Source organism: Lynx canadensis, chromosome C2 (genome assembly GCF_007474595.2).
Source record: "Lynx canadensis isolate LIC74 chromosome C2, mLynCan4.pri.v2, whole genome shotgun sequence".
In the NCBI taxonomy this organism is placed as follows: Eukaryota; Metazoa; Chordata; class Mammalia; order Carnivora; family Felidae; genus Lynx; species Lynx canadensis.
Window position 1 is genome coordinate 38,173,272 of NC_044311.2, and position 72,089 is coordinate 38,245,360.

Here is a 72,089-nt window from a genome sequence, read left to right on the forward strand (position 1 = left end):
CTTATTTTTCTAAGTCATTGAGATGTGCTGGGTTTTCTTAACACAAGCCTATAAGTGTTTCTCTAACCATCTTGTCTCACCATTGGCATTGTTTAGCATATCCTCAGAGTCTTCAGCTTTTCTATGAGAATTTAAAATTCTGTATTTTCAGTTCCATGGTTAGCTAAAAAAATTGTATAGAATTCAACTCACAACCCAAAAGTTAGCCTCTTCCTGATAAGAACACTAAAAGCATTCTCATTAAAGTCAGGAACCAGACAAGGATATCCATTAGCGCCACTCTTACCTTATTATTCTGGAGGTACTGGCTGTTATTACACAAGAGAAAAACAAAAAGTTGGGGGAGGGAAGGGACAAGAGGAGGTAAACTTGCAATTATTTACAAATGATATGATTGTATACCTAAAAGACTAAGACAGAAAAACTATACAAATAATAAAGGAATTCAGCAAAGTGACTGGACACAACATTTATGTATGGTAATCACCATATGAATAACGATTACTTTGGACATATATACATAATGGAAAAACAATCTATTTGCAGTAACAACAGAAAAGATAAAACAAATTAGAATAAAATAATAAGAAATATACAAAGCGGATATGAAGGAAACAGAACAAAACTTGTAAAAGAAGAAAAGTATGCCATATTCTTTGATAGAAGACTTACCATGGTAACAATAAAGCCTTTCGTGTTTAAGACCACTACAGTTGGACTTCTGTTATTGGCAACCAAGTGAAATTGATAAGGGAAATAATCTTGTTTCATTTTCTCTTCATAACTTCATTCTCCACTCAATCTTTATATTACTTGGTGTTGTCTTTAGGATTTCAGTCTTCGTGGGGATATGTAGGCTTCCCCCCAGCAGAAGGCAGGTCATAAGTTGAAGCCTGATCTCCTTGTGTTCCAAGCCAACGCCACCTTTAGACTACCAGGTCATAGTCAGTGAGGACTCCCTGGAGATGTTGCCCTTTGCTAGTTGTCTCAACTTGCCATGGGCACTGTCAGTACAGTTTTGCCACAAACACCCATGTACACACATATGCAGTCACTCACTGAGGAACACCATTTCCAGGATACCCCATCTAGATCATCTTAGGTTTTCTTGTTGATAAAACAATTGCTACATGGTAGCATGCTAATGGTAATCTTCTCACCAGGATCATAGCTAAAATAGCAATTTTTATTATCTTGTAAGTGTCACGAGCCCATTCTTGGGGTATATGCTTGTTGACACCATTTATACATATCTTTTATTTCTTAGGCATTTTTAGTTAAAAGAATTTTTTTTTTGATGTTTATTTACTTTTGAGAGAAAGAGAGTGCATGGGCAAGGGGCAGAGAGAGATGGAGACACCGAATCTGAACAGGCTTCAAGCTCTGAGCTGTCAGCAGAACCTGATGCAGGGCTCAAACTCACAAACTCACTCAGGCGCCCCAGGCATTTTTAGCTTAAAAAAACATGCCACTGCTAAAAAAAAAAAAAAAAAGCCACTGCTAATTACTATTGTCAAAAGAATTCTAGATACCATCAGTAAGTAAGTTGGTGGGGGAGGGTAGAAAAGGGAGAACCTACTATTACCACTGAAACCTTGTCAGGCTAGCATGCTCAAGTGGGGCAGACAATCAAGTTTATCAGAAAGAATCTTTAATTTCACACAGAACACACCCTCCTTGAAGGCTATTCCCTGACTATTCCTAGAAGCAGCTGGGATGTCTCTTAACAGAAGAGCTAAGTCTGATTTTAGCTGTTCTTTTCTCTCCCTTATCTTTTTTCAAAGCCTGGCACATGCTAGAAATTCAATAACTGCCAAATAAACAAATGGATGGGATTGTGCTTTCATCCGACTCTATCCTGAAGTCTAGACAGGAGGGAGAAGCTGCTTGAAAAATTCCGGAGAATGAAAGTGCCACTAAGTAGGAGCAGTCCACTGGCACCCTGCGGCAGATTTTGGCTTTGGGGCAATCGTTTGTAAGATCTCTTTCATTGTGTGCAGTGGTAAATGCTGCTTTTGTTTCAGCCTCTCCAATCTACTCCCCCCCCCCCTCCTTGTTTTAAAAGAAATTTAACATTTGGGAGGTCCTAGGCACTAAGCCTTTTGTACTTAATGGATAAGTCATTCTCATTGGTGCTGGGGGAGGGAGGGAGTGTTTATCACCACTAGTAAGACTTAAATTGTGCATGAGGATTAGAAAACTCAAATGCCTACAAGCAGGTCAGGTGTGGGGCATTCGTCTACAGTGTGTGTGTGTGTGCGTGTGTATGTGTGTGTGGTGAAGGCATGGTGAATTACAGTGTGCGGCTCCCTTTCCAGAAGGCCCTTGTGGCTCACCTCCACTGAATTGTTGCCAGACTCCCATTTTTCAAGAAAAGCCGGAAACCCTGAGTATAAAAGAATAAAATCTCCCAATTTGAAAATGCTATCTCAAATTTCAAAGAAAAAATCTCCTTGGTTGAACCAAATAAAACACCTCGGTGGACGGCATCTGGCACTATTTTGGAATCTCTGTTGAACACAGCTGCAGGGAGAACAGATGACAGGTGTGGGACTAGAGACCCAACACAACAGCCAGAGACAGAGAGCCTGGTTTTAGTGAGATTGTAAAAAAGTAGTACTAATTGTAGTAAATTCTATGATTTTCTTACCAGTTATGTGTTGTCCCTTGGCAATAGTAATTGTGAATCTAAAAATTTCAGATTCTGTAAAATTCCATTTGTATGATTCATGCTGTCATCCTCTTTAATTTGTGGTTTAAGTAATAGGGCCAATTTCATGATGTATATGTGTGGAGGACAACTTTGCTCATAACCATGATTGTGAGTTTTTTAAAGTGTACTTAATTAGGCCTTAATAAAGGCCTATGTATTACTTCCTGTCAGGTCACATTTGTCTGGCTTCCTCTGGGATCTTACTGTATGAAAAAGAAGAGAAGGAGGAGGTCTGTGTTCCCTTACTTCTAACTCTTTAGGAGTAGAAATTTGGCAAAAATTATTTTTGTGAGAAGAACTTTGAGGATTTTAATGAACAGCATGCAGTTATTCACTTTATAGTGATAAAGTCAGCCTGCAGCATGTCAGAACATGATGAGCTACAGCCAATTCCAATCCTTCTTTCATTTCAGCTGATTTCACTTTCTAACCCTAGACTGTAACCAATTAAGTGTGATGAGCATTTGGGGTGGGAAAGTATAGATTATTATGGAAACAGAAGCAGAGTCTCTATCTTAGGCTTGATAGGAAAGGGAGGTCTGTGATACTTCCTGGAGGAAGTGACATCTTCAGTAAGAGTGTAAAATTGATTCACTTTCAATTAGAGGCCAGGGTGAGGGTGGGGGAAGTAGAAGCCCAGAATTAAAAAAGTGTGACAAAACCCGAGACTGGAAATAAATTCAATTGGACTGGAGGTTGCAAATCATTCCAATTTAATTTCAAGGCATAGCACTTTTCACTTTCTGATCATGTCTTGTTTGCTCATTTATTTACTGTGTGTTCTGCCACCCCCATTCGCCCACCCAGAACAGGAGCTCTAGCCTGCTGATCCCTCAGTGCCCAGCTATACGACAGTTAATCTTTCCTGAGGCCTGCCATGGGTCAGATCCTGTTCTCAGTGCTTCCCTCATGCACCCTACCAACCTCCCTTCCCTCTCCCCCCAACACCAACCAGCAGACAAAATTTTACTTCTTCAGAGTTGGCTCAAATGTTCCCTTCTTTGTGAAACCTCCCCATCTCTTTACAGCACCCTTACTCTCAGAATTACTGCTTTCAAAGTTCCCACAACTATTGATCCTTCCTTGTGGCATCAGTTTAATTCTGCTCTTTCTCTCTCCCATTTGTCAATTAAGTTTTAAAATCATATGAAAGACAGTGATTTTTACTTGTCTCTGTAAACCTCTCAAAACTTTGGGCAGGATTTTGTGCACAAAACGGGGCTCAAAAGTATTTCAAGTAAATGAATTAAGGAGAGAAAGTGATGACTCCTTCCCTTCCTGCAGTCCTAAGAGCAATTTTTTAAAACTTAAAATCTGACACCACAGCCCTACCTAACCCTATTGAAGCCCACTCTTCATCTTCAGACTAGAATTCTAACTCCTAAGCATGCTGCTCGCTTCAGGACCCTGTGTGAAATTGCTCCCACCCATCTCTCCAGCCACAACCCTCTCTATACCTCTTCTAATAAAACTTGACTGCTTATGGTGGCTACACAACGGGCTGTACTGATTCATGTCACCAGGCTTTTATTTCAACTACTCCCTCTGCCTGGAATGCCCTTTCCATTTTTCTTGACTGGCTGGGTTCAGGCATGACCTTCTCAAGCAAGTTTTCCTTCTTTGAATACAGATCCTATTAAGTACTTAAAGAAAGGAGGCGCGTGGGTGGTGGAGTCCGTTAAGCATCCTACTCTTGGTTTCTGTTCAGGTCATGATCTCACGGTTTGTGAGTTCGAGGCCCGCATCAGCTTCCGTGCTAATGGTGTAGAGCCTGCTTGGGATTCTCTCTTTCTCTTTCTCTCTCTCTCCCCCTCCCCCGCTTGTGCACACACGCTCTTTCAAAGTAAATAAATAAACTTAAAAAAAAAAAGAACTTTAAAAAGATATTAAGTACAGAACAGTTTACGGTCTCCTCTCCATTTGTGATTAAAAAGGAAAAGAATACTAAACCATGAAATATTTTATTTTTAATTTTTTTTGAAGTTTATTTATTTTGAGGGGGGCAGAGAGAGTGGGAGACAGAGAATCCCAAGCAGGCTCTCGCTGTCAGCGCAGAGCTACTCGGGCTTGAACTTGCAAAACCCCCAAATCATGACCTGAGCCAAAGAAACCAAGTCGTGTGCTTAACGGACTGAACCACCCAGGCGCCCCCATGAAATGTAATTTTAAATGACACACAGCTTACATGTATGCTAGATTTACAATTCTGTCTACTTATGCTTTTCTCTCACTTTGCCTTTCTCTGCATGTACCCAATTGTAGATACCTCCAACAGTCTATGGGATAACTCCACTGCCAGATTCTCAGTTTGAGTCAAATGCTCTTTTTCTTCGCTTTCCAGGCACCGTTCTATCTGAAAGTAACGTGCAAATTCCAAGTTTGCCTTTCGCACTGTGGTGTAAGCTCCAGAGGTGGCGCACACACCGTCTTTGGCCAAGGAATGCGAGACCCCCCGGCCCCCCCAGTCAGCTCCCTAGCTGACCAGTGCACATCTTCTTTAAGGAGCCGTTCCCTCCTCACCCACGAAATTCAACTGGCTCGCACCTACTAAGGGCTGGCGCCTGGAAGACAAATGAAATATCAGCCAGCCCTGAAAGTTAAAAAAAAGGAGATTCTCTAAATTCCTGGACCGCGATATACGACCGGCAACCGAAACTCACAAAATTCAGCGGAGTGGGCGGGGCCGGGGAAATTACTGACACCGGAAGTCAGGTGGCACAGCTCCGCCCGAATTCCCTATCTCGGCAGTCGACTATTCAGCCTTGAAGGCGCCTCTGGCGGGCTCCGCTGAGATCCGCTGTTTCGGCGTTCGACTCGCCCGTGCTGCTGCGGCCGCCGAAGGAGGGGCAAAACTCAAGATGGCGGACAAAACGCCAGGCGGTTCTCAGAAGGCCAGTTCGAAGGTAATTTCTTAGAGGACTTCATAAGTCAGTGAGTTTATCACTGTCATCTGGGGCCTACAGACTCTTCTGGCCAGCGGGAGGAGATTGGGGTGGGAGTCCGCGTTCTGGTCACTACGGTAGGCCCGGGCGCCGACGCACTGTGGTGCGCAGGTTGAGAGGCCTGGTGTCTCCCCTTAGTCCTAGCCTGGATTTGGTTGGAGGCTGGCGGGCCCACGGCGGGTGGCGTGAGTAGTTCGGCCTGCGTTTGGCACTGGAGGGAAATCCGGGGTTTAAACTGAGGTCTGAAGCCGTGAAAAAGCGCCCCTGTATCCCTGTTTGTGGCGCTCTAAGGCCGCCGGACAGCACCTGGGAGAGGCGGGAATCTCTTCCCGGTGCTTAAGTGTTTTCCTCTCTGTCCTCGGTTCTTTGGTCCTAGATTTCACACGCTTCCGGCTTCCTTCAGTTTACCTCAAACCCTCTCCAGGGAATAAATAACATCTAGGGCTGCAAGTTGTGAGGGGAGGACCAATGGTGGAAGGACGCGGGGTGGGAAGTGCAGAGGCGGGAGCAGTTCTCCTTTGCAGAGCTGCCTCACCAAGGTTAATGCTACGCTCTACACGTGGTCTTGTATCGCTTACGAGGAAGTATAAAATGAGCGCTCCTTTTGAGGGTTCACTTTCAAGAGCTCTGGGTCCCCTGCATCTCCATGTTGTGTGTTCCTCCTTCCATAGACTTGGAAGCCACTTTAGATTATTAAATTGATTTTGAGTTAACAGGGAAACGTGTGCACATACTGTGAAACCATTGAGCTGTACAAGTAGTTTAGCAGCAGCTAGGTGGTGGTTAGCATCAGGTCTTAGTTGCCGTCTTGGGCCGATCACTGTTTTTTTGCTTTGAGTTTCTCAAGTCCAACACGATATTAAAAGTAGTAAGTACTGCCTGAAGTAGTTCTTAAGCTTTTGATGCCAATGCAATAAGTTGTGTAACAACACTTAAAGGTTCTAGGGACTGTTATATCTTGCAGACGTGTATGATTATAAGTTGGTTGTTAGGAAATTAAATTTACGGTAGACGGGGCGAGCCTTAGTTCTGAGAAACATAACCAGCACATTTTATACCTGCTTTATCAGTTTCTGATAAATAGAATCTTTGTGCCATTTTGTGGATGATGTTTGTAATTAGCTGGTAACTAGTGATGGCTTTAACAGTCAGCCTTTAATTTTGTAGAAACTATGGTTAGAGGACCAGTTTTGGCTGTTTTACATCCCACTTTTACTCCTTGTCAGTTTCTTCCTTCCCCTGTACGTTTCCTGTCGGTGTGGAGGGGAATAGTTGGGTACATCACTCGGCCACTTAACAGATTCACAAAAACAGGCCTGCTGTTAGGGAGCTATTGGGATAGTTCGAGCATAAGCTTCATGATTTTAGTTTGTTGTCAAAGTCATATTTTAAGTATCTCCTATTTGAGGTTTTGGATACATTGAAAACATTTTAATGTGTATGTTCAGGCTTCCTCCTAAAATAGTACTTCTCATGGTTGTGAGGGAGTAGCTGTTTCTATAAATTGTTGGATCTTCCAGTAATATCTTTTCAGTTTATATATTGCTTTAGGTTATCATCAGTTCATGCTATTACGAGATTCTCTACCAATGTCTGTGAAAGGAATCAGGGTATCTCAGGACTCAAAGGATATCGGTGTAATTTTTCCCATTAGTATGGAGGGCTGTACGATGCAGTTAAAGATTATGGATTTTGATCCATAGCAAAAGACCTTTGGGTTCAAATCATGACTTGGTAATTAATTGTATTTGTCTTATTAAGGCAAATTGCTTAAACTCTTGCACTTCATTTTTCTCATTTGTAATATGGATGTAAATCTATTTTTTACAGAGTTGATGTAAGGATTAAGTGAATTACTGTCAATAAAGTACATAATAAACCTTAGTTCCTTTTTCCCCTCTCCTTTTTGTCCTTAGAGGAAATAGAAAGTACTTACTTTTCAAAATGTTGTATGAATTCGAATCCTAAGATTTTAGAATCTAAGTCATCAACTATCATATAATGATGCCCAGATTTCTGCTTTCTATTTCTCACGCAAGTGCTGAATTTATTGGAGAGAGTATCAGATCATTTTGGCTAATACTGTAGTATTTGGAATTTCTAGTCTTGATCTCTGTGGTTTGGTTTTCCTTCCTCTGGCAGAGCAGATGAGTGACCCATTCTACAGTACAGATGGAACGTACAGCTTCTTCTGTTTCTTGCTCATTCCTTGGTAGTTAAATTCCCATTGATGTAGTTCAGGATGCCTGTTAATCATGTTTCTACACATTGAGGAGAGTGTTAATTCAAATATGTACAAGGGAACGGAATGTACAGCATGGTGACTATGGTTAATAATACTGTATTGCATATTTGAAAGTTTCTAAGAGAGTAGATCTTGAAAGTTCTCATCACAAGAAAAATTATGCATGGTAACATGTTAACTAGGCTTATTGTGGTTATTAAGTTGTATATCTGAAAATAATATGATGCATGTCAATTGTACTTCAATAAAAATAAAATGTACGATATGCAGGATTTTGATGGCAAATTATTTATTTGATGTATCTTAATTGTTTCCTATGCATTTATTTCTGTTTATCACCAGATGAAAATACTGCTTTAAAGGAGAGGGGTGTTGGTGCCATGTTGTAGCTTGATTTTGGGAGGAGAGACCATAATCGTTTCCTTAGAAAAATTGTTAGACGCACTTCCTTGGACTTTAGTTTACAAAAATTAGTGTATTATTTTGATTTTAAGGATTTTGTTTGCTTGTTCAGCAAAATGAGGATAGGCAGAGAATGCGGTATTTTCTTTCCTTCTGCATTTCCTGTGCTGGTTACACTTGCTAATATAGTGCAATTATGCACCCTTTTATTTCCCTCTGTGACAGGTCTTTTTTTTTTTTTTTTTTGCCATAGTGTAAAAAATTGGGTTAGGTAAATTGAGCAGGTAGAGCATACTTCCTTGGACTTCCTTGGCTTCCTTTGACGTTTACTGCTGAATTATTTAGAAAACTGTTAGAATTGCTGATTAACAAAAGTATTTTACTTCTTTTTTTTCTTTAATTTTTTAAAAAATTTATTTATTTATTTTGAGAGAGACAGAGACCACATGAGTGGTGGAGGGCTAGAGAGAGAGAGAGATGGGGAGAGAGAGTCCCAAGCAAGTGTCCACACTGTCAGAGCAGAGCCTGATGTAGGCTCGAACTCACAACTCACAAAACAGTGAAATCATGACCTGAGCCGAAATCAAGAGTTCGACCCTTAACCAACTGAGCCTCCCAGGTGCCCCAAAAGTATTTTGCTTCTAAGAAATGAGTAAAATGAGGTTACATTCAAGGCTTGTGACCCTTAGATATTTATTACTGTCTGTGTTCCTTTTTTTTTTTTTTTTTTAACACTCTTTTTGAGAGAGAGAGTACACATGTGAGCCAGGGAGGGGCAGAGAGAGAGGGAGACAGAATCCCAAGGAGGCTCCAGGCTCTGAGCTGTCAGCACAGAGCCCGACATGGGGCTTGAACTTGTGAAGGGTGAGATCATGACCTGAGCCAAAGTCGGATGCTTAACTGACTGGGGCGCCCCATGTGTACATTCTTTTGATGGTATCTGAAAATATGTAAGGTTTCGATATGGTAAAACATTCCAAACAAAACACAAACCTTGAAAATTATGTTCTTCATGGTTTGCCATTTTTAGTTTAGAGTGAAACTTTATTATGTTATGATTGTAACTTTATCTTAAAATATAAGGTGGATAGTTTAATGAGTGGAAGGTTGTCTTTTTGGGGGGAGAGTGGAATTATGAACTTCCATTTTCTTGGTTGGTGCTCTTTAGAAACTTGAGTATTTGCAGCTCTGGTGCTTGAATATGACTCGATACGGTTTTTAAAAATTCTCATCGGATTGATTGTTTTCTGAAAGTCCAGTTTTAATTTTCTTTTGGTTTTTATTCCTGAAGCTTTATTCTTCCTGGAATGTAAACTTATGGAAGATACTCATTTGCCTTAGAAAGAGAGGCTCATTTGGCATGCAAGTTGAAGACTCCTGCCTCTCTACCACTTTTTTACAAAGAGCATCATTTTTTAAAAATAAAAACAAAAACTTGCTACGGGATATTAAACTCGAAAACACTAATGTTATAGATAACTTGTCTCTTATACTATTATTAAGCTTTAACATTTTATTGCAGACCAGCCATGTGTTAGATATTTTGCTGAAATAACTTTTCAAAAAGGAAGATGGTATTTGCCAGTAGCATTTGATGCTATTTGGTCCTGTTAGATGTCTCTTCCTTGAGGAGTTAAAATTTTTTACTGGCCTTTCCTCAGTTTGGCCTAATTACAGGACATTCAAAATGTTCTTAAAACTTTTCATGTATTGATATGGTTTTGGATGTAATTTTAAAGATCATTTCATGGGGTACCTAAGTGATCCAATCCGTTAAGCCTCTGACTTCAGTTCAGGTCATGATATCACAGTTTGTGGGTTCAACCCTGTGTCGGGCTCTGTGCTGACAGCTCAGAGCCTAGAGCCTGCTTCTGATTCTGGGTCTCCCTGTCTCTCTGTTTCTCTCCCACTTGCACTCTGTTTCTCTCAAAAGTAAATAAACATTAAAAAAATTGTTTTTTTTAAATAAAGATAATTTCAGGTTTGTGATTTAACTTTATCATATGTGGTACATGTCTCAGTGATCTTATAAAGTGTTTTTTGAGAGGTAGACCTTAGTTTAGTTAGCCTTGGGAGAGTGATATTAAAGTAGGTAGTTGCTACACTTGTTAGTGAGTGGACAGCATAGTATGTTGACAGTGGAGTGTAACTTAATTTTGTTGGGTACGTACTTGTTCCTGCAGTTTAGGTCAACAGGTATATTGAGGCTCTGTCACTTGGCAGATCTTGTGCTTGACTTTGAGGAAGAAAACTTTAAGTAAGACTATACAAACTGGGGAGCATGCTGTTTAGTGAAAAAAAGTCAACACATAATAGTACAAAGCAGAGGTACCTAAAAGTTTAGAGACAGAAGTGACCGCTGGTTAAATGGAGGGTGGCAAGGAGGAGACTTGAAGAATAGAAGAATTTGTGTTCTTTTGAACAATAAGCAGAGGTTATAAAGAGATGGGTAAGGTAAAGAAAAATCCAGGAAATAGATTCGTAAATGGTCTCTTATTTAGCCAGTGCATAGGGCACTTGCATAGGGAATAAAAGTTGCTGAGATGTAAAGGTAGGTTTGAGATAAATAGTGGAGATTTTGAATGCTATGAGTAAAATTGGAAAGCCATGGAAAATTTGAGGCAGGAAAGAGATTATTGGGACATACTTTAACAAGGATCTGGGAGTGAGGAGGACCAGTTTAAAGATTATTGCAGTGCTCCTGATAAATTTTGAGGATTGTTTCAGAAATCTCACCTCAGATCTTCTCTGGGAAGCTTTTCCTAACAACTTCGCCACTCCCATTAAGATTTACCTTGCCCTCTGTGCTTTTGTGGCCATTGTTTTACTTGACTCTTTTATTAGCTCCTGAAGACAGGAAGTATGTCTTATTTTACTTTATAGTATCTCTACTGTAAGACATAGTACCAGTAGATAGTTGAATTAAGGGAAGATCTAGACCATAATGGTGTGTTTAGAAAGGAAGAGTCCCCATGGGAGAGCTGTATTAGAAGTGGGATGAACAGAATTTGACTCATGTGATTATGAGGGGATAAAGGAGTCCAGGATGATTCTGTTATAGGGCTGTTGCTGGCCAACACTTATTGAAGTTATGCACCAGACACTGTTCTAAGTATGTACTTTACCTGTTTTTGTCCTTCACAACAATCCTGTGAGGCAGGGTGCTCCTCATTTTACAGATGAAGGAAGTAGGGCCAAGGTTACAAAACTGGTAAGTGTTAAAACCAGGAAGTCTTATTCCAGAAACTGCTCTTAAAAACATTTTACTACTTCCATATTATGAGTGATTGAGAGATACAATCCAGTATCAGAAATAAGGCTGATAGGAGAAGCTAGTTTGGAAAGAATTTTAAATATATTGGGTTTGAGGAGCTTGCAGACATTCAGGTGAAAATAACCGGAGGTAGTTTGAGAACAGATTGGAATCCACCCGAGGTACTAAGGTCAAAAATAAGGAATTAGAAGTCATCTCAGTGCAATAAAGGTGTTGATATGCCACCTATGGAGAGATTGTTAAACTTGTGGAGATGCAAGTTGTTGCTTTAGAAGATGAGAGGAGAAAAGACATTTTAGGAGTCAGTAAAGGGAATGGAAAGTTCAAGGGGCAGAATGGCAGTGTTGGAGGAGTGTTGCTGTGGCTAGCCTGCTGAGTTGAACCAAGTTTTTATTCTCAGCCACTAGGATGTAGTGTCATATGGTATAGAATAGTTGGTTTCACCTTTAACTCCTTAGCAATCATGAGAACAAATGATCCTTTCTACTTTTGGGTGTTCTTGCTGTCTTTCATCACATCTGTACTATCTGCTTTCTCTATCCTGAGATAAATTTCTCCTGTGTCTGCTTCTTTATTGTCTCAAGCTTCCCTTATTATGCCCTTTGATTTCTTGCTTTTGGGTCTTTTTCATTTGGATGAAAAATTGTGCTGTAGACCTCGGAAGATCTTGAGGTATCATTAATTTGTTGTTCTTCAGTTAAAAAACATAAAAACCAAACTCAGGACAAATGGTAATCAGTTCTAGGTTAGGAAGAGGGAAGGTCAGCTTCTGTAGTAGCATTACATTTACTATTTACTAGGACCATTAGCTTCAGAAGTTGGTTATTCTTTTTAAAATCTTATTAAGTACTATTTGTATATCTCTAACTCTTCTTAAGTCTAAAGAAGTTCCATTCTGAATGCAGTGTAGTTATAGCTCCGTATCAGTGGGAAATACCTGGTTTGCAGTAAATGTGACCGATGCCATCTTAGGTTAATTGAAATCAGCTAATGCATCTTCCTAAGCCATGCTGTTATTTTTAAGTCCTAGAAATGATTTGAATATGGTGGCATAGAAGTTTAAATAGCGCTGTCTTATAAGGTCTTGAGTGTTTACTTATGTGGGTGAACTTTAGAATTATTTTTGGTAACTTTGTCCCAATGCAAAGATTTCCCTTTGGGGTATTGAGCTGTTGAAATTGCATTAAATATATAAATAAATTTGGTTATAATTGACATTGTCTTAATAATGTTTATTCCCATCCAGGAATATAATGAGTCTTTTCAAAAGGTAACTTGAATAATTGAAGCCTTCTATAAAGTTTGTGTTTTCTTCACCTGGGTTGTGTACATTTCTTTAGTTGGTTTCCAGGCGTTTACTGCTTATTGTTACTATTGTGATTAGGATACTATGTTTGTTACCTACTAGGTTAATATAGTATATTGGCAAACAGTTTTTTTTTTTTTTAATGTTTATTTATTTTGAGAGAGAGAGAGAGGGAGAACTAACATGCATGCTCTCACATACCCGTCTGACTCTGGAAGGGCCAGAGAGAGGGAGAGGGAATCCCAGACAGGCTCCTACTCAGCACAGAGCCTGATGTGGGGTGTGATCTCATGACCATGAGATCGTTACCTGAGCCAAAATCAAGAGTCAGATGCTTAACTGACTGAGCCACCCAGGTGCCCCTCTTGGTTTCACTTTAAACATTTAAATATATATAGAAATAAGTCAAATCTCATTACCTAATACCTCGCAAAATAAAAACAGCTCAGTGACAGAGTTAAATTCTGGGACTCCTAGTAAAAATTTCAGACAGATATCACATGTTATTTAGTTAATAGTCTTGCAGCTTGGCTTTTTTGTCTTTAGATGCATAGTGGAAAAAAATAATATTGTATGCCGTATATAATTTGATCTGTAGGTCAGTTAGGAAAAATATGAAATTTTACCAGTTGCCATTGTCAGGAAGTGCCATTATTTGAAGACTGAATTCCTTCTGTGCAACAATCAGCAACAGTGGCATGCCGAATTAGGAGCAGCCCCCATAAAACAAGTTGTAAATGGTGGCCAATTGTGGATTTGATAATAGGGTTTTCTTTTTCTTGAACTATTTGTGCAGTAGCATTTGTACCTTTTACATTCAGGGTTTATGTGTGGATTTTCTTGTTATTAGAATCTGCTCCTTAAATGACCGGGTAGTTGGAAGGAGGGGAGGTTTCTTTGCTGTATAGCAAGATGTTGCTGTTCTGTCAGTGTTGTGGCAGTAAACAGTGTATCTTATGACTTGGGAAGAGCTTTTACACAAAAATTCTGTTGTAAAATAGTGGTTAGTTTTCCAGTCTACAGTTTAAAAGGTTTAACTATGCTTCAGAGATATCCCACTGTCATTTACATATTTTGACCCATATGCTTCCTCAATTTTAAAGAATTGACTTGCACATTTATTTGGTCACAACCTTTTTATAAGTCATAGGTTGCCTTTGGTTTTATTAGCTGAGGAGAAATTGCTACAAGTTTGGGAAGATTAAGTCTGTATAACCTGAGGCACCCTTGTTTTGTTAGCATAATATATTTTAGGATCATTTAAATACTGACTTCCTTTTGTAATAATTGCAGACCAGATCATCAGATGTTCATTCATCTGGATCTTCAGATGCACACGTAAGTGTAAAAGGTGATCTTTGTCTTTCTCTTTTCCTTCCTTCCTTCCTCCCTCCTTTTTTTCTCTTCCTCCTTTCTTCCTTCCTTCCAGCTCTATACCCAATGTGGGGCTGAAACTCATGACCCCCAGATTAAGTTCTGTACATATGCAAATGTGTGTACTTGTACATTGACTATGGTTTGCATTATACACACTTGTTCTTTTCTCACTGCACAATAAATATACCTATTGGAAATCCCTGCAAGTCAGCAGTCACAGCTCTAATCTGCTGGCATCATTCCATAGGGGAAGGTACAAATTATTAAGCTGTTTCTCTATTGATGAGCATATACCTGTTGAAAAGCTTTTTGATATTTTGAATAATTCCTCAGTAAACATTCCTTTACATGTTATTACAGCAGTGCTCAAAGTCTGGTTTCAGACTCTTGGGGGTTACTGAGAATGTTCCAGGGGCTTTGTGAAGTTCAACTATTTTAAACAATACAAAGATAATATTTGCCTTTTTCATCATGTTGACATTTGCATTAATGGTGCAAAAGCAATTGATGGATAAACTGTTGGCATCTTAGCATGAATCAAGCCAGTGTTGTCAAAGTGGACCAGTAGTCATTGTATTCTTCCCCACCTGGCACAGTAAAAGTAGAAATATGCTAGTTTCACTTAAGAATGTTCTTGATGAAGCAGTAAAAATTATTAATATTTTGTCCTTGCGTATGGGTCTCTGTAATGTTCTGTATGATGAAATGGGAAGTACATATAAGGCACTACTGCTTAGCAAAGTGTGATGTTTGTCTTGAGGAAAAGATAATTGCCAGATTATTTAAGTTGAGAAATGAAAACTGGCTCCTTTTTTCATGGAATACCATTTTTACTTGAAGGAACAACTGACAAACTGGTTAATCAGACTTGGGGGTTTGGCAGATATTTTCTTCAAAACTTAAGGGAACAGATCTGTTCCTTCAAAGAAAATAATTATTTGTTACTGATACAAAATTTGAGCTTTTGGGTCTAAGTTAGAATTTTTGGAAACTTTTAAGGACTTTTCTGATAAAATCAGTGGTGATATTAAGGGATGAGAGTTTTGATAGTGTATAGTGAAATTTGTCACTATTTGGACATTTGGGTTATTTGTACTTTTAGTACTACATATGTGATTTTTAAAAACTTGTTTTACTTTTCCCGAAGATGGATGCATCGGGACCCTCAGATAGTGACATGCCAAGTCGGACACGGCCTAAGAGTCCAAGAAAACATAATTATAGGAATGAGAGTGCCCGTGAAAGCCTTTGTGATTCTCCTCATCAGAATCTCTCAAGAGTAAGTGTTGATAAAGATGAGAAAAGATTAATGATTTTAATCTGTCTTGATCAAATTTGGTAGTTGAATATTTTGGTACTGGTTGTTTCATCTTGCACTATTTGGAAATAGCATTCTTTGTTGTATTTGGGTTAACGATAAACAAGTTCATGTAAGGAAATGTTTTTTGTAGCTAATATGTGAGCTAGATTTCACTTAAAATTTAAAATTTTATTGAAAAAACCAAGGAGTGTTTTTGATATAAAATGGTTAATAGTCACATTTATTGTTCCTCCCTTATATCATTTACTGAACCAAGTGCCACATGACAGTCACTGGAAATAAACAGATGATTAAAACACAGTTCTTGCTCTTGGAGAGCATATAGTCTTGCCCTGGGAAGTAAACAGGAACAGGTACTGTTCACTCTGGCTAGTGTAGTGCCCAGGGCAATATGAGAACCCAGAGAAGGAACTTCTTTACTATATGTATCTGCAAAGTGTTCTCACGCTCTTAGTCTTTTCTATTTCAAATAGTTTTTCTTGTGATTAAATTTGGGATGCTAATATATTAATAAAAATAAAATTTGGAAATATAATAAGACAGTTATCACCAGCCAATATTAAAATTCGTAACACTTAATTTTTCTTGTTTAATGTTTCTAAGCATAAATATATTTTCATGGATGATTGTATTTCTTTGTGTAAACATTCCATAGTTTCCTTAACTATTTTTCTGTTAAGTGTGTAAATTTAGCTCTTAGGATATAAATAAAATTGGAACCCTTCCAATTTTTTTTTTGGAAAATTATGGTTTTCATTGAATTTGTATGTAATTTTGCTGTTTGAACTTCTTTTTAAATGTTTATTTATTTTGAGGGGAGTGAGAGAGCGTGAGCAGGGGAGGGGCAGAGAGAGAAGGAGATAGAGAATCCCAAGCAGGCTCACTATTGTCAGTGCAGAGTCTGATGTGGGTCATGAACTATGAGATCATGACCTGAGCTGAAATCAAGAGTTGGACACACTTAACTGACTGAGCCACCCATGCATCCAACCATTTGTGTAAACTTTTGAAGTTAAAACCATAGATGCTGGGGTACCTGGGTGGCTCAGTTGGTTGAGCAACTCCTGATTTTGGCCCAGATCATGATCCTAGGGTCCTGGGATCAAGCCCTGCGTCAGGCTCCACACTGAGCATGGAGCCTGCTATGGATTCTCTCTCTCTCCCTCCCTCCCGCCCTCCCTCTTTCTCCCTGTCTCTCCTTGTCTCTCCCTCTCCCTCTCTTCCCCCTGCCAAAAAATTAATAAATTTTTAAAAAGTGCCAAAAAAGAGTCCCCAAACAAATCCAGAGATGTTGAATGATGAGCAAATGTTTTTCTTTCTACTTTGGGGAAAAAATTTAGTTTGAATCTATTATTGAAACCTCATTTTGACTTTGGGGTTATAAACGGTTTTATTTTTTTCAGTGCCTTTAATGTAACTTTAAAATAGTTTATAGCATTTTACTCTTCCATTTTGCTTCTCTCAAGGTCAAGCCTATTTAATAATCAGGAATTTGATAAAGTCTAATTTGTTATTGGTTAACTTGTCATTTTGGTAGGCAAGAGTGAAACGTTTGGATTTTAGTTACAGATTGATATTTTAGGTTGTATTTAATAGACATTCCTCTTAAGTTTATGAATCAAAGTCTAACATTCAAATGAATAACTGAACAGCTAAAGGTCAACAACAGTTTTACTTCTGAAATCTGAAATTCTGTGATTATGTTTATAAAAACAGTGTTGTTGATGAAGAATGAGTTAATTTACTGAATTATAAAAGGAAGTGATGTGATGTAGTACCTGAAATGGGGGTTATAGATGGTATTTAGATTCTTGCTACTGAACTTTGGAAATACATGCTGCCTTCTCCCTATTTGAATGTCTGTTTTCCATCACTACTTCTTTTCCTCAGAATCATCTGTACTTTTTCTCAAGTGCTTTTCCAGCAAGTAGGCTGACTGAGTCGTAAGCCTTGGCGTCTCCCTCTCTGCTTTATTTTTACCTTTTTAAAAGAAAATGGCTTTTTTTTTTTTAATTTTTTTTTTTCAACGTTTATTTATTTTTGGGACAGAGAGAGATAGAGCATGAACGGGGGAGGGGCAGAGAGAGAGGGAGACACAGAATCAGAAACAGGCTCCAGGCTCCGAGCCATCAGCCCAGAGCCCGACGCGGGGCTCGAACTCACGGACCGCGAGATCGTGACCTGGCTGAAGTCAGACGCCCAACAGACTGCGCCACCCAGGCGCCCCAAAGAAAATGGCTTTTGTGTGTTACTGACCTTGAGTTAGCCAATGAAGACATACGTTAAGGAATACTTTACATCAGAATCAAGCCCAATGGAGGCACTTGATGCTTAAGAGTAGCCTCAGCTTTTCTGCTTTACAGTGAAATTTCTTTTTTAAAAGTCATCTAATCTGAAGACTTGATTACCACTTGAAAGCTGTATCAGTTGAGTTATAGGTAGCATTAAGAATGTGTATGTAGTAAATGTATGCTTTTTACTTCTTTTCACAGCCTCTTCTAGAAAACAAACTTAAAGCATTCAGTATTGGAAAAATGAGTACAGCTAAGAGAACTTTAAGTAAGAAGGAGCAAGAAGAATTAAAGAAAAAGGTAATGTTTAAATTGGATTTTGAGTTATCCTTGGAAATGTGTCTGAGTAAGTGCATGTACAAATAGAGAAATGCTTTTGAAAGTTTCTTGACCTCAGGGTATTCTCAGTTCCCACCACCAAGTCAAGTCTGTAACACAGGGTACATTCAGAGGAGTCTAGTTTGTATCCCTGTCCCCTCCACCATTTCTTATATGTAAGTTTTGGTTATTCTCTGGTCTGTTCTTTTTGTATAAGTAACTCTGTATAAATATATACTGTACTCCTCTTTCCTAGATGATCAATAATATGCTATATACAGTGTACTTTCTGCATTTTGCTTTTTTCACTTAACATGTCTCAGAGGTTACTGCAGGTATATTGAAATATCCTTTTTTAAAAAAATTGTTTTTAATGTTTTTATTTATTTTTTGAGAGAGAGAGAGACAGAGTGTGAGTGGGGGAGGGCATAGAAAGAGAGGGAGGCACAGAATCCGAAGCAGGCTCCAGGCTCCGAGCTTTTAGCACAGAGCCCGATGCGGGGCTCAAACTCAAAAGCTGTGAGATCATGACCTGAGCCAAAGTCAGATGCTTAACTGACTGAGCCATCCAGGTACACGCCCCCTGCCCCCCTTTTTTTTTTTTTTTTTTTTAATTTTTTTTTTTTTTTCAACGTTTATTTATTTTTTGGGACAGAGAGAGACAGAGCATGAACGGGGGAGGGGCAGAGAGAGAGGGAGACACAGAATCGGAAGCAGGCTCCAGGCTCTGAGCCATCAGCCCAGAGCCCGACGCGGGGCTTGAACTCACGGACCGCGAGATCGTGACCTGGCTGAAGTTGGACGCTTAACCGACTGCGCCACCCAGGCGCCCCCCCCTTTTTTTAAATAATAACCTGTGTAGACATACATTAGTTTATTCATTAAAATTCTGTTGAGGGCATTTTTATTTTGGTCTTTTGCCATTACAAATAGTGCTGTTAATGGATACTGTTATGCATGTGGTTTTTTTTGCTAGTTTATCTTTGGGGTATATACGTTTAAAGTTCATATATTTTGAGAGAGAGAGAGGGAGTGAGCGTGCGCATGCACACTGAATGGGAAGGGGCAGAGAGAGAGGGAGAGAGAATCCCAAGCAGGCTCTGTGCTGTCAGCATGGACTCTGTGGGGCTTGATCTCATGAACCATGACATCATGACCTGAGCCAAAATCAAGTGTCCAACACGTAACCACCTGAGCCACCTAGGCACCCCATTGGGATATATTTCTGTAAGTGAGGTTACTGGGTTGAATGGTAAATGCCTAAATGTAGCTCTGTTGGGTATTGTCAGATTGCTCTCTATAAGGGCAGAGCCATTTTGCATCTCTGTCCATAATGTATGAGAGCTTGTGTCCCTATAGCCTTGCCAACAGAGGATGTTTTTGAAATTTTGCCAATCTGCTAGGTGAAAAATGTTATCTCAGTGTAGTTTTAAATTTTTATTTCTCTTGTATAAGTAAGGTTGAACAGCTTTTGTGTTTGTATCTGTGAACTATCTGCATGTATCTCAACCAGTCTTTCCAGAGATTTGTAGGTCATCTCTGTTTTAAAAACTTCACATACTGAGTATATTAACACTTCGTGACACAGGTGCAGTGTTTTTTTTCCCAGTCAATTGTCTCTTTATTTTGTTTCTGGTGTTTTTCGGTGTAGAAACTGTTTATTGTTAGGTAATCAGATTTATCAATCTTCCCTTATGATTTCTAGTATTCCATTATTGTTCTCACTCCTAGCTTATAAAGGAATTTCCTCATTTTGTAAATACTTTATACATAGTTTCATTAAAAAAAATTAAATCTGATTCATTTGCAGTTTCTCCTAGTATGTGTTGTGAAGAATTGGCTCATTTTTATCTTTCTTTTTCAGATAGTTATCAAGTTATCCCAATATCATTCATTGAAAAGTCCCATCTGTTCTCCCTTGAGTTGAGCTATTCCTTTTATTGAATACTAAATTTCCGACTGTTATTGGATTTATTTCTTTGTTTTCTATTCTCTTCCATTGGCCTTTGATGCATACATATTTTGGGGACATTGTGAAGAGTAATAACTGCAATTTTAAGGTTCTTTTGAGATTTTTTTTTTAAATGCCAGCTATGGAGATACTGCTGCTTCAGCTTGTAATACTCATGTCTTTGGTGGTTTGTAAAGGAAATCTTTATAATCACTGAATTAAATCATTGTGCTTTGGAAATGTTAAAAACATTAATAGAGTAATATATTTTATATAGTTGTCATACAGTTTGACTCCTGCTGTCTCTTTTTTAATTTTTTTTTTTTTTTTTTTAACATTTATTTATTTTTGAGACAGAGAGACAGAGCATGAATAGGGGAGGGGCAGAGAGAGAGGGAGACACAGAATCTGAAACTGGCTCCAGGCTCTGAGCTGTCAGCACAGAGCCCAACGCGGGGCTGAAACTCACGGACCGTGAGATCATGACCTGAGCTGAAGTCGGACGCTTAACCGACCGAGCCACCCAGGCGCCCCTGACTCCTGCTGTCTTTAAACAGATTTACTGGGGCGCCTGGATGGCGCAGTCGGTTGGGCGTCCGACTTCAGCCAGGTCACGATCTCGCGGTCCGTGAGTTCGAGCCCCGCGTCGGGCTCTGGGCTGATGGCTCAGAGCCTGGAGCCTGTTTCCGATTCTGTGTCTCCCTCTCTCTCTGCCCCTCCCCCGTTCATGCTCTGTCTCTCTCTGTCCCAAAAATAAAAAAAAAATAAAAAGAAAGAAAAAAGTTAAACAGATTTACTTAGGGGGTCTTTTTCTGCTTCCACAAATTGCCAGTAAAGGATCAAAGTCTCTTTCAGTTTCAATGTTAATATCTAATACCTACTAAAAATTAGGTGTTATTACTTATTGGGACTGCCTAACCTGCTTTTCCCAGTGAAGGGAAAGGTTTTGTTTACATTATTACTTGATGAGTCTCACCCTGTGTACAATAATTTTCATATTAAGTGATATTATTTTCATGTATATTTAGGAAGATGAAAAGGCAGCAGCTGAGATTTATGAGGAATTTCTTGCTGCTTTTGAAGGAAGTGATGGTAATAAAGTGAAGACGTTTGTGCGTGGAGGTGTTGTTAATGCAGCTAAAGGTTAGTATGAATATTACAGTCCTTGAGCAAATCCAAAAGGTCCTAGTAGAATGACTGTAGGTAATTATGAAAGATGTTTGTTGTCTTTAGAATTTCACATTTTCTTTCTATCAGCACCCTCTAGTGTTGATATTAATCGTTAATTAGCAAAATAAATGGCCAGATATGGGTTAAAGAAATTGGAGCCAGAGAAGTTTTAAAAATATTTAGTGCCTTTCAAGGTTGAAGATAGCAGTGCACTTTGCAAAAATTTTAATGTATTTCATAGTTTCACTATAAAATGATTAAATTAGTATTTTGTTGGAGAGTAAGGTGGTAATAAGAACTTAACTTCATATTTTGTCACTAGTATATCTTAGTGCTAAACACATTTTCCTAATTTTTGTTTATTTTTAACTAAAAATAATAAAAGATCAAATAATATGAAATTATTTTTGAAAATTAGTTTTGAAGCTTAGTATTTTAAATTTCAGAAGAACATGAAACAGATGAAAAAAGAGGTAAAATCTATAAGCCGTCTTCAAGATTTGCAGATCAAAAAAATCCTCCAAATCAGTCATCCAATGAAAGACCACCATCTCTTCTTGTCATAGAAACCAAAAAACCTGTAAGTCATAATCAAATAAGTGGCTTTATATGTTCAGAGATGACACTGCCAATGATATTTCAGTACTTCCATTGTAAGCAGGACTTTGGTTTCTTGTTTATAATTATTTTTGGAATAGATGTTGAGTTTTGTTGCTTAATCTTTCTAGAGAAGAGATAATAAATTAGAGTAGGACATTTAGACGATATTCTTATGTTCTTTGAGCGATAAACACTTGGTGTTACTGTACTCATTGCATACTGCAAGTAAAAAGTTGACTATTTTATTTATTTAAAAAATTTTTTTTGTTTATTTATTTTTGATAGAGACAGAGCATGAGTGGGGGAGGGGCAGAGAGAGAGGGAGACACAGAATCTGAAACAGGCTCCAGGCTCTATCTGAGCCGTCAGCACAGAGCTCAGTGCGGGGCTCGAACTCACGGAGTGAGAGATCATGACCTGAGCTGAAGTCAGACGCTCAAACCGACTGAGCCACCCAGGCGCCCCAAAAGTTGACTGTATTTTAAATAAAAAGTAATGGGATTTTGTTTTTAAACAGTTCTAAACTGAGGTATTTAAATAATACCAGCATGTATAGTGGCAGTTAACTTTGGAAAACTTATGTATTCCAATAATGTATCTTTTGCTTAGAACATTTTTGGTATTTATTTGGAAATACTGTCAGCCTAGTGGCACTTTCTTTTAAGTATTCTTGGTATTAGAAAAATTTTTATTTTTCGATGGACTTTTCATGGTAGTTGGTATATAGATATGGGTCACGTCATTTGGAACCATACTTGGTGAAGAAATATGATTACATTGAAAGGTGACACTGACTTTCCTTGCATGACTAAAATAGCTCTGGATGCAAAGGAAAAAAAGCAGTTTAATTGAGATAGAATTCATATACCATAAAATTTACCCTTTTAAATTATTCAGTTGTTTTTAAAATTATATTCACAGTTGTGCAAAAATCACTAATTTCTAATTGCAGAACATTTTTATTATCCCAGAAAGAAACCTTATACCTATTTTAGTCATCCCCAACCCCTGGCAATTACTAATCTCCTTTTTATCTGTTTGGATTTGCCTGTTTAAGACATTTCATGCAGATGGAATCATACAACATGTAGTCTTTTGTTTCTGGCTTCTTAGCATAATATTTCAAGGTTCATCTGTATGTTGTGGCACATGTTAGTACCTTATTCCTTTTTATGGTTGAATAATATTTTATGGATATAGCATATACTGTTTATCCATCTATCACTTGATATTTGGGTTGTCTCCACTTTTTGGTTATTATGAATGTTGCTATAAACATTTGTGGGTAGGCTTTTTTTGTGGACTTACATATTCAGTTCTCAAATGTATGATATATGTATTTTATATCCCTACATACACATACACCTAGGAATGGAATTCTGGGTTGTATGGTAACTATTTGTTTAATCTTTTGAGAAACTGCCAAAACTGTTTTCCAGGTTAGCTGTATCATTTTATAATCCCGTCAGCAATGTATGAGGGTTCTAATTTTTCCACATCTTTACCAACGCTTGTTAAAATTGTCTATTTTTAAAATTTATTTTCGTCATCTTAGTGGGTGTGAAGTTGTATCTAATTGTGATTTTGATTTTCACTTCCCTGATGATGAACATCTTTTTATGTGTTTATCATCCATTTGTAGTCTTCTGTGGAGAAATGTCTTTTCAGCTCCTTGGCCTGTTTTGTAATTGGGCTTCTTGTTGTCTTTTTACTGTTAAGTTGTAAGAGTATTTTACACTTCCTGGAGTCAAGTCTCTTATCAGCTATTTGAATTGCACATGTTTTCTCCCATTCTGTGAGTTGTCTTTGCATTTTATTGATAGTGTCCCTTGAAGCCCAAAGTTTTTAATTTTGATGAAGTTTAGTTTATCTGTTTTTTTTGTATGTTGATTTTGCTTTCGATGTCATATCTAAGAAATCATTGCCTTATTCAAAGTCATGAAGTCATGAAGATTTATTCCTATGTTTTTCTCTTAGAGTTTTATAGTTTTAGTGCTTCAGTTTAGTTTCTGTGAGTCATTTGAGTGAATTTTTGTGTATGGCATGAAGAAGTTCAACTTCACTTTTTCTTGCATGTGGATATTCTAGCACTATTTGTGAAAAAAGGCTATTTTTCTCCATTGCGTTATTTTGGCACTTTTAAGAGAGGGATTTCAAAAGCAGTTTTAAAAGAGGAATCCCAAAGATGTTACTGATTGTTTTACTAATTCATAGTCCTCCTACAGTGATTGTTTTGAAGAAGGGCATATTTTTGGTAGTTGTTCATGGTACTTTAGTTGGCAGTTCAGTTACTTTATGTTCATTAGTTTTGCTTCCTGTTATTCTCTAACAATATTCAGGCCTAATTATCCCAGGCTTTTAGGGGATAAAGTTAGCGAGTCCTTTACTTTAAGACTGTAGTTTGTTATTTTCTTTAATTGCTTTAATAATTGAATTGTTAAATTCTTAGTTCAAGAGATCAGGAAGGAAGTGCAGTGAAAACAGAAGTAATTTAAATAATTAGAACATAATTGGCACTAAAATAAAAATTATTTAAAACGATCTGATTATTGAACCATTCGTTTTGTTTAATCTTGTTTTGTATGAAGTATAATTTGTTATATCCTTCATAGCCACTGAAGAAAGGGGAGAAAGAAAAGAAAAAAAGCAATTTGGAACTCTTCAAAGAAGAATTGAAACAGTAAGTTTTATAGTGTGGAGAACAGCTATCATAGGTATTTTGCATTATTGGCTTAGAGATGCAGGTATGAAGAATGTAGTTTACTGATTAGTTACCACTAAACTGGCTTACCTACTATGAGGTTGTTTTAGATATTATAGTGATTTTTTTTAGGATATGTTTGAAAGTGAATTAGCATTTCATCCAGGACCTGGGTTGGTTACATCATGTAGATGCAGTTCAATTGATAGTATCTAAGTATTTAATGTCCAGAGTCCTGTTTGCAGTGGAAACAATGTAGTCACTGAGATATGGGTGAGGAGTGAGCAAACTTAACCAAGAAAGAACAAATTCTGTGGTCTTGATGTTGAATTTCCACCTTGGAAGTGGGCTTTGTATTCTAATGCTTGTTTGACATAGCAGAAATTTGCTCATGACTTATAGCTATGGGACTCACTGATCTCAGTTGTTAGTACTGGCATTTAATTATTCACAAATATTTCAAGTTCTGTGAACATGGTACCTGGGTAAGTTGTATTCTTAACAGATGTGAACGAACAAATTTTGGCTCATTGTTAGTGATTATAAATGTTTTCAACAGAATTCAGGAAGAGCGTGATGAGAGACATAAAACAAAAGGCAGGTTAAGCCGATTTGAGCCTCCTCAGTCAGATTCTGATGGTCAGCGTCGTTCTAGTAAGTGGCATTTTTTTTTAATGTTTATAGTTGTGATTAACTATTCTAAAAACTAAGAATTGTTTTCTTTTCCCCTTTTAAAGTGGATGCGCCTTCAAGAAGAAATAGATCATCTGGTGGTAATACAGTTTTTTGCTTTTTTTAACTAATAAAAATTGTCCATACTTTGTATTTTGCAGGTTATAATTTTTTTTTTCCTCTTTGTCCTAGTTCTTGATGATTATGCACCTGGCTCACATGATGTAGGAGATCCAAGCACTACTAATTTATACCTTGGAAACATTAATCCACAGGTAATATTAGAAAAGTTAGATGAATGTTGACTTGTATTCTTTATAATTATGGAAGAAAACTGCTTTATCAATAAAATAAAGTCAAGAATCTAAAATAAAACTTGATGGAACTTAGGGACTATTGAAGTCTCTAAAATTACCTTATAAAATTGAGTCTTAACTGGTATGGGCTGAATTATCTTGCTGCAGTTCTTAAGGGTTTATCTCTTCTTTCTGTAACTGGACTATCTGAATTTGAAATGTCTTACTATGTGCTGATTTTATTATTTATCAAAATAGGATGTGACCAGTGCTAGTCAATGTTCTTTTGAGACTACCCCCTTCTGATGCATAGCTTGCTTCCTTAATAATGTATTTCCTTTTTCTTTCTTCATAATAGCAAACTAGTGATTTGTGCCTGTCTTCTATATTTTAATTCTTTTTCTCATTTTAGTGTTACTTGTGTTATGAGGAATGTAGTGGTTGTAATAAATAACATGCTCTTTTTAAAAGTTACATCTGTTTGGACCTCATTGTGTATTTACCATTTTCTCTTTTCCCTCTCGATTACATAGGGTGCTGGAAAAAGAAAAAGTGATTAGTTTTTTTTTTTCTTTTATCACCAACATATATTTTCTCCTTTTCTTAAATGCGATAATCACTGCTGCCTGAAAAACATTGCTAAATGCCTAAATAAATCACTGCCGAAAAACAGCTTATTTTATTTTATTTTTTTATTTATTTTTTAACGTTTATTTATTTTTTGAGACAGAGAGAGACAGAGCATGAACCGGGGAGGGTCAGAGAGAGAGAGGGAGACACAGAATCTGAAACAGGCCCTAAGGTCTGAGCTGTCAGCACAGAGCCCGACACGGGGCTCGAACCCACGAACTGCAAGATCATGACCTAAGCCGAAGTTGGACGCTTAACTGACTGAGCCACCCAGGCCCCCCCCCCCCACTTTTTTTTTTTTTAATTTTAAAACAGCTTATTTTAGATGCAGGATCTTAAAAGGAGCAAGAGGGGATATAGAGGTGTACTTCTGATTTCTTTAGCCATCGGCCTCTTCACCCTGACCACTTATGTGTGTTTCTGGTATGAAAAGATTTGTGAATGTCCCATGAGGGCAAGATTTTACCTGTATAGATAGAGGTCCTAGTACTTGAATGGAAAATTGTAGCATTAAAATGTCTTTTTGTTAAGTTTGCAACAATTACTTTGCTTTCTGTTGCATAGAATTTCCCTTTTTTCGCATACCAAAAAACTCTCAATCTTTTTAATAGATGAATGAAGAAATGCTTTGTCAAGAATTTGGAAGATTTGGACCATTAGCCAGTGTGAAAATTATGTGGCCTAGAACTGATGAAGAAAGAGCAAGAGAGAGAAACTGTGGCTTTGTGGCCTTTATGAATAGAAGAGATGCTGAAAGAGCTTTAAAAAATTTAAATGGTAAGAAAGTTTTTATTGTCTCTTGATAGAATTCAGACTTTTCCTCGTTCTGGAAATACTTACGAAAACTCTAGGGGAAAAATAGACCAGAAATGGAAAGGTTAAAATTAATTCAAATTATCAGTCATCTTTTATTTTCTTTTGAGAGTTACCAGGGTGACCTTTCTTTTCTTTTTTTGTAGGAAAGATGATTATGTCTTTTGAAATGAAGCTAGGTTGGGGTAAAGCTGTGCCTATTCCTCCACATCCAATATACATTCCGCCTTCTATGATGGAACATACGCTTCCCCCACCTCCATCAGGACTGCCTTTTAATGCGCAGCCTAGAGAGAGGTTAAAAAACCCCAATGCTCCAATGTTACCGCCACCTAAAAACAAGGAGGATTTTGAGAAGGTAATTTAAAAAATGTACATAGGGCCGCATCTAATTTGTAAATACTAAATCTATGGTAGTATTTCTTTTCAATAATTTTATAGAAAATGTGTGTGTAATTTTGTTTGGCAACTCTTAAAGAAATAAGTAGATGTGTTCCCTGCCTTAGCCCGTGGAAACCCTGTATTGAAATACTAGGTCATATTTTTATTTGTGGCTACCATTCCTTTTTTGACCACTTAAGTTTTTTTTCCTTTGTCCACTGTTGTATCCAGGTTTGCTTAAGTGCAATATCTAAATTAACTTTGTTCTGAGAAAGTGATACTTTGTATTTGGTTAAGTGACTTTTCAATTAGAAAGACCTAAATAGTTAAACTGTTTGGATGGCTGCTAGCTAATTTAATTCTCAAGGTCTGAGGCATTAGAGTATTTGAGAGCATATGTGGTTTTTTTTAAAAAAACAGTTAACTACTCTAGTAAAAGCAAAGGGTGAGTATTTTCTTTTTATTAAACATAAAACCAACTTAATTTCAAGTTTATAAGAATTTGTTGGTTCTATTATGAAATAATTACACTTAAAATGACAGGGCTGGTTTTAAAGGCTTGGGAACAAAGTAGCAAACTGTATGGTCAGAGGCAAACAGTTAATTAATTTCACAAATTAAAATCTTTATCTGATAATTCTCAGTGTAGTACCTATTTCAGTGCATTGATGTGCATTCTGGCAGGAATGTTCTGATTCTTTGCATTTGGTGAACATTTATTGTTCACTGAACACATCCATTTGCATTTATGTAATTGCTTAGTGTATAATTACTTCAAATGCAGTCATTGCCTGCAAAACTTGTGATTAGATGTGTAGTGTTTTCAATGCATTATGTATATTTTTGCTTGTTACTTGTTAACAATACTCACATATTCTATGTTTATTATCTGATGTGACTTCATATACAGACTCTGTCGCAAGCCATAGTCAAAGTGGTTATCCCAACAGAAAGGTACATGTTTTTCTTTATTATTACTGATCTAAATATAGACAATATCCCCTTCTGAATTAAAAAAAAATGGTGTTGAGGAAAAGGTAATATCTTGACTGAGCAATGGTTCCTTCCCAGTACTTTTTGGGGGGGATATGTGACTAACTTTAGTGTACTTTGCAATTTTATGTCCTTATCTTTTTGTTTTTATTGTTACCAATGTAGGGGATTTTATAGCTTTAGTAGTTAGAAGGTGTTTAATAGATTTAATATGGAGTTGTTTAATAATAGACTATTGTGATGGGAAAATAGTATTTTAAATGTATCTTAAATTGTGTATAATGTTACATTTTGACCCATCTGTTTTTTTTTCTCTTTGTTCCTGAATGATCTGTGTTTATGCAACTTTAGTTTGAGTACTCCTTACTGAAGGGCATAGCTTTGGTTTTTTTCTAATTGATTAGGAATTACTACCAATTCATTTCATGAACACTGAACATACTAGAAACTTTTCTTCATGGTAACAAAGGTATTTGGAATTCTTTTATTTTCCTTTCTTCCTTTTTTTCGTTTTCAACATAATGATAAAGCAGAAGAATTCATGCTCTAGGTATGCTCTTGCTCAGTCAAGCTAAGCCTTTTCCCAAACACAGGAACACAACACTGGTTGAATAATAAATGAACACAAAAGAATACCAAATTCTCTTTGACATTGGCCTTGGTGAGCAACACCAGCTGAACTGTCTGCGGCAGCGGGGGACCAGGAAAACATCATGGGATGGATTGGGAAAGTATACAGTTTTTGACCAGACATTGGTACGATCGACTCCAATAAATGTGGTTTTATTATAACTGAGAGACAATTTTTTGGTTTTTTTTTTTTTTTTGGTTGTTATTGCCCAGAGTAAGATAATTGCCATTTTAAAATAAAATAATGCACTTTAAAATATATCCTCTTTTTGTACTACACTGTTTCATTCTGATAGAAAAGTCACCCTTTTAAAAATGATGTTAAATACACAATCTTTAAGGAAAAAGCTGTGTGATTACAATTCTTTAATAATCTTGAATTCGGGTTAGCAACAAACTAATTGTCAGATTTTGATTTTAAATAATCACATGAAACGTTTAAATATTTTTAAACTTTAAATTTTCTAAAATAGATTTTATCAGTTTACAAGCCTATTTAAAACTATAGTGGGTTTTTTTTTCCACTGATAAAAAAGCACTCACAGGAAAGTATTTTTGTAGCATTTAAAAAGCATATATCCAGTAGTAGCTTTACATGTGGCTCAGCTTATTTCAAAACTAAATTTTGAGTAAATATTTTGTTGAAAAGTCTTAACTCACCATTACAGTGAATCCTTTGTTTTAAACTTGCTAAACCATTTTTCATCTATAATATTCAAGTCAAGTTGCATTTGACTTAATTTGTATAAGTTTCTGTATGTATACCATTTGTCCCCCTAGTAATTGATTTTATATATTATGATATTCACATAAAATTTCCCTTCACTTCAATTTGGCACATACCAGTGGGAGTTTTGGAACTGAATCATAACTTTACATTATCTCCCTTCCCTCAAAATGATATCGTTAGCTGTATGGATGCCAAGAATACATTCTTATTTGGATATCAAGAACTGCCTATTTGCAGAACTATTAATACTAGTTTTTAGATTTAAAATTGATGCTTTTGGTTTTTTGTTTTAACAATTTTGAGGTTGAATGAATAGTTTTAAATATAGTTTCCCCTTTATTAAAGATTTAAACTTTCATATAATTTTTTTGATCTAAAGAGGTCAAAAAAATTAATTTTTTTCACTATGTTGAAATTTTAGTGTCCATTTAATTAGTTTTGTTTGAAAACTGTAAGAAAATAATTATAATGACCATGAGATAAATTATTTTACTGTTTATGTACTCTGAAGCAGTGCTTTATAGAGCCAAAAAAATCTGTCTTATTCTATAACTCTATTCATATTCTAGCATTTATATGAACTTAATTTGAGCTGGGAATGCTAAAGGTGTAATTTAGTGTGTGCCTTGTACCAAGAGCCAATATCCTTTTGCTTTTCCCAATTATTATTTGCCAACTTTGTATGTTGGGGGACTGGTGAAGTGAGAAATCAAAAGCAGCTTATAATAAGCTGAGTCATTTTTGCTTGATGCTGTAATCAATGTCTAAAATAGTGTTATATATCACATGATTTTAGGACCTAGAGTTTGAAAATAAAGATTTTCTATGAGCCCAACCAATAAAATGTACTAAAAAGTTACAAGTTTCTTTTTGGCTTAGATATTGGAAAGTAATTGTTTTGAAAAGTGGGAAAAGCATCTCACCATGTCCCTGTTTTTGGAATATTTTGGAAAGCGGACTCCATTTAAGTCTTTGGCAATATAATTGCTTCATTGAGTCATAATACGCAGGCAGAATTATACATGTCATGAGTGGTGTGAACTAGTTTGAAGTGTGATCCAAAGGGATGTTGCCTCATTAAAGGTCAGATTCAATAAAAACTCCATCTGCTATATGTGTACCAGAAAAGCACAGGAGTTGGATGGATTTTTTATTAAATCAGGCCTTAAACTTGTTAAATAGTTCTGCTTTTTTATAAATTATAGTTATGTATATAACGTTTCAATACCACCACAAAAGTGCTTGGTTTAGGAATATTTTCTTTTAAAACTGAGATAGTATGTAAGTTTTTAGATGGCTATGATAACATGTAAGCTCTGAGTTTACTGTTTTTATATATTTGCAGCTTTCCAATTAGTTGTGATTCATAATTTAATGTTTTGCATTTTGAAAATAAAATTAAGTGGCATTTAAAAAATTAAAACTTTATTGCTAAGAAGCTGTGTTGTGGTTTCCCACCCTCCCTTCTCCTTTCCTTCCCCTCCAACTCCCCTGTCCCCATTATCCTGCTCCCTCTTAATGCACAAGGAAGGCATTAACATATGCTCCAGGTTATTTTTTTGGTATAAAATTTTGTATTAGTCAGCAGAATAATCTTTTTCTGCACAATGATAGTAACTTAGGACAAGTATAGTTTTATGTAGTGGTAGGTCTGAATCCATTTTCTTTAACTGTGTTGTTGTTGTAGGAATTTACTCGCCCTGATACATCGAATGATAGAGTTTGTTGTACGTGAAGGGCCAATGTTTGAAGCTATGATTATGAACAGAGAAATCAACAATCCTATGTTCAGGTGTGCTTTTTTTCTTTTAAATTTTTTTTTACTGTGGTAAAATATACATATAACAAAATGTATCATTTTTGCCATTTTTACGTGTATAGTTGAATGGCGTTAAGTACATTCATATTATTGTGCAGAGTACCTCGTATAAGTGGAATCATTCAGTATTTGTATGTTGAGACTTGCTTATTTCATTTAGCATAATGTCTTCAAGGTTCATCCATGTTGTAGCATGTGTCAGAATTTCCTTACCTTTAAAGCTGAATAATAGTCCATTGCCTGTATAAACCACATTTTGTTTGTCCTCAGGTGTGCGTTTAAAAAAAACTTTTAGGGGCACCTGGGTGGCTCAGTCGGTTAAGCGGCTGACTTCAGTTCAGGTCATGATATTGCAGTCTGAGTTTGAGCACCGCATCGGGCTATGTACTGACAGCTGAGAGCCTGGAGCCTACTTCAGATTCTGTGTCTCCCTCTCTCTCTGCCCTTCTCCTGCTCATGCTCTGTCTCTCTCTCCCTGTCTCTCAAAAATAAACATTAAAAAAAAAAAAAACACCTTTGTTTTTTGGAATTAAAAATATTTCCAAGAATAAAGTTCTAGAAGTTTGGGGTTATTTTTGTCGTAGGAATGAGAAGACAGTTTTAGTAAATAGGATGCACTTGGATCAGTTTTCCATCTGATTTTGATTTAGTTAACTGCATAACATTGTTTTTAGCAGTCTCTAGGAGGAAAATACTCTGTGCTTTTCAATGAAAGTCCTTCATAAGTGAGATATAGTAGAATAATGGAGATTTATAGAAAATTGCTTATCTTCTGAATAGCTGTGGTATCTAAGGCATTCATTTAACACTCTTAAGTCTTTAAAATACACTGCTTTTGAAATTTCTATCTTTGGAAAATCTCTCCACTGCCAGATACAATAGCCTACATGTAAGCGTTCAATAACATTGATTGTAAGATGCATACATACCTTCTGAGTACTAACATTAGTCACAAAGGCTGTCTGGGGGCTAGGGTGAGGAAGGGGATAGATGGCAGAAGGCAATGGGTAAGTATTTTTCTTCAGGGATCTTTGCTTTTGGTTTTTATTTTAAATGAAATAGGCAAGTAGTATTTCTGATTTGTTTATATTTACTTGAAGACACTTAATATGATTAATTTTTGTTTTTTGGGTTTGTTTTGTTTTAGATTCTTATTTGAAAACCAGACACCAGCCCATGTTTACTATAGGTGGAAGCTTTATTCTATTCTGCAGGCAAGTGGAATCAATTGCTTTGTTAATTTTGACTCTGAGTATTTTACCGTTCTAATAACATTCTGTACATTTATTAGGGAGATTCTCCGACTAAGTGGCGGACGGAAGATTTTCGTATGTTCAAAAATGGATCTTTTTGGAGGCCACCACCATTAAATCCATACCTGCATGGGATGTCAGAAGAACAAGAAACAGAAGCTTTTGTAGAGGAGCCTAGTAAAAAGGGAGCACTTAAGGAAGAGTAAGAATTTTTTTCCTTTTCTGTTAACATATTCAGAAAAGTCACTTTAATAATTGCTTTAATTAATATCTTATTAAGATGTTAACTCTAAAATGTGAATTGTTTCTTTTACTTGTGAATGTTTAGAATACCAACATTGTATTGCTTTGTAATTTTAAATATCTTGGTAAGTATAAGTATGTATTCTATTGACCTTTGTCTCTTCCTACTGATGAAGAGTAGTGATGGTCTCTTAAGCAATGATTCTGTAGCAATGGAATACTTGTGGTTTTTAGAGAAATTATATTGGGACCCTTAGAATTCTTGCCTCTCTGAATGCAGCATTAAAGAGGAAAAATTACTGTAGAGCTTTGTGAAATCATATGGTTGACTGTTCAAAGCCTTTCCACAAGAGTTTACAATGTGTGGCCAACATGGAAACATATTTATCAGTGCTCAGTCATTATGGGTACAGTGAAGTTAGACTGGTTTAAGAAGCAGAAACAAATACAGCTATTAAATATTAAGAGGAGGTCCTCATGGAAGAAAATTGGCTAAGAGGTTATGGCATATAGGAGTATATACTCAACTGTGTAGAGTAAATCTTAATGCTAGCTGCATTGATTCATTGTTTGTGAAAGCATTTGCTAATGGAGAGCTATATATTTTTGAAGCCTATTTGCTTCTTAAGATGTATTTTCATCATTTTTTCCAGGGATCTGCAAACTCTGCCTATAGGCTAAATCTGGCTGCCTCCTGTTTTTGTAAATAAAGTTTTATTAGAACACAGTCATGCCCTCTCCCCTCCTTTTTTTTCCTTTTTATTTCATTTTAACTTGTTGTCTATGGCTGCTTTGGTGTTAATAGCAGTGGAGTCGAGTAACTACAAGAGAGACTATATGATCTGCATTGCCTGAAATATTTATTATCTGATCCTTTATAGACAGTTTGTCATCCCCTGCTTTTAGCCTGTTGTGATCTGATGCAGAAGTGCTAAAGTAACTGACTTCCTTCAAAAGAAAGTAAAGAACATGAAGGCTTTTTTCCATTGTAATGGGATAATAGGACTGGGACACTCACAAACACTTCTTGCAAAAAAATGCCCATAATTTAAAATTTACTTTATTTGAAAACTAAAAATCACTGAATTATTTATTTATGAGAAAGTATTCTTCCCCCATGTTAAGTTCTTGAAAGAAATGTAATGTATTTGGGGGACTCAAATCAGACTTAACACAATTTAGTCTTCAGAATTTTATCTGAGTGGGTTTTAAAGAAATTAGTTTGTGAGCAGAAACTATAATGGCATTTGAAATTTATGTCTATAAATATTTATGTTAAAAACATTTGTATTCAGACAGAGGGACAAATTAGAAGAAATCCTGAGGGGGTTAACTCCAAGGAAAAATGATATTGGAGATGCAATGGTTTTTTGTCTTAATAATGCTGAAGCTGCTGAAGAAATAGTGGATTGCATTACTGAGTCATTGTCCATCTTAAAAACACCCCTCCCTAAAAAGGTATGGGCATAATTTCTCTTTATGGAACATTAATTAAGTAAAAGAAATAATAGTTGACTTCATTTTGGATTGAAATTGGTTTCCTTTTTACATGAAGAACTTGACTGAAGAAATCTTTCCTATGCAGTCTTATTTTCCTTCTGCCTGGGAAACTTGTTATGTTAATTGATGTGCAGATTATCAACCGGTTGAAATAGAAATGAGTTACATATTTTATCCCTGCCAAAGTAGTGGCTTCAGGAATGTTGAATTTCTTATAACCCTTCTAATTAGCTGTGAGTGTTATAGCTAAACATTAGCCTTATGCCACTAATTGCAAAAAATTTCAATACGGATTTTTTTCTAGCTATATTATTTGCTGCTCGTTTTTATTTTTAATCTCATTTATGTTATCTTTTGGTATTCTAGATTGCCAGATTATATTTGGTTTCTGATGTTTTGTATAACTCTTCAGCCAAAGTTGCCAATGCTTCATATTATAGAAAATTGTAAGTATAATGTTGTAAGCTGATATTCCTGAAATAATATTTAAGGGTAAGGAATTCAGAAGAGAGAATTATTTTGTTAATGTTAATTAATTTGAATTTCTTTATAGTTCATAGAATTTTCTAAAAAATCAGGTTGCATTCATTAATCCACTTTAAGCTAAATTTTTTCAAAGTTTTCATATTAGTTTTTTGATAAATTACACTAGAACAAATAAGCGTTAAAAAATAACTTTATATTTCTATTGCATATTTAGCCAGTTGTGTAGTAAATAAACAGAAACAATAGAAATAATAAGAGGCATAAAGGAAGAGACCAAAGACAGAACGTGAACTGTTTTAATCTAGCTGTTCAATCTAACTAGTTTTTTTGCCTTGGACAAGTCACTTAACTTTTCCTAATATAAAACAGAGGTCAGTTTAGGTAACTTAATGTATCATAAATGTAAAGTTCCTTGTTAATCAAGGAAACTAATTCTTGGCATAACCATACAGAATAAGGAGTTCAGTGTTAAGAGTTTAGACATCTAGTTATTGATTTTTGAAGAGTTACTTGATTAATCTATGAGGTTTTTTTTTTTTTTTCTTTTTTTGAGTTTAAGAGTTTTTTTCATTTGCTAGCATGCTGAAGTAGAATGGGGGTTTTTAAATAAATTCTATCATAAATCTATATTCTTTGAATTTCAGTTTTGAAACAAAGTTATGTCAGATATTTTCAGACCTCAATGCTACCTATCGTACAATTCAAGGCCATTTACAGTCTGAAAACTTTAAGGTATGTTTATTTTATTTTTTTCCCTAGTGTTAAGCAGGGGGTAGGGGCTGGCAAGCACATTGGAGGGCTAGAGAAGTACATAGGACAAGTATAGGACATAATGTGCATCTTTCAGAAATTATTGTTTTAAGATTTACTGCCATTTTATCTTCAGTATCAGAAATATCTGAAATTTTGAAATATTTTATCTAGTGTTGTTTTGTTCGGTGTTAAGTTTGAAGTATTTTATTTAAATGTTTTAAATATTAGTCTTACCACCAAAAATTCAGAATATCACTTGTTTTAGAATGGTATATATAATTTGGCTGGAATAGGAACATAATTTTGGTTATTCATGCTTAGAAAATGTATTCAGTTACTTTTTATAACCTCTTTCTTTGTAAATCAGTGTTAAGAAAGCCAAACAAAAAATCTTGCTTATAATGGAATAAATAGATATTACTTCCATGGGAGGAAGACCTTTCATGGAATGAAATTTTTAGCTATGGGAGGGTGCCTGGGTGTGGCTCAGTAGGTTAAGTGTCTGACTCTTGATTTCAGCTCAGGTCATGATCTCACAGGTGTGTGGATTCCAGCCCTGTGTTGGGCTCTGCGCTGACAGTTTGGAGCCTGCTTGGAATTCTTTCTCTCCTTCTCTCTCTGCCCCTCCCTGGTGCTCTCTCTCAAAATAAATGAACTTAAAAAAAAAAAAAACTTTTTTTTTCTTTCCTTTTTTTTTTTTTTTTTTAGGAAATTTTTAACTTGGGAAGATGCCCAGTGACCCCACCAATTAGGGAATTTAAACAACTACATTTAAAAATTTTGGCTATAAATTAGAGCTTGTAGAAAGGTTTAGGGATGGAAAGAGAAAAGTATATCCAGAATCAAGAAAGTACTTCATTGGACCATAAAGGAATTCGGGTCAAAACTTGGCTACCCTGGTATCCAACTGTCATAAATTTCTAAGTTATTCCCAGATTGTGGCCTCGTGTACCACTTGTGGTATGGGGCATTGATCTTAGATGGTCAAGAACAAAATAGTTACTGTTTCTTTTTCATTATTTTTATTTCTAATTCCCTTTTAGTTAGAAGGTGACATTGATTTTTTAAAAATATAATGATAGTTAAATTGTTTTTTATCAAGAATCTTGGTTTAAAGGAAATAGAGCAAATCGTGATGGTCATTTTCATGAGATGAAGTTTGAGACATTGCCCTAAAATAATAATTTGTTGTCTTTTTCCTGTTTATTTAGCAACGGGTAATGACCTGTTTCAGAGCATGGGAGGATTGGGCAATTTATCCAGAACCATTTTTGATCAAACTACAAAATATTTTCTTAGGACTTGTAAATATTATTGAAGAAAAGGAAACAGAGGTAGGTACTCAATGTATTTGTCTGATTATTTTAGAATTGATTTCTGGGGATACTGTATGTTACAGATGTGAATAGTATTTCTTTGTGAAAAATACCTAGTATTTACCACTAACTTGTGGATTTTTGTTCTTGGAATTGCTGGAGCCCAGGAGAGGAAATTATGTATAATAGTAATTCTCTGTTTTGTTTCCTTACGTGAAAATTGGGTAACTGGGTACCTCCACATTTTTTTTTTTTTTTTGGTAATTATTGAGTATAGTTGACATACAGTGTTATATTAGTTTCAGGTGTACAGTGTAGTGATTCAGCAATTCTATACATTACTTGATGCTCACCATGATAAGTGTAGTTACCATACAATGTTATTACGATGTTATTATGTTCCTCATGCTATACTTTTCATCTCTGTGACTTATTTATTTTATAATTGGAAGTTTGTACATCTTAATCTCTTTTTGCTTCCTTTTTGCAACTACCAGTTCTCTGTGTTTAAGAGTCTATTTTGTTTTTGTTTTTTACATTCTGTATATAAATGAAATCGTATGGTATTTGTGTTTCTCTGAATTATTTCACTTAGCATAATACTCTCTAGGTCTATCTCTGTTGTCACAAATGGCAAGAATCCATTCTTTTTATGAGTGAGTAGTGTGTGTGTACGTGTGTATACCACATCCATTCATTTGTCGGTAGATACTTTGGTTATTTCCATATCTTGGCTACTGTAAATAATGCTGAAATAAAAATAGGGGTGCATTTATGTTTTTGAATTAGTGTTTTTGGGGTTTTTTTGGGTAAATACCCAGCAGTGGAGTTACTGGATCATACGGTATTTCTGTTTTTAAATTTTTGGGGAATCTTCATACTGTTTTCTACAGTAGTTTCACCAGTTTACATTCCTACCAGTAGTACATGATGGTTCCCTTTTCTCCACATCCTTGCCAACACTTGTTATTTCTTGTCCTTTTGATACCAGCCATTCTTACTGGTGTGAGGTGATATGTCTCCTTGTGGGTTTTGATTTGCATTTCCCTGATGCTTAATCATCTACTTTCATGTTGAGCCTACTTTCATGTGTCTGTTGAGCAATTTGTATATCTTTTTTTTTTTTTTTTTTTTTAAGTGTATGTCAGGTTCTTTTTTGCCCACTTATCGGATTGTTTCATTTTGGTGTTGAGTTGTATAAGTTCTTTATATATTTTGGATATTAACACCTTATTGAGTATATCATATGCAAACACCACCTCCCTCTGGTAGGTTGCCTGTTTGATTTGTTGAGTTTCCTTTTCTGTGCAAAAGCTTTTTGTTTTAGTGTAGTTCCAGTAGTTGATTTTTGCTTTTGTTTTCCTTGCCTGAGGAGACCTATCTGTAAATACGTTGCTAAGGCCAGTGCCCAAGAGATTACTGCCTGTTTTATGGAGTTTTATGGTTTTGGGTCTCATATTTAGATCTCTAGTCCATCTTGAATTGATTTGTGTATGATGTAACAAAGTGGTCCATTTTGGTTTTTTCATGTTGCTGTTCAGTTTTTCCAGCATTTATTGAAGAAACCGTCTTTTCTTCATTAAATATTCTTGCCTCCTTTGTTGTAGATTAACTCTATAGGTGTGGGTTTATTTTTGGATATTCTGTTCTGTTGATCATGTGTTTATTTTTGGACCAGTACCATGGTTTTGATTACTGTAGCTTTGTAGGTATCTTGAAATTTGGGATCGTCCTACCTCTGTCTTGTTCTTATTTTATTTGGCTGTTTGAGGTCTTTTGTGGTTCCATACAAATTTTAGGATTATTTGTTCTAGTTCTATGAAAAATGCTATTGGTTATTTTGATAGGGATTGCATTGAATCCATAGACTGCTTTGGGTAGTATGGATGTTTTAACAATATTAATTCTTCCAGTCCGTGAGTATGGAATATCTTTTCATTGGTTTTTGTCATCTTTGGTTTTTTCCATCAGTTTTTATAGATTCCAGAATATAAGTATTTTACCTCCTTGGTTAAATTTATTCCTAGGTAGTTTTTGCTTTTGGTGCAGTTGTAATTGGGAATGTTTTTGTAAGCGCTCTTTCTACTACTTTGTAATTAGTGTATAGACATGTAACAGATTTCTGTATATTTTATATCCTACAACTTTACTGCATTCATTTATTCTAATAGTTTTTTTGGTGGAGTCTTTAAGGTTTTCTATGTATAGTATTGTGTCATCTGCAAATAGTTTTATTTTTCCCTACCTATTGAGATGCCTTTTATTTCTTACCTCATTGCTGTGGCTACGACTTCCAGTGCTATGTTGAATAGAAGTGTTGAGAGTGAACATCCTTGTCTTATTCCTGTTCTTAGAGGAAAAGCTTTCAGTTTTTCACTATTGAATATGATGTTAGCCTGTGGGTTTTCATATATGCCCTTCATTATGTTAAGGTATATTCTTTCTAAAACCCACTTTGCTGAGTTTTCATCACGAATGAATATAGTATTTTGTTAGATGCTTCTTCTGCCCCCGCTGAGATGAGCATGTGGTTTTTGTCCTTTTTTGAATGTGATGTATCACATTGATTGATGAGTGTTGAACAACCCTGACATCCCAGGAGTAAATCCCACTTGATTACGGTGAATGATTGTTTTAATGTATTGTTGGATTTGGTTTGCTAGTATTTTGTTGAGGTTTTTTGCATCTGTGTTCAACAGGGATATTGGCCTGTAGTTTTCTTTTTTTAATGTCTTTATCTGATTTTGGTGTCAGAATAATGCTGGTCTTACAGAATGAATTTGAAAGTTTTCCTTCTTCTATTTTTGGGGATAGTTTGGGAAGAATAGGTTTTGACTCTTTTAATTGTTTGGTAGAATTCACCTGGAAAGCCATCTGGTCCTGGATTTTAATTTGGATTTTTATTTTGATTACTGATTCCAGTTTTGGAGATTGAATGTTTTTGGGAAGTTATCCATTTCTTCTATGTTGTTCAGTTTGTTGGCATATGATTTTTTCATACTATTTTCTTATAATTCTTTGTATTTCTGGGGTATTGGTTGTTATTTCTCCTTCATTTTTATTTTATTTATTTGAATCTTCTTTTTTCTAGATGAGTCTGGCTAAAGGTTTATCAATTTTATTTATCTTTTCAAAGAACCAGCACTTGGTTTCATTGATTTTTAAAAAAAAATTTTTTTTAGTTTCTATTTTGTTTGTGTCTGCTCATCTGTTTTAGTGCTACTAGCTTTGGCCTTTGTTCTTCTTTTTTTAATTCCTTTACATGTAAGGTTAGAGTGTTTATTTGATATTTTTCTTGTTTCTTGAGGTAGGCCCATATTGATATAAACTTCCTTCTTAGAACTGCTTTTGCTATGTCCCAAAGATTTTGGACTTGTTTTTTTTTTTTTTTTTCCATTTTCTTTGTCTCCATGTAGTTTTTGATTTCTGATGACTTTTTTAAAATGCTTATTTATTTACTTTGAAAGAGAGAAACCACAGGGAGGGGCAGAGAGAGAGAGAGAGAGAGAGAGAGAGAGAGAGAATCCCAAGTGGGCTCCGTGCTGTCAGCGCAGAGCCCAGCGTGGGGTTTGATATCATGAACCATGAGATCATGACCTGAGCCAAAATCAATAGTTAGACGCTTAACTGAGCCACCTAGGTGCCCCCTGATCACTGTTGTTTTTTTTTTTTTTTAATTTGATGACATGAAAAGATACATGATGCATTAGTTGAAAAAAGGAACTAATAAAGCAATATATATTGCATGATTTAATTTTATTAAACTAAAGTAGCTATATAAGTAAATATGTACATGAAGAGATGCACCACAATGGTAGCAGATTCTGTTCATCACGATTCTGTTGCTTTTCACCTCATCATTGTTTCATGAATCCTTTGTCTTCAGTTCTACCATCCTCATCCAGTTATCTTTTCACTTTCATTCCTATGAGATTCTAATTAGCCCCCCTGTTCCAAGCACATGGTCCTCGTTTCAGTTTCTTAAGTATACGTTTCCTTCTACCATAAACCTTTGTAAATATTCTTGCCTCTCTCTAAAACATCTCTTGTTTACCTGAGATCCTTCAGATGTCAATTTAAGACTCAGTATCGGGGCGCCTGGGTGGCGCAGTCGGTTAAGCGTCCGACTTCAGCCAGGTCACGATCTCGCGGTCCGTGATTTCTTGCCCCGCGTCAGGCTCTGGGCTGATGGCTCAGAGCCTGGAGCCTGTTTCCGATTCTGTGTCTCCCTCTCTCTCTGCCCCTCCCCTGTTCATGCTCTGTCTCTCTCTGTCCCAAAAATAAATAAACGTTGAAAAAAAAATTAAAAAAAAAAAAAAAAGACTCAGTATCATTGAGCCTTCTCAGACCGCTTTAGGTGAAACCTACTTATACATTGGAATAGTATGATATGCCTCTTTGTTGTAGCAGTCATTATAGTCACAGTTCTTTGAATATTGTGATTTTATGATTGCCTGCTTCCTCCTACCCCCTGGTCTCCCAGAAAATTCTAGTAAGACCTATTACATGAGGGACCAAAGGAACAAACTTGTTTTTGTTTATTATTGTATCCTCAGTGCCTTACATGGTACCTGGCATCAAGAAATACTTGGTAGATATTTCTTAAATAATGAAAGAATGACTGCTTCTTTGTCAGACAGGAGGATGAAGTATATCCTAGTTATAGCAATATGACTTTAGTAAAGGAAAATGTTACAGCAAGTATGTATGTTTCTGTAGGATGTACCAGATGACCTCGATGGTGCCCCCATTGAGGAAGAACTTGATGGTGCACCTCTAGAAGATGTGGATGGAATTCCTATTGATGCTACTCCCATTGATGATCTTGACGGAGTCCCTATAAAGAGTCTTGATGATGATCTTGATGGAGTGCCTTGTAAGTTCAAATTTCAAACTGATGAGCTAATAAGTTTGATTCCAAAACTCTTTAATTTCCACACATGTGGATATGGAAAAAGTTTAAGGTATCAGTCTTTAATTTGTCTTTTATTTCTGACTTTTCAAAATTCAAATACCCAATAATACATTTGACTCTGCCAAGAAAAAGGTTTTCTTTCTAGTCACATATCTTTATTGGGATAGCCTCGTATAAGTAAGTTTCTCTTTTTGTCTTAATTGTCATGAAAACTATAGGCACAATCTTGTTCTCAGTTATACTCATAATCCTAGATGCCTTGTTTTGTCAGTTCTGTTTTTATTCATAATTTATGGGTTCATGTTTCTTAGATGCCTAAAGTCACTTTTGGCCATAGGATGTATACAGAATCTGTAGTATGTTTGAATTGCATGAAAATATTAAACAGTATAAGAATTGTATAGTTTAAATAGTGATTAGGTAAAGACCTTAAAGATTTTTTTACTGCCCCAACTTCTCCATTTGCTTGAAATCATAATAACTTGTATATTTTGTATTGATGTATTTGTGTTTAAACATCGGACCTCAGGTGTAGAGAATTAGATTAGTCATAATCCTTGTTCTTGACACTAGCATTATTAGTCCATGTGTGGCCTTATTTTACTTTTTAATAATAGAATGAATACCCGTGAACTCTTTAAGTCATCTAGTAGTAGGGGTTAATGGCTTATCCTTCCTCATTAGTGGATGCAACTGAAGACTCCAAGAAGAATGAGCCCATATTTAAAGTTGCCCCATCAAAATGGGAAGCTGTAGATGAATCTGAATTAGAAGCACAGGGTGAGTAAAAGTACAATAAATATTAAGCTTTAGAAAATTGAGTACTTAAAATCAATTATTGGTGTGTGTGTGTGTATGTTTTCTTTTTACGTTTTACAACATTTCAACTTTAAGACCCGGAGTTACTATATTTTATGTCTAGTGGCTAAGTTTTCATTATGGTTGTTGTTACAATTTTCGTACATCTTTCAGTTTGGATGCTTTGCGAGTAATCAAAGAAATCACTAATACCTTTCAGGGTAAGGCATTTCAGTAGAAAATGTAGATGGAAGTTACACCTATTTGGAAATCTACTTAGAGGTCAGTTTCAGAGAAACCAGGCTTTGATCCTCCCATAATGCTTGACTCTTTAGATGCAGTTTAGACCTGCCTTTCATACTTACTTGGATTCGTGTCCTTAAGTGCTTATAGTATGTAATTGTTAATATTTGTAGGTTCTAATGAATAAATCTTAACCATTCAGCACACAAATAAAAATGATAACATTATTTGTCACTTCATGAATTTGAATAAAATTATAGCATAGGTGTGAGGAAAGAAATATAGCACATAGAAATGGTTTTCAAAGAAGAGATAATTGGCAGATAATTTCTGTAATATAAACTTCGAATTCTAGAGCTGGGCTTCTACTATACTACTGCAAAGTGCTAATTTACCTTAATGGAATTACATCCTTTTCCTTCCGTTTAGCTGTAACAACTTCTAAATGGGAGTTATTTGACCAGCATGAAGAATCAGAAGAAGAAGAAAATCAAAAGTAAGAATCTAAGTTTTGAACTTACTCAGTTTCTTATTATATATAAGCTCCCTTTTTCATTAAGAGGTATGCTTGAAATAATAGTGAAGAGGAAAACTTCACTCTTTAAAACCTTGTTGGGAGGATCATTTTTAGTTCTTCATTGTTTTTCCAGTGAATAAAGAGCTTTTGGTTTCTGGTCTGATGTACCTCGTTTCCCTTTGCTTCTGAGTTGATTTTTCAATGCTAGGTTTATATATTCTCACTTGGTAGTTACTAAATGGTCAACTGCATTTATTTCAAATCTTTGTCATGAAATACTGTTTTGGCTTTACAGAAAGTGATTTTTAAAATGTGAATGGGAAATTATGCTGCTTTTTATTTGGATTGTACATTGCTAAGAAAAGCAGTGCATTATGGCTATTCTGTTATATTATTTAAATGTAAACAGGGGTGCCTGGGTGGCTTATTTGGTTAAAAGTTCCACTCTTGGTTTTGGCTCAGGTCGTGATCTCACTGTCCTGAGATCAAGCCCCGAGTCCTGTGTTGGCTCTGCACTGGGTGTGGAGCCTGCTTGGGATTCTCTTCTTTTCTCTCTGCCCCTCCCCTGGTTGCATGAGCTTTCTCGTTCTCTCTCTTAAAATAAATAAACATAAAAAAAAAATGTAAACATCTCAGAAGAACTAAGAATGAATTAAAGAAAGCTTTCCTTTAACATGTAGAGAAATTATAATTTCAAAGTTTGCTTTTTGGTAATCACCTCAAGATTGTTTTTGCATACTGAATGCGATTATAGGAATCTTGCTCCCAGATTCTCCAGCAAGTTTATATTGGTAGCTTTTAGGTAGAACCTGACAGCTTTTTACATCATTGCAAAGGAAATTAATTTTTTTTAAATAGGAGAACAGATGACCTCAACACAAAGCAGAGGTTTCTGCTTAAAAAAACAAAAAAGAAAGAAAAAATCTTTGTTCTTTTATCCTTCTCAAATGGAAGCGTGAACAAAGGGAAAAAGTCCCTTTTGTGTCCCAGCACAGTTTGGGCATTGTATGGATTCAGTAAATGGATATTAGTAGCATTTAGATTGTTGTTAAAGAAATGTGATTGTGGGAACACAGTTTGATATACTGAGGAAAACTTCGCATCAGTGATGTCTTTCCAGAAACATTGGTGTGATCAGAACAAGTCAGCAATGATGATGATGGAATATTAACAAAATATAGATGTGGTTTGCTGATGGAAATACCTCTCCAAGGCTGTTGAAGAATACAGGAATTGGGATAGTCCAGTTTGCTTTAAAATAGTGCTTTAACCTTTTTAATGTCTACAGTACCACATTATTAACATCTCTGACTATTGTAGCATCACTGGCTTAAAATACATGTGTTAATTCATGAGATAATTAATTTAGGGGAAAGGAAGGGTATAAAAGGCCATTGCAGAACTCAAATGTTTCTTCAGTTTGTTTTGTTTCTATAGGTATTAACTTTTTTTGCATAAATTTGATATTAGTGTTAATGTTTGGATTATGACTGCATTTCATTGTTGAAAGTAAAATAATCAGTGAGAATAGAGTCAGTAGAATACAGTGAGGCATGGATCACTGGAAATGTAATTTTTATTTTCCTTAAGAGCTCTAAATAAATCACGGTAACATAAAAATAACTTTATGGAAGTATAAAGCAAGGCAAAGATAATTTTCACATACAACTTTCTGGTCCTTGAAATTTTTTTATGCCTCACTACTGCTCTCTAGTGGCTGAATCCAAAATGCTTTTTTGAAACTAGTAATTATTTTTTATGGCAGAAAAGTGATTAAAAAAAATACATAGCACTACTCTTTGTAGAAAACTTCCAAATAGTAATTTAATTTCATTTATGATGAATTCTGTATGGTTTTATAGACTTGAATTTCCATTTCTTTAAAAGAATAAGTCCTGGTTACCTAGAACTGGTAACTAAGAGCTAAAATCAAAACCAGTTAGAATGGACTGCTCAGGGACTGCAAAATTAAAATAGAAATCATAAAATAAATATGTATCTTAAATTATCAAGTATAACTTATATTAAAAGTAAATAATATGGTTAATGTTTGGTATCTAGTCATCTAGATCCTTTCTCTATATATAGAAAACATATAAACAAGACCAACTTTACAATAGTTGCCTGCCTCTTTGCACTGTATTGCTCTGGAAGGATAGGAGAATTTTTCCTCTTTGTATCCTTACCATGGTAGTCCCTTAGTTTTTCATTTTCTTCTTATCTGACATAGATTCTAACAGTATAATTTTCAGAATCAACTATGATATTGAGTACTAATATGTGATAATATTTAAAATTTACACATTTATTCCTGGGATTATGTACTAATCAGATAAGGTCTTTACCTACTATCTTGTTTCTTAGTTAACTATGTATGACACAGACTGATGTATTTTATAGTGTATAGGCTCTGCTGAAAAAAGGGTAAACATTTGGCCTTTTTAACATGAAGTGTTCTGAAATCACCCTGAACTGGAAAGTATGGGGAATCATTGATTATTCATTTGACTTAACACTGCAAGGAAAGTTGTAGAATGTTGTAGATAACATAGAAGTTGTTTTTAAATGATTATGTTGAAGCTCAAACTTTTTATGTGGAAGAAACAGAAGAGTTTTATAGAATTGTCTATTTGATAAAATATTTTATAAAAACATTTTAGTGATGAATTGTCCTGTTTTGTTAACACTATTTACAGACTAAGACAGTGAAAAATAAAAAAAGCCAAACTGTAAAATGTAACATTTTTTTCTGTCTTGACATACGATATATTCTGCTTATTTCCAAAGTCAAGAAGAAGAAAGTGAGGATGAAGAAGATACTCAGAGTTCCAAATCAGAAGAACATCATTTGTACTCTAATCCAATCAAAGAAGAAATGACGGAGTCTAAGTTTTCTAAGTACTCTGAAATGAGTGAGGAAAAACGAGCTAAACTTCGTGAAATTGAGGTCAGTATTTCAGTGAAGTTGAAACTATTTCACTGGCCTTCTTTCACTTTTCCACTGACCTAGGCTCCCTCTTGGCATCATTCCTTTGTGCATTTTCTCGGTGCCTAGAAGCCTTCATACCAGCTGACTTCCTACAGACCTCTTAGTTCAAGCATTTCTTCTCTCCTGCTATCCTTTTCTTACACTTGTGCATTTGCTTACTTCTCCCTATTTATCTCGTTATTTTACATGTACTGTGGTGTGTGTTTTATTTTGTTTTAGCTTGCTTGTTTAATGTTTCTAGTCCCTACTAGGTGCTGATTTACATGAGGGGAAAGAACCATGTCTGTTGTCTGTTCATCATCATAAATCCAGTGCCTGGCACATGGGAGATCTTTTGAAGATATTGATTTTAAGAATAGATTACACTGGCATTATAAAATTATTACATTTGAGTGTACATAGTATGTAACGAGGAAAAGTGAACTATTTTCTGGCACCTTTAGGTTACATCTGCATTTTATTTCAGTGGGGAGAGTAGACATTAAGTGAGACTTAGCAGTAAGAAGGGGGAAAAACTTATGGGAATGAGTCCAAACTATCTCAGCCTGACTTTTCCCTCCCTCAGTCCCCTGTCCTTTTTAATGCCTTTTTTTTTTTTTTTTTAATTACCAAAAGGAGACCTATCAGAGGGAAGGGTATTGTAATGGGAACCTTCCTTATTCCTTGTTTCAAGGTGATGAAATATTCCCAGTAGTAAATGTTAGTGTAGCAGTCAGTCCAGAGTCTCAGAAGTATATCTGAGAGTGTATTTTAATACTTTGTCCATTGATTTAACAGTATTTTGGATGTTTGCTATGTATCAGCACTGTTCCTCTTACTAATTTATAGTTCCCACCATAGTAATTACCTTATTTCCAGTTCTCTAATCACTGTTGGGCTGGTACAAGTTTTTGCCCAACTCTTTCTCAGATATCATTAAGCCAAAGTAACTGTTAACAGGGAAAGTATTTCATTTTAACCTTACACAGAATCAGTATACTGTCTGTAATAAGTGAAGAGGAGGGATTTTCAGAGTTAACGTGTTGGATATATTTTTTTATATACAATCTTTACCAATTAAAAAAAATTATTTCTTTTACTCAGGGGATGGTGGGGAGCTCAAGCAGGGGAGATACAGGGGAAGGGAGAGAATCCCAAGCAGGCACTGCACTGTCATTGTGGAGCCCAGTGTGGGGCTTGAACTCATGAACTGTGAGCCGAAATGAAGAGTTGGATGTTTAACCAATTGAGTCAGCTAGGGCGCCCTTGTTGACAAATTTTTTAGGGGACTATATCAGTGACCTCACTCCACCTGTGGATTTCTTTTTTCCAAGTTGCACATGCCCCTTCTTAACTCTCAGAACTCCTCCCAAGCTTACTGAACTCTGCCTTTCTGGAGTTAAATAAAAATATATTTTCTTGATAATGAAGTTATACCGTTTAAATGCCAAAACAGACTACTGGATAGTTTTAAGATGTTCTATTTACCCTGATAGAAAAAGGGCAAAAATTGGGGAATTTATGAGAAATGTTCATGAAGTCAAAAATAGTGAAAATAATACTTTGAATGGAAGAAAGTTTTTGTAGTTTGTTCCCATTCTATGGGAAAGCCTCATAATGTTTATAGTAGTATTTAGTTCATTTAAAGGACCTATCAGTGCTCAGTAAAATAGGTTAAGATGTTTGCATATACAATAATCCTGTCAGGCCAGAGTGTTCTCTTCCCCTCTTTGGATGACATAGGGTGACATAGGGTGGGCAGGTTTGACGCTGCAACCGGTGGATCCATGTGCTTTCCATTTCCACCTCCAACAGCCTGAGTCCTCATGTATTTCATCTTACTTGTTCTCCCTTCATTTAATAAGGTTATATGTAGATATCTTTATGTAATAAAACATTTTTATATATGTGTACATACAAATATATATGTATTACTGTATAACTGTATTAACATAATTAAAGTGTGGAATATATATTATACATACACACAATGCTGTATTGGATGCTTTATGCAAATGGTTTTCTGCTTGTGTATAAATTACAAGAAATGGAAGTGTTTCTGATTTTTTTTATTAGTACATATTCTTACTATCTTAAGTATATTCTGATATGATTTCACCTTTCCTTGATGTCTTGATATTCAGTGATTACATTGTAGTATAAATAGAGTGAAACATTCAAATTCTGTAGTTCTGTGTTTGGTCCTACATGAACTGTAAAGAATGCTTTAAAAAAAATATCTTGTGTCCTGCTGGCTGTCATATCTTGTTGGAAGTATGCTTGCCTGTATAGCACCCTTCCCTCTCACATTTAGGGAGCCAGATAGCAAATTCATTATCGTTGTGTTGAGATAATAAGTAGGTTCTTAAGGGTCTGAACTATATATAGTTCATGGTTTTTGAGTCCTCTCATGTGGCTGTGCAGAGAGCCTGTGGGCCCATGCCTGATTGCTTGAATCCTGCATGGTTGGGCTTGTCTGCCAAATGGTCTTCAGATAAGGGAGCTTTATGTTGATGTTATATTTTGACTGAGTCCCAATCAGATATTGCTTTGCTGTGTTTATATTTTTCCTTTTTACACATTTATTTCAAAGAAAAAAGGAATTTTTTAAAGGACCAAAGCACTGCTTGAAAGCTATAATGATGAAAAGATTTATTTTTAAAATGTCTTATTTCACAGCTCAAAGTTATGAAGTTTCAGGATGAATTGGAATCTGGAAAAAGACCTAAAAAACCAGGCCAGAGCTTTCAGGAGCAAGTAGAACACTACAGAGATAAACTTCTTCAACGAGTAAGGAATAAGTGTGCTCAGTAATGCGTATTTTCTGAAGTAATTTGTTTGACTACCTAGAATTTTGGTATATTAGTACACTAAAGGAAAAGTATATCTCAAATTATATCCTTTGATGTGCAAATGCTGAATACTGGTAGACAGGAACATTAGAAATTTGATGTTTTGCAATCATTTCAACTTGGGAAAGGGTCTGAAAGCAATAGCGCACCATTTTATTCTGGATATACTACCTGTGGACTAGAAATTCCATGCTTTCAAAGCTGGAAGACCTTATATGAAGTGCCAACATTTGTGACAGTAAAACACCAACAACCCCCTGAGAAGTGGCACAGAGATAAAGATGGACTTAGAATTTGGGACGTTCATTTAGGACTCCTTTTCCATTGTTTACAAAGAAGGACACCAAGGGGTAACATACTTCATTGGTGAACTCGAGTACATAAAAAATTTGTGGCGATATACAGAGAATTTAGAACAAGAAAGCCCATTTGTTAATTGTTGAAAGAACCCAGGAATTTTATTGGGACTGCTATTAAGTTCTACCTTGATTGTCATTGTAGAAAAGACTATATAGAGAGAAAGAAAAGAAAAGGCTAGACTAGAACACTAGAACTTAGACTCACTAAAACTATTAATGGTGTAGAACCAGTGAGAGGAGCAGCACTATGGTAAAGTAGCTTCGGTGCCACACAGACCTGTGCACTCCTGGGGCCGCCTTTTGCTGTGTGCTCCCAGGCAAGTCCTGGAGGCCTGCTTTTCTCTGTGAAACTAGGTTGATAGTCCCAATTTTGCAGGATTGTGAGATAATCGCTACTTTTTAAATTGGATTTTAATTACTTTTTTATTGGATTAAATTGTTCAAAATATTTTAAGTATTTCAATCAGGAAAATATATCCTACAGATTACCAGACGAAGACAGTGTCCTCAGCATCAATATCTATCTATCTATCTATCTATCTATTCATTTTTTAATTTTTAAAAATCTTTATTTATTTTTGAGAGAGAGAGAGACAGAGAGAGAGACAGTGCAGGTGGGGGAGGAACAGAGAGCGAGAGAGAGAGAGACACAGAATCCAAAGCAGGCTCCAGGTCTGAGCTGTCAACACAGAGCCCGACGTGGGGCTCGAACCCATGAACTGTGAGTTCATGATCTGAGCTGAAGGTGGATGCTTTATCAACTGAGCCATCCAGGCGCCCCCTCAGCATCACTTTTTAAATCTGTACTCTAGTTGTATTTCGGAAAAAGAAAAATGAGATTTTTAAAAAGATGTATCTGTACCCCAAGAGTCCCTTTGGAGTTGGTGGCAGGGATTTGATCTGCATTTAAGACTATACTTTGAGATACTCACTGGTCCTGATGGTAGTAATACCTATATTACCATTTTACTCTCTGCATTCTTATGATTGTAATTGGAGAGAAGGATGTGTTTCTTGAAGGTATATACTGAAGGTCAGCAGACTCATCACCTCATCATAAATCAGCTTGTTGGAACACATCCATGCCCCTTCAAGCTTTTGGACTATCATGACAGAGTTGAATACTTAGGACAGAGATCCTGTGTGGCCCATAGAGCAGAAAATACTTACTCTATGACTCTTTGCAGAAAATGTTTGCAACATCTGGTATAGGCATTTTATTAGTTACCAGGTAGCTTTCTTGATGCATACAAATCGTAGAGAGATTCAATTCCTGGTAATGAAGACCTAAGTTGGCTTTGTCGGTTCATTGTTTGTAGCCACTCCCTTAATTATTTTATCAACAGAAGTCATAATTTCAAGTGAGAAGTGGCAGTAGTAGCAGTGGGGATAAGCAGATAGGTCATCTTTCTGGTTTATATAAAGTCATATAGTCATTTTGTACTTGTAGAAGTTAGGATTTAAAATTTCCAATACAAATGGTACTTGTTACTAATAAAGATTTTCTGATGGATGATTAGTGTGAATAGCTATATTTCCTTTTAAGCCTTTTGCTTGGAAAGAGCTCTCCTTTGATTAAATCAACTTGCTGTAGGAATGCTGCTGACTATTGTAGTCTAAGATAGAAAGGCCAGTCTCTTACCTTTCTCCTTGTTTTTTTGTTTTTTTTTTTAAAGTGGAGGGACAGAGGGAGTAGTTAAGAGCACTGGCTGTAGAGCTTAGACTCAGATCCTGACTTCTCCATCCATTATGACTATGAGCATGGTACTTAACCTTTCTGAGTGTCATTTTTCATCTTTAGAATGAGGGTAATAGCAAATTTCTATTTTCTGTTTTGAAGTATTACATGAAATGGTATATGGCAAGTTGTTTAGTAATTGGTCTGTGGTAGGAATTCAACCGTTTAGCTGCTGTCACTGGTATTAGTATTTTCACTCAGTGTAAGAAGAAATGACTACTTTTCCTGGAAGAGTAGGTATTTTTTAAAAAATGGCATTGTACCTTCAGTAGTGATTTTAAAAAGTGGTTAAAATATTGTTGCATAAATGAGATTAACCCAGATTGGTATTTTTTAATGACTATTCTTTCTTTAAAAAAAATAAAACAGGAGAAAGAGAAAGAATTAGAAAGAGAACGAGAAAGAGATAAAAAGGATAAAGAAAAATTGGAATCTCGATCCAAAGACAAGAAGGAGAAAGATGAATGTACTCCAACAAGGAAAGAAAGGTATAACATTTCTCACTCAGTTCCTATGCTGGTTTCAAGTTTTGAAATGATGTTTCATTTTGTAATGTTTTCATCACCGATGCCAACAAACTAGAAAAGTATTTTTTCATGATAAATGTGTTTGGCTCCTGCCTGCAGGAGGCGGAATTAGCTGAGAAATGGGGCAGTTAGCTGGCACTTGGGTTAGCTAACTGGGACATCATCCCTCTACGTGGGTCGTATGGTACCTTAGCCTTAGTTAAGTGCAAGAATTCAGTTACCGTATTAGGTATCAGACCTAAGGCTTAAATAACTAAACAGCTTGCTATATCTTGCTTGTTGTCTCTGGTATAAGCCATTCTTCTGAGTTGAGGCTGCTGCCTTTGAAAACTTGAATCTCCCAATCCTATCTAAAAGGAGTTTGTGTACATGGACCATAGGGACTTGCTCCTCATTTTAAGTCTTCATTCTAATCAAAATCACTTCTTTTTTAGTTTTTATTTTACTTTCAGTTCCTAAATGTCTCATTTAATAGAGAAAATTGCTTTAGTAACAGAACTGAGATTTTCCTAATAAAAACCAAGTGAATGCAAATTTAAAAAATTTTGGCTTACTCTACAGATAGTTACAAATAACATAAGTATACTAATTGGTTAAATGCTAAATTTACCATTTGTTTGTCTTGTATTTATTTTTTTGATACATTTTTTGATTCATAGAAAAGTTGCAAGGATAGTATAAAGAATTCCCAGATATCCTTCACGCACACTCTCCAAATGTTGAAATATTTCTACTTTTGCTTTATTTTTTTTGCCCTTCCTTTCCCCTCCTCCCAACCATTTAAGAGTAACTTGCTGGGGTTCCTGGATGGCTCAGTCGGTTGAGCATCCGACTTCGGCTCAGGTCATGATCTTGCGGCTTGTGAGTTCGAGCCCCACATCCGTCTCTGTGCTGACAGCTCAGAGCCTGGAGCCTGCTTTGGATTCTGTGTCTCCCTCTGTCTGCCCCTTCCCCAGCTCATGCTCTGTCTCTGTCTCTCTCTCTCAAAAATAAATTAACATTTAAAAAAAAAAAAAGTAACTTGCCAACATGATGCCCCATTTTCTTACATAACCACAATAAGTTTCAAGATTGGAGAACTAACATTTAAAAAAAAACAACAACACTGTTATTTGGGGCACCTGGTGGCTCATTCGGTTAAGTGTCTGATTCTTAGTTTTGGCTCAGGTAATGATCTCATGGTTTGTGGGTTCAAGCCCTGCTCAAAATAAATAAACTTTAAAAATGAATGAATGAATGAATGAATAAATAAGTAAAGTGTTTAAAAAACACCTCATCAGAGACCTTAATGAAATTTTATCCATTGTTCCAGTGTCTCATAGAAAAAGACAATTGAACTTAGTTGAGTTCAGTATTTGTTTTGATCAACCTATATTTAATTTATAATTTTATTTAAATCCACGCTAATTAACATTATTGCAATAATGGTTTCAGAAGCAGAATTTAGTGATTCATCACTTATATCTAACACCCAGGGTTCATCCCAACAAGTGCCCTCCTTAATGCTCATCACCCATTTTAGCCCATCCGCCCCCACCTTCCCTCTAGCAACCCTCAGTTCTCTGTATTTAAGAGTCTCTTATGATTTGCCTCCCTCTCTGTTTTTATCTTGTTTTTCCTTCCTTTCCCCAATGTTCATCTGTTTTGTTTCTTAAATTCCACATGAGTGAAATCACATGACATTTATCTTTCTCTGACTGACTTATTTTGCTTAGCATAATACACCCTAGTTCCATCCATGTTGATGAACCTATCTTTAAGATATTCTTTATAAAGGGCTTTGAATGTTGTTGGAAAATAACATTAATAAGGTTAAGTGAAAATAAAGTTAGTATAAACTGATAGGAATAAATCGCTAATTCAGTAGAAGGAAAATGAATACTTGATCCTTTGCTCACTTATGTAATGTTTTGGGGGCTTTGTTCCATAGGAAGAGGCGACACAGCACATCCCCTAGCCCATCTCGAAGTAGCAGTGGTAGACGAGTGAAATCCCCTTCACCCAAATCGGAGCGATCAGAGCGTTCAGAAAGATCTCATAAAGAGAGCTCACGGTCCAGGTCATCTCACAAAGATTCTCCTAGAGATGTTAGCAAAAAGGCCAAAAGGTAAATGCAGTTAATTTTTTGGTAAAATTTCAAATGCCGGTTTCCTTGTCATTTTACCAGCTTTTGAAAATAATTTGGCTGGCAGCCATTTTTTTAAAGGGTGTTAGAAAACCAGAGAAGTATACTTTCATTTTAGATTATTCCTTCCCACCTCCCCACCCCAGTCTCATAATGACTTAAAGCATAAGAAGGCTTCCAACAAGTAAAGACCAGCCAAGAATTTTAAACATTACATCCAGTGTTCTCTGTGGACTAGGGATAGCTGCTTTACTTTTCATTTTGTTCTTCAGTTTCTATAGAATATTCTTTGATTTTGTCAAGGCTGAAAGAAAAATACATTACCCCCTTCCTCCTGCCCCTGCATCTTATTAGCAAGTTCTTGGGTAGAGACTTGTGGAATTAAATACCATTCTTCAGTGTGTAGTTTTAGTGTGTTACATACTTCTTTTCCTTGTAGTTCTAGAAAAATGGTTAAGAAATGTTTTATTCATCTGGTGTTACATAGTGGAATTTTCCTGTGAACTAAAACTGCTTTATGTCCTAAAACTTTATTATTGTAACCATTTTTAGTAAATTCTTTATAAAAGAGATATGTTTCTCCTTTTCTAAGTGGTACTTGCATATATATATATAAAGTACATTTATTAGTTTTGGTAATCTTCATGAACTGCGCGTACAGAATTATGGTGTCTTAAATGATTTCCTTAACGATATGCAGTAGTTGGTGCTTTTCCTTCAAGAAGATAGGCTGCAGAGCTGCTATGCTTTAAAAATTGTGTGAATGATTTTAGATGCCATTTTGAACTTTATCTTGTAGATTTAGAGGTTCAGACTTTGGGGGTATATTAGTAACCTGGGGAGCTTGTTAAAAATGCAAATTCCCAGTCCTTACCTCTTGGGATTTTGATTAAATAGAACAGTGGTGGGGCTCAAGATTTTGTCTTCGTAAGCAAGCGCACCACTGATAATCATAGGTGCTGCACACCGGAGGTGCAAACTTGTGTGTATGTGTGTTTCTGTAAAGTAGGCAAAGTGTAAATTTGGGAAGTTTACAACCTGTTTTATTTCTGACTTTGTGCTCTGTTAAAGATCATTTTAGGTAATTGAAGGATGGTCCATTTTGATCACATGAGTACTTTGATAAATTGTTTTCATTTGTTTCCACAGATCACCATCTGGTTCCAGGACACCTAAAAGGTCTAGGCGATCACGGTCTAGATCCCCTAAAAAGTCAGGGAAGAAATCCAGATCTCAGTCCCGATCTCCACACAGGTCTCATAAAAAGTCAAAGAAAAACAAACACTGACATAAATCTTTAAGATGCTGTCACTTATTGGAAATGCAATTTTGTTTTGTGCCTGAATGGTCTGTTTTTTTAAAAAAAAAAAAACAAAAAATCAAATGAAAGAGCATTCCTGGATTTTTTGTTTATTTGTTTGTGAATGCATGTGTAAACTCATGAGTAACTACATCTGTAGACCTGTCATTGTTTTATATTGTATAAATTACTTTCATTGTGGCTGTTTCTCAAGATGAAATTTTTATTGTGCTAATGAATTTCATCAGAAATGTGTATAATGGATCTGCTGGCAGTAGTAGTATTTTGTTTTAGGATGTTGTGACTTAGCAAAAATAATACAGATGTCTTCCCCCCTTTTGTAGCTTTGACAATTTGAATTAGATTTCAAATAAAATCTGAACAGAAAACTATAATGTTGTTTTTTTGCCCCATTGGTGACATCAAGTCCCTTAAAGTCCTACTGAGTTTAGCACTTCTGTTGTGTTTCTTATACTTAATGCACTTTATAAGCTCCATTGTTCAAGTAGCTAAAGTTTTATATTTACTAAGATGACTATGAAAATTAAGGGACCTGAGACTCCTATTTGGTAGGCTTGCCAACCAACTTCGATGAGGTTATCTTGGATAATACTAGTACCCAGAGATCAAAAGACTAGGTAAAGGTGGCATGGTCTTTTTTGTTAATGGAATGCCTGGCTACAATATTTTTTCTTTTTTCAAAGAAGCAATACGATTTCAGTATACTCAGCCTATGTCCTGAGCAACTACTTATTTTTAGGGGAAAATTAAATCTCCATCTTTTGACTCATCTTCTATCATGAAAGAAGTTTATTTATAAAAGAAATTTTCTAACAAGAGTTGGCCGTCGAAGTTTTTTGTATGATAAATGCCCTTTTATATAGCCCTCTGTAGATTACCTTTCAAACGCTTGTATTCATGTATTTCTACAAAGTTCTGTTTAAAGCACCTTAGTTTTTTGTTCTGTTTTTTTAAGAATTGAATTTTAGGTTTAGCTTTAGGTAAAACTTAAGAGTAAAATAATTTTCAGGAAACTTAACATCCAGTAGTTTGTAAATTCATTGTGCAAAGTTGATTTAAGCAATTTGCAGAGTTAAAATCTATATACAATGGGAATAATTGCTTCAGTATGAGGAAGAAATAAGGAAACTTGTGTAATGTTGATCATAATATTGCTAGAAATATGTAATAAAGGGTTATGTAGACTTGAACTGACACTACTACAATTTGTGAATTTTTCAGTTTTTTATTTAGACACTTTATGCAGTGGTTTGATATTTTCCCCCCTTCATAGAGTAGAAAACTGTTCTAATAATGGATTGTTTTGAGTTAGATTTTAAAACTGTTTTCCAGTTGTTTTACTTACTGTTGCCTAGTTATACAATAAGCTATACCAATGGTTTGAGGAGTAGGTATATTAGCTGAGCAGTGAGGTATGCTGTTTCCAAACTGGGCAACCTTAAAATACAGCTTTAGAAAAGAGCCAATCAGATTGTTTTACTTAATGGTTCTTGTCAACATGCAATATTGCTTGAAAGTTACTCCCTTACTGTTCACTTCACTCTTTTGTTTGTCCATAATGTTAGGGAATGTTAATTCCTAAATGTTGCTCAGAATAATTAAACATGAACATTTGGTGCTGGTTTTTAAAAACCTACAAATATAGCCATTTTAAAAGCAACACATTTTTTCTCCTCTGTTCATTGCCTGGGAGAAGGGAAATTTATATATTGCTTTTTTCTGCAAATATAACAATAATGTTGAGTTGCTAGTGATTTGGGCATTCCATTATTAGTTGGTATCTAGTATAGTTTTATAAGTAATTGGTCAGGTTATGATTTTCCCAGCCAAGTTACAAGGAGTGTTTATTTTTTTCTCTTTAAAAAAAAAAAATACCCTGGGGAAGGAGGAGTGAGTAGAAATTGTTACGTCAGTTTTGGGTGCTTATTTGTAGTAGTTTTCCTACTGCAGTGGAAGTTTGCAGTCCCTTTAATTTGGATCCAGATACAGCAAATATTCTTTTGGGTGTGTTGGGGGAGGGGATTGCTTAGGCTTGATAGAATATGTATTCTGTAAGTTTGCTAAATGTGTGTATTAGATTGGATTGGATTTTTTCTTCCTGGAATTGCAAATGGTATTGTTACATAGGTTATTTCCAATTTTACTTAATGAGAAAATATCTAGAGTAAGCCTGTTTAATTCTTCATGGATTCTATGAAAGTTTAATAGGATCATAAATTGGTAAATTCTTAGCGGGGGAGATAGTTTACCATTTTTTAAATAGCATATTATTCATCTGTTTCCTATCTAAAGAACACTTCATTAGACAGCAAAATTTCCACAGGTTAACTAAAATGTTTGTAGGGTGGCTTTCTATACAAGTTACAGGAAATACACTGTTCCCGCTCTGTAATAGATGGTTATGATGCTCTGTCATAGCTACAAGTAAGAGTTACCTACTCTTTTTATAAAGAAGATCCTACTCTTCTTATAAAGGCTTAATCTCTTTACCTTCGATCCTAATAACATTTATACACGGGGATTTCTTACCAGTTTAATACCATTTAATCTCCTTCTCCTACCCTGAGAGAAAACACACAAATAAATGGTGGTCTGTTTCTTACCAAAGAGAGACCTATGATTGAAAAGGATCATGTTTGTGAATCTTTTCTTTGACATTGTATTTCCTTATTACCATTAGCAAGCATATGGACATTTCTAAACTATAAATGTTGAGAAGTTAGAGATTAAAGACTAAAACAACAAGCTCTTTTATGATGCTTAGAATGTTTTTGGCTTTTCTGCTAAAAGTTTGCAGAGATTACGCTGACCTAATTTTTCTTTGTTACAGACCATTCGTGAGCTAACCCTGAGATTTTTATCCCAATTAAAGAATCTTAGAAGAAATACTTGCTTATGACTTCTGTATTTTATCCCCAAAATTTAATATTCTTGAAAATATTTTTAAGAAGTTCCAATCGATTTAAGTATATTAGACATGTTCTCTGCACATTTGCCTTCATGATCATATAGATTGTGAAAAGTTTTATGGCCATAACAGTCTATCATTATGATTATTAAAAAATGAGAGCAAATAAATCGCTGTATTGCCAAAGTGACCTCGGCTATTCTGATGACCACATCAGTGTGATTTCTTCAACAGAGAAGGTTGTTTTAAAAATAAATAGTAACGCTATTCTAAGACTGTACATTTACAAAATAAGAGCTTTTTTTCTTTGTTGTTTTCCTCTTTCACTTAAATTTAAAAACTAATTACAGGAAATTCAGCACAGATACTAATGAAGACACTAGTACAAGTTTAAAAGAACACGTGACTAAAAACTCACAAAGTGCTTGACTTCTTCATATTTCACATGTAGATTTTAGGCAAATTCTAGGGGGTATTTCATTTCTTGTCATTTTGCTTTTTTTCTTTATTTTTGTTGTCAGCTTCCCAGGACTCAGAAAATACACAAAGACAAATCCCAGGGGAAGTGTTGTGATGCTAGACTAAAAGGTGGGAATGTGCTGCTGTTCAGAGTGAGCCATGTTCCATTGTTGAAAATTCAACGCCTCAGTGTTTATTCAGTACCACCTCATGGAGCTTCAGTGTAAATGGGTTATGTGTATAACTGATTATTTATATAGTTTTGTAGATCTATAGATAAAATGCCCTCATTCATTTTCACATGTAATTGTGCTTGGAATATTTGTTTTATCCTTTTACTTCAACAGGCTCTTGTACGTTACATCTCTGCTGATTTGAAATATCAGGAAAGACAATTTTTCAGGAATGAGAATAATCTAGTTGAAATCAGCTCAGCTGAAATATTTTATAGCAAGACCTTTTCTTTTGGGTGAACTGATTCCATAATTTAGTTACTCTTGATGTAAGGATTAAGTTTATTGTGGAGCTGCTTTCCAGACTGTCACTTTATAGTTTTTCTACATAAAGATTATATAGTTGCAAAGGTTGTGGAATTTCCCTTTGTTGTTGTTTTTTGACTTTTAATTACTTTAATAAAAAAACATGGTTTTCATAGCAAACTTTAGCCTGTTCATGTAATTTTCTCCATGTAGTTTTTCTAATGCAAGCTCAGTAAACCATAGCTGGTTTTCAGCAGCTTTCTTTCAAGTGAAATAAGTGATGTGTCACATTTATCAGTTGTAGCTAAAATGTTACATCTTACATGTTTAAACTATAATAAAATATTTTTATGATAGATGATTCTCTTGATTAGGAAATTTTATTGTTCCCCTTGCTTTGAAGAGTTATTTTGTTCATTTTATTTCACGGGGGGAAAGGTTTCAAACATACAAAATTGTAGAATGAACATCCCAAGTATCACCTTGTTAGTATGTATCTCTGACTGAATGTTTTGTTTTTAAAACAATGTAGTCACAATATCATTATTACACTAAAAATAATCCATTGGTTTCTTTTAAGACTTAAAAATGTTTTAATTGTGGTAAAATACTCATAACAAAATTTGCCATCTTAACTATTTTTAGGTGTATAATCCAGTCGTGTTCAGTGTATTCACATTGTGCAAGCAGTCTCCATAACTTCATTTTACAAAATTGAAAATCGAACAATTAACTCCTCATGTCCTCCCCATCCCCTATTTTCTTTTTATTTCTGGGAGTATCGCTAACTACTCCAGATACCTCAAATAAGTGGAATCATACAGTATTTGTCTTTCTGTGACTGGCATAATTCACTTAGTATAATGTCCTCAAGGTTCATCCATGTGGTAGCTTGTGCATTGGTTCTTTTTTTAAAACCTACTTTTTCTTTAAAGTTTCTCTGTTTCCTTACAGAATTTGAAAAGGATTTTCCCCAAATGGCACATTAGCATTTTCTATTTTGAGTAAAAACTTCAAAAGAAAACAAGTAATACCAAATATATATGCCAGCTATTTCCATATCACTTTCTTTACCATTTTTACCACTTTTTGTGCTGTGTTCTCTTTAATGGTTATGTATAATTTCACATCAACATTTCATAGCATGGGGTACAAAGTATGCTTTCAAAGCAAGCCATGTGATTTTGAAATTGTAGTGTATTAATAGTAATTACCATACTCAAATGCTTTTTTTTTTTTTTTTTTCTTACTGCCTGCTGAAAAGGAAACTAAAACTTTGGCATGTAGTAAACGCAGTTTTTGGATTGGATATTCATTTGCCACAAAGGAAAGAAGAAAAACTCTATTCTCGTTTCTTTTATTTGGCCCTAAGAAAATGCAGAGCTTCAAACTGTTTACAGTAAGGAACTTGCTTTTTGATTTTTAAATGAGATGTGGCAAGGCCTAGTGTGGAAGGGGAGGAAGAGCCTGGGCTGTGGAGTCCTATTTGGACTGGAATTCCCAGCTATTCACCATTACTAGCTGTGTGATATTTCGGAATCTAATTTTCTCACAAAATGGGTACTGACCTTGGGTGTTTATTGTAAACGTGAAATCACATGTAAATCACTGACACATAGTTATACAGTGGTATTTAAAATTAATAACCGTATTTGAAAACTAATGATGGGAACATCTTTTAACTAAAAATAGAGTTATACTGTAATTCCATAGCACTGTAATATGTTTTATAAACTTACATTGGGGATATACATTGCTTTATTGGACACTGAATATCCGTATATATTCTGTCCCAGTCTTACAGGTGGCATTTAATTCTTAATATTTTTATTTTTATTTTATTTTTCTCTGTTACAGCAGCTTTTTTTTTAGTTTAATTTAACTTTTTAAATTTACATCCAAGTTAGTTAGCTAGCACATGGTGCACAATGATTTCAGTAGATTTCTTAATGCCCCTTACCCATTAAGCCAATTCCCCCTCCTACAACCCCTCCAGTAACCCTCTGTTCTTCGTGTTTGAGTCTCTTATGTTTTGTCCGCCTCCCTGTTTTTATATTATTTTTGCTTCCCTGTCCTTATGCTCACCTGTTCTGTGTCTTAAAGTCCTCATATGAGCGAAGTCACAGGATATTTGTCTTTCTCTGACTAATTTTGCATAGCATAATACCCTCTAGTTCCATCCACCTAGTTGCAAATGGTAAGATTTCATTCTTTTTGATTGCCCAGTACTACTCCATTAGGTATATATACCACATCTCTTTATCCATTCATCCATCAATGGACATTTGGGCTCTTTGCATACTTTGGCTACTGTTGATAGTGCTGCTATAAACATTGGGGTGCATGTGCCCCTTCAAAACAGCATACCTGTATCTCTTGGATAAATGCCTAGTAGTGCAATTGCTGAGTCATAGGGTAGTTCTATTTTTAATTTTTTGAGGAAGCTCCATACTGTTTTCCACAGTGACTGCACCAGCTTGCATTCCCACCAGCAATGCAAAAGAGATCCTCTTTGTCCACATCCTCACCAACACCTGTTGTTGCCTGAGTTGTTAATGTTAGCTATTCTGACAGGTGTGAGATGGTATCTCTTTGTGGTTTTGATTTGTATTTCCCTGATGAGTGATGCTGCACATTTTTTCATGTGTCAGTTGGCCATCTGGATGTCTCCTTTGGAGAAGTGTCTATTCATGTCTTTTGCCCATTTTTTCACTGGATTACTTGTTTTTTGGGTGTTGAGTTTGATAAGTTCTTTACAGATTTTGGATACTAACCCTTTATCTAATTTGTCGTTTACAAATATCTTCTCCCATTATGTCAGTTGCCTTTTAGTTTTCCTGATTGTTTCCTTCGCTGTGCAGAAGCTTTTTATTTTGATGAGGTCCCAATAGTTCATTTTTGCTTTTGTTTCCCTTGCCTCTGGAGATGTGTTGAGTAAGAAGTTGCTGCGGCCAAGATCAAAGAGTTTTTTGCCTGCTTTCTCCTTGAGGATTTTGATGGCTTCCTGTCTTACATTTAGGTGTTAATCCATTTTGAGTTTATTTTTGTGTATGGTGTAAGAAAGTGGTCCAGTTTCATTCTTCTGCATGTTGCTGTCCAGTTTTCCCAGCACCCCTTGCTGAAGAGACTCTTCAAATTGGGTAGTCTTTCCTGCTTTGTCAAAGATTAGTTGGCCATATGTTTGCGGGTCCATTTCTGGGTTCTCTATTCTGTTCCATTGATCTGAGTATCTGTTGTTGTGCCAGTACCATATTGTCTTGCTGATTACAGCTTTTTTTTTTTTTAATTTTTTAAATTTTAAATTTTTTTTTTTTAACGTTTATTTATTTTTGAGACAGAGAGAGAGAGAACATGAACGGGGGAGGGTCAGAGAGAGGGAGACACAGAATCTGAAACAGGCTCCAGGCTCTGAGCTATCAGCACAGAGCCCGACGCGGGGCTGGAACTCACTGACCGTGAGATCACAACCTGAGCCGAAGTCGGACGCTTAACCGACTGAGCCATCCAGGCGCCCCAGATTACAGCTTTGTAGTACAGTTTGAAGTCCGGGATTGTGATGCCTTCCGCTTTAGTTTTCTTTTTTCAAGATTGCTTTGGCTATTCGGGGTCTTTTCTGGTTCCATACAAATTTTAGGATTGTTTGTTCTAGCTCTGTGAAGAATGCTGGTGTTACTTTGATAGGGATTGCATTGAATATGTAGATTGCTTTGGATACTATTGACATTTTAACAATATTTGTTCTTCCTATCCAGGTGCATGGAATATTTTTCCACTTTTTTGTGTCTTCAATTTCTTTTATAAGCTTTCTAAAGTTTTCAGTGTATAGATTTTTCACCTCTTTGGTTAGATTTATTCCTGGATATCTTACGGTTTTTGGTGCAATTGTAAGTGGGATCGATTCCTTGATTTCTCTTTCTGTGGCTTCATTGTTGGTGTATAGGAATGCAACTGATTTCTGTGCATTGATTTTATGTCCTACAACTTTGCTGAATTCATGACTCAGTTCTAGCAGTTTTTTTGTGGAATCTTTTGGAGTTTCCATATAGACTTATCGTGTCGTCTGTGAAGAGTGAAAGTTTGACCTCATCCTGGCTGATTTGGATGCCTTTTATTTCTTGGTGTTGTCAGATTGCAGAGGCTAAGACTTCCAATACTATGTTGAATAATGTGGCAAGAGTGGACATCCCTGTCTTGTTCCTGACCTTAGGGGAAAGCTCTCAGTTTTTCCCCATTGAGGATGATATTGGTGTTGGGTCATTCATATATGGCTTTTATGATCTTGAGGTATGCTCCTTCTATCCCTACTTTCTTGAGGGTTTTTATCAAGAAAGGATGCTGTATTTTGTCAAGTGCTTTCTCTGAATCTACTGAGAGGATCATATGGTTCTTGTCCTTTCTTTTATTGATGTGGTGAATCACACTGATTGTTTTGCAGATATTGAAGCAGCCCTGCATCCCAGGTATAAATCCCACTTCGTTGTGGTGAAATAATTTTTTTAATGTATCGTTGGATCCGGTTGGTTAATATCTTATTGAGGATTTTTGCATCCATGTTCATCAGGGAAATTGGTCTATAGTTCTCCTTTTTAGTGGGGTCTCTGTCTGGTTTTGGAATCAAGGTAATGCTGGCTTCATAGAAAGAGTTTGGAAGTTTTCCTTCCATTTCTATTTTTTGGAAGAGCTTCAAGAGAATAGGTGTTAAGTCTTCCTGAAATGTTTGATAGAATTCCCCTGAAAAGCCACCTGGCCCTGGACTCTTGCTTTTTGGGAGATTTTTGATTACTAATTCAATTTCCTTACTGGTTATGGGTCTGTTCATATTTTCTATTTCTTCCTGTTTCAGTTTTGGTAGTGTATGTGTTTCTAGGAATTTTTCCATTTCTTCCAGATTGCCCATTTTGTTGGCATATAATTGCTCATAATATTCTCTTATTATTGTTTTTACTTCTGCGGTGTTGGTTGTGATCTCTTCTCTTTCATTCTTGATTTTATTTATTTGGGTCCTTTCCTTTTTCTTTTTGATCACACTGACTAGTGACTTATCAATTTTGTTAATTCTTTCAAAGAACCAGCTTCTGGTTTCATTGATCTGTTCTGTTTTTGTTTTTTGTTTTTATGATTTCAATAGCATTAATTTCTGCTCTACTCTTTATTACTTTTTGTCTTCTGGTTTTGGGTTTTATTTGCTATTCTTTTACCAGCTCCTTAAGGCATAAGGTTAGGTTGTGTATCAGATCTTTCTTCCTTCTTCAGGAAGGCCTGAATTGGTATATACTTTCCTCTTAAGACCTCCTTTGCTGCGTCCCAGAGGTTTTGGGTTGTGGTGTTATCATTTTCATTGGCTTCCATGAACTTTTTAATTTCCTCTTTAACTTTTTGGTTAGCCCATTCATTCTTTAGTAGGATGTTCTTCAGTCTCCCAAGTATTTGTTACCTTTCCAATTTTTTTCTTGTGGTTGATTTTGAGTTTCATAGCGTTGTGGTCTGAAAATATGCACTGTAAGATCTCGACCTTTTTGTACTCATTGAGGGCTGATTTGTGTCCCAGTATGTGGCCCGTTCTGGAGAACGTACCATGTGCACTGGATAAGAATGTATATTCTGCTGCTTTAGGGTGAAATGTTCTGAATATATCTGTTAAGTCCATCTGGTCCAGTGTGTCATTCAAAGCCATTGTTTCCTTGTTGATTTGTTGATTAGATGATCTGTCCATTGCTGTGAGTGGGGTGTTGAAGTCCCCTACTATTATGGTATTACTATTGATGAGTTTCTTTATGTTTGTGATTGATTTACATATTTGGGTGCTGTCACATTTGGTGCATAAATGTTTACACTTGTTAGGTCTTCTTGGTAGATAGACCCCTTAATTATGATACAATGCCCTTCTTCATCTCGTTAACAGTCTTTATTTTAAAGTCTAGATTGTCAGATATAAGTATGGCTACTTGGCTTTTTTTGTAGGCCGTTAGCATGATAGATGGTTCTCCATCCCCTTACTTTCAATCTGAAGTTGTCTTTAGGTCTAAAGTGGGTCTCTTGTAAACAGCATATTGATGGATCTCGTTTTCTTATCCATTCTGTTACCCTAGGTCTTTTGATAGGAGCATTGAGTCCATTGATGATTAAAGTAAGTACTAAAAGATACGAATTTATTGCCATTATGTTGCTTGCAGAGTTGGAGTTTCTGGTGGTATTTCTCTTCCTTTCTAGTCTTTGTTGCTTTTGGTCTTTATTTGTTTGTTTGTTTTTTTCTTTCATCTTTTCTCCCCTCAGAGAGTCCCCCTTAAAATTTCTTGCAGGGTTGGTTTAGTGATCAGAAACTCCTTTAATTTTTGTTTGTCTGGGAAACTTTTTCTCTCTCCTTCTATTTTGAATGACAGCCTTGCTGGATAAAGAATTCTTGGTTACATATTTTTCTGATTCAGCACGTTGAATATATCCTGCCACTCCTTTCTGGCCTGCCAAGTTTCTGTGCATGGGTCTGCTGCAAACCTGACCTGTCTTCCCTTGTAGGTTAGGGACTTTTTTTCCCTTGCTGCTTTCATGATTCTCTCCTTGCCTGAGTATTTTGTGAATTTGACTATGATATGCCTTGTTGATGGTCAGTTTTTGTTGAATCTAATGGGGGTCCTCTGTGCTTCCTTTGATGTCTGTGTCTTTCCCCAGGTTAGGAAAGTTTTCTGCTATGATTTATTCACATAACCCTCTACCCCTATTTCTCTCTTTTCCTCTTCTGGGACTCCTATGATTCTGATGTTCCTTTTTAATGAGTCACTGATTTCTCTAATTCTTAAATCGTGCTCTTTTGCCTTCATCTCCCTCTTTTTTTGTGCTTCATTATTCTCTATAAGTTTGTCCTCTATATTGCTGATTGTCTGTTCTGCCTCATCCATCCTTGCTGCCGCGGCATCCATCCGTGATTGCAGCTCAGTTATAGCATTTTTAATTTCATTCTATTTTTTACTTCTTTTATCTCTGCAGAAAGGGATTCTAATCTATTTTCGACTCCAGCTAGTATTCTTATTATCGTGATTCTAAATTCTGGTTCAGACATCTTGCTTGTATCTGTGTTGGTTACGTCCCTGGCTGTCATTTCTACCTGCTCTTTCTTTTGGGGTGAATTCCTTCGTTTCATCATTTTGAAGGGAGAGAAGGAATTAATGAGGTAAAAAAAATTAAAATTAAAATTAAAAAAAAATACTAAAATTAAAAAATTAAAAACATACACACATAAATGATGCTAGATCCTAGGTGTGTTTTGGTCTGGGTGTTGAAAGGGGCTTGATAGATTAGAGAAAAAAGAGGAAAGAAAAAAAGGAAATTGTCTGAAAATTTGAAAAAATGAGTACACCAAAGTAGAATAAAATGAAATGATGGAAGTAAAATAGTATTTGAAAAAATTTACACAAAAGTAAAAAAAAATATATAGTAGAAAAATATTTAAAAATATTTTTAATACAAATTGAAAATAAAAATGAATTTTTTATCTTTCTGTATTCATGAAAACAAAAAGAAACAAAAAAGAGAAAAAAGAAAAAAAAAGAAAAACTGAATATATGGACTGGCAAACAGATTGAAATATGACTGAAATTACTTCGTTTTCCCCTAGAAGTCAAACTGTGAAATGCTTTATAGTCCATAAACTAAGCAGGTGGAGAGACTTGTGTTCCTGAAGAGCGAGGTTAGCCCAGTTGGGTGGGGCTTAGTGTAATGGCTCCATTCTCCACTAGATGGCGCTGCCTAGCTTATTGGGGTGGATTATTGTGGTGTTCGTTGGTGTGTGTGCGCACGCGCGTGCGCGCGTAGGGCGAAAATGGAGTCACCCAGCTGTTCAAACTCTAATATCGGAACTCTGTTCTTCCCAATCAGCAATCGCGTACCAGTCCTTTGTCTTCGGCTTCCGTCCACTCCCCGCTTTTACACTGTCTGTGACCAAGCGCCAGGCAGAACCTCCCTCCTGAGTTTTATCTCAGATGTGGCTGTTTTTCCTGACCCCTTATTTCTGAGGGACTATGGCTTTGACCCGTTCTGTCCCTCTGCTGGAAATGACCGGGTGCTGGCTGCGCCCAGGAACGTTTGCAAGACTATGCTGCTGCTGATGCCCAGAGCCTGAGGCTGGGTGCCAGCCCGCCCCAGAAGAAGTTTACGCGGTCATGTAGCAGCAGCGTTTCAGGGATTATGGAAAATCACAACACGCATCTGGCACCAGGCTTCACCCTTAATGACCTTGTTCCAGCACCAGTGCATGTGGTTGTTCTCCCGGGTCCACTGGGGCCTTTGTCTTTGGGGGAATCACACAGCCTCTACCAGCTGTCCTCCCAGCAGGGGGACTGGCTCTCCCCGTGGCCCCAAGACCTCCAGACTTCACTCTGCTCCTGGGGATTCACCCTTGTCACCAGAGCACCGCCAGGTATCGAGCTATGGAGTTTCAGACTCTGTGATCCCCCTATTTATAGAGTCTTAATGGAATTTAAACCCTCTTCTTTCTCCTTTCTCCCTTTTTTGTTCAGTCCCTGTGGCTGTTTCCGCTTTTCCACTTTCTCTCAGCTGCTTTTGGGGGGGGTGCTTTTCCTATTTCCCCACTTCCCCCCATCTCAATCCTCTCTCTGCACGCAAAAACAGCTCCTTGCCCTCTGTGGCTTCTCTCTCCCCCAGTTCACATCTCCGTGCCGAGTACCTGCTGAATTGTGTGATTCAGGTGGTGCAGATTGTCGTGTTAATCCTCAGATCAGTTTTCTAGGTTTGCAGGATGGTTTAGTGTTGGTCTGGCTGTATTTCATGGATGGGAGACACACAAAAAACTTCCATGCTGTTTTGCCATGTTGGCTCCTCCCACCTTAATATTTTTATTAACTAGATTTTTAAAAAGTTTTTATTAGTTGTCATTTATTATTGTAGAGTTCCATGACAAAAGTTTCTGAGAGAAAGCCCATAAAGGAACATTTAATTGTGAACAACTTAAATAGGGTATATGGTGAAGGAACATAGAGAACAGTATGAAATATGATGAAGCACTAGAATTTTTGCCCAAATTCAAAGTAAAAAAAAAAAAAAATCACATTAACAGAACTGAGCTGCAATGTGGGAATTTTCACAAGATGAATGGACAGAGAAGAGTATCCTGAGAGAAGACTAAGGTTAGTGATGTGAGGAGAATTGAACTCTTGTATTTTGTGTATATGTGTATGTTACAGTTGGTATTTTCAGATTATGCAGAAATAAGTAATGTACCCTAAAAATACCCTTTAGACTGGAGAGCTGAAATGATAAAGAATTTGAAAAGGAAATGACACTTTAAATTCTGCTCAGAAATAATGGCTTTGTAGTAATGTCCTCAGGATATTTGTAAAACTCTTCAGAGTTCTTGCGACTTACACAAACATGAAGCCGGAAGAGCAAAACTTTGATTCAAAACACTATTTGATCCTCTATAAAGCGGAAGCATTGAAATTGAAAAGAATAAGCACCTCACTATATGTTGGCTACCTTAGCAGCTAAATAGTCCTATTCCATGAAGTGCTATTAGATGATTTTTCTTGTTTCAGCATATTTTGTTTTATGGCATTGCAATAGCCAACGGGTGTGAGCGGTTTATTAAGAGCATTTAGGAAAATGAGTTTCAGATGGTTTTTGGCCATGCTAGCATTGTAGTAAAAGATCTGTCAAACTGTTCACTTATTTCTGGAAAAGTAAACTATTTGGGTCTAATATAGGTCTTCCTCACAGGGTATAGTGAGGTATCAAAACTCAAATGGTGATCTAAGTAGATTTTTTATCTATATTCTCCAATCACAACATTCAGCTAATGTGAATGTTAACTCTAAATTTCAAAATCACGTATTATGTGTACCCTCAGGTGCTATTTCATCGGGTGCTTAGCCACAATTTCTTATACATCCCATCTTATTTTAAGAATGTGTCCTCCCTAGAAAAATCTACAGCATGTTCAGCTCTGTGCCAAGTACTGTATATGTGTAAGTGCCACCAAGCAGAAATATCACTCATCAAGTACTTCTTAAGAGGCATCAACTTCTAAAAATACTGGTTTTATTCTGCATTGATCTCTCTAAAAGCATGTTTTATTTTACTTAAATAGCAGGTGTACGTTAGAGAAAGTCTTTAAGCAGGGAATGATCTGTTTACCTGTTTGTTCTCCTGACTCAATGTAGAAATTGTCAAAACCTCTCAGAATATCCTTTATTTGCATATACTTTGTAATGAAACCTAGTATATTCTTAACTTTGTTGTATAATAAAGCCATGACTAACAACGTATGAAGGAGAGAAAGTTTTGGTGCTGATAAATAATTATTCTGTCTACTATATATTTCAGAGCTTATAATACTATTAGTGGTAAGGTGCAGAATTCACCTATCTAGATCTGTTTAGAACAGTTTATCATCTTATATAGCACATACACTGATAATTGTCCTATCCAGTGAAGAGTGCAAATGATTCTCTTTAAGTGCCCTAGCCTATCACAGTGGAATTCAAAGTACTGAGCTACACAGATCACCACCTCCTCATAGCTTTGCTTGAACCTCATACATCCTTATATAACTTGGATTGTAGAAAAAAAAAACCTTCAAGCTATTTTTAGTGCCTGAGTACACTAATGCCTACACCTCTTTGTGTCCTTACATGCACCCATTGGGGGTCCAAAGGTCCTTGACTTTGCAAAGCTTCTTGTGTCTGTGTGGCAGATGGTTTACCTCTATTGAAACAGGACCCCCCCCCCCCATTAAAAAAAAAACCAACACTTTATTTTGAGAGAGAGAGAGCACTAGCAGGGGAGGGACAGAGGAGAGAGAGAATCCCAAGCAGGCTCCTTAGGGCTTGAACTCATGAGCTGTGAGATCATGACCTGAGCAAAAGTCAAGAGTAAAATGCTTAACCAACTGAGCCACCTAGGTGCCCCAGAAACAGAACATTTTGATGAAAATGGAAGAGAATATAATATGCTTTTGGCAGAAATAGAGGACTTCCCCTGCCCTCCTTACCTCCTCTGATTGACCTCCCCACTTTCTCTGAAGCTTTTAGTTCTTTCCTTGCAGAATGTGTTGCAGACAGCAAAGTAAATATGATAACATGCCTGATTTGGCCTAAAGTGACTTCTCTCTGATTAATTTGTACAGATCCTTACCTTTGACCAACCACTGCCCAATGCAAGAAGAAAGACTGGAGCAAGGGCATGAAAGATGTAATCACTTCCATAATCTCCTGTATGAATGTGTCCAGTTGTCAAACCTTAGGACCTTAGAGCTCTTTGGATATTTTGGGTAGAATATGATTTCTAAAAATGAATTTCTAACCTTGATCATCTTTTTTTTTATTTTTTAATTTTTTAAATTTTTTTATGTTTATTTATTTTTGAGGGACAGACAGAGACAGTGGATGAGCAGGGGAGGGACAGACTGAGGGTAAGACACAGAATCTGAAGCAGGCTCCAGGCTCTGAGCTGTCAGCACATAGCCCCATGTGGGGCTTGAACCCACAAGCCATGAGACCATGACCCGAGCTGAAGTCAGACGCTCAACCAATTGAGCCACCCAGGCGCCCCTAACCTTGACCATATTTAATAAATCTAGATTATTTCCTATAGGGCTTGACAGGCACAAAGTTCACAGAAGGTGAGTGCTTCCTGGAAAACCTAGTTCTTTGTATTGTGTGACCCAGCAGGACTTGGCCAGCCATACAACATAATAACTGGACTCCAAAGACTCCTTTCAGGCTACCGTCATTGCAAAGCATGGGTTCTGATCACTTTCCAGCTGTGTGGCCTTGGTCAAGATGCTTAACCAGGGCATTTTGAGCCCATTTCCTCATCTGCAGCATGAGTATGCCATCCAGGTTACAGGGGTCATCAACACACTGAGCATTTACTATGCACCAGGCACTGTTCTAGGTCCTGGGGATATAAGGTGATGAATAGCACAGACAAGGTCTTTTGGAATTTACATACTAGTGGGAGAGTCAGACCAAAAAGAAAAAAAAAAAATCAAGATAATTTCAGATGGTAAAATGGACTGAAAAACACAGTGGTGAGATAGAAAGTGGGTGAGAGGTACTTTCATAGATAGGGTAGTCAAAGAGGGCCTCCCAATGGCACTAACATTGGGAGCTGAGCTGAATAATATCATGGAGCTAGCTATGTGAAGATAAGGCATTGAGTGCTCTGGGCCAGGGGAGCTGCCAGTATGGAACTTTTAAGCAGGAACAATGTTGGTGTGTTAAGGAATGGAAAAGCACTTGAGGAAAGCAGTCAGCATGGCTTGAGGGCAGTGAGAAAAGGAAGGTGTGGCATGAGATGAGGTTCAGTGGAACTTGACAGTTTAAGCAAGGGGGTGACCTGATGTCGTTTCAGAAGCTCACTCTGGTCACTGAGCAGGGAGAATGGGAGAGGAGCAAGGGGAGAAGCAGGGAGACCAGTTAGGAGGTTCTTGGCTGTGGAGATTAAATGGTTTTATAAGTAAAGTATCCCGCATCGCCCCAAGCAAACAGCAGCTCCCTGATAAATAATTCAGCCTCTCCTCTCATCATGTTCTTGGATCTTGTGATTTCTTTTCCCCCAACAGAGGCTCAGTATTCACCGTAAGATTAACTTCACTTGGCCTCTCAAACCAAGCTGGCTACATCATGACAGAGCATCCCTGTCGCTCTTGGGCTGGTAGATGAGGAACTGATAAATTGTGAAGACTGCATAAGCATTCCTTCATATATTCGATGTGCTGCCGGCCACTGCTCCTGCTACCTAC

At 36.2% G+C, this 72,089-nt stretch overlaps 1 protein-coding gene across 3 annotated transcripts; it reads left to right on the forward strand.

The window, feature by feature from the left end:
* The first annotated feature begins 5,512 nt into the window (after positions 1-5,512).
* LOC115522793 (U2 snRNP associated SURP domain containing) lies at positions 5,513-59,515 on the forward strand. Of its 3 annotated transcripts, none has more exons than XM_030328411.1 (28): positions 5,513-5,616; positions 14,176-14,220; positions 15,407-15,538; positions 18,073-18,171; positions 21,169-21,283; positions 21,757-21,890; positions 24,523-24,590; positions 25,171-25,265; positions 25,349-25,384; positions 25,476-25,558; positions 26,821-26,986; positions 27,169-27,380; positions 28,314-28,357; positions 31,444-31,548; positions 32,723-32,789; positions 32,867-33,030; positions 34,367-34,529; positions 34,938-35,017; positions 35,702-35,789; positions 37,022-37,144; positions 41,846-42,002; positions 42,726-42,821; positions 43,512-43,578; positions 46,387-46,546; positions 49,247-49,357; positions 51,886-52,004; positions 53,974-54,150; positions 55,318-59,515. In XM_030328411.1, exons 1-28 carry the CDS (start codon positions 5,572-5,574, stop codon positions 55,454-55,456), a joined length of 3,090 nt encoding a protein of 1,029 aa, XP_030184271.1. In that variant the 5' UTR covers positions 5,513-5,571; the 3' UTR covers positions 55,457-59,515. The 3 variants fall into 3 exon arrangements, with proteins under 3 accessions (XP_030184271.1, XP_030184272.1, XP_032450565.1); XM_030328412.2 differs by having other exon boundaries at positions 25,349-25,381; positions 55,318-55,540; XM_032594674.1 differs by lacking the exon at positions 28,314-28,357 and having other exon boundaries at positions 5,533-5,616; positions 25,349-25,381; positions 55,318-55,540.
* The last annotated feature ends 12,574 nt before the right edge of the window (positions 59,516-72,089 follow it).

Coding starts and splice junctions, on each gene's coding strand:
- LOC115522793 (XM_030328411.1), top strand. CDS start 5,572: ATGGCGGACAAAACGCCAGGCGGTTCTCAGAAGGCCAGTTCGAAG. Junction 21,891..24,522: donor TCATAGAAACCAAAAAACCT/GTAAGTCATAAT, acceptor TATCCTTCATAG/CCACTGAAGAAAGGGGAGAA. Junction 34,530..34,937: donor AAACACCCCTCCCTAAAAAG/GTATGGGCATAA, acceptor TTGGTATTCTAG/ATTGCCAGATTATATTTGGT.